Raw genomic sequence first — 64,547 nt, forward strand, 5'->3', positions numbered from 1 at the left:
CTCATTGTCGTGGCCTCTCCTGTTGCGGGGCACAGGCTCCGGACGTGCAGGCTCAGCAGCCATGGCTCACGGGCCCAGCCGCTCTGTGGCATGTGGGATCTTCCCGGACCGGGGCATGAACCCATGTCCCCTGCATCGGCAGGCGAACTCTCAACCACTGCGCCACCAGGGAAGCCCAATAAATACTTCTTTTTTTAAAAAAAGAAAAATAATGGAGAGAATAAGTGAATCCCAAAGTTAATTATTTGAAAAGAACAAAATTGACAAACCTTTAACTAGTCTAAGAAAAAGAGAGAGAGACACAAATAACTAAAATCAGAAATAAAAGTGGAGCCATTACTACCAAGCTTACAGAAATAAAAGGACTGTAAGAGAATACTGTGAACAATTGTACACCAACAAATTAGATTACCTAGATGAAATGAGCAAATCCATGGAACACAGGAATTACCAAAACTGACTCAAGAAGAAATAAAAAGTCTGAACCTACCCATAACAAGTAGAGATATTGAATCAGTAACCAAAACCCTCCCAACTGAAAAAATGTCCAGGACTAGGCTTCACTGGTAAAATCTACCAAACATTTTAAAAACTGACATCAATGCTTCTCAAACTCTTAAGAAGAGAAGGAAGAAGAAAAAGGAGAAGGTGAGAGAAGAAGAAAATCCCTAACTCATTCTATGAGGCCAACATTACCCCAGTACCAAAGCCAGAAAAACACATCACAAGAAAAGAAAATTACAATCAGGGTCATTCCGTTCATTCAAAATATTGTACAACCACCACCTCTATGTAGTTCTAAAACGTTTTCATAACCCCCAAATAAAACCCCATATCTGTAAGCAGTTACTCCCTGTACCACTCTATCCCTAGCCCTGGCAAACCCAATCTTTCTGTTTTTATGGATTTATCTATTCTGGATAATTTATATAAAAGGGATCAAACAATATGATCTTTTATGCAGGCTTTCTTTCACTTAGCATAATGTTTGCAAGGTTGTTTTTGTTTGCTTGTTTGTTTGTTTTTGGTGGCACCATACGGCATGCAGGAATCTTAGTTCCCCCAACCAGGGATCAAACCGAAGCCGGGACTTCCCTGGTGGCACAGTGGTTAAGAATCCGCCTGCCTATGCAGGGTACACAGGTTCGAGCCCTGGTCGGGGAAGATCCCACATGCTGCGGAGCAACTAAGCCCGTGCACCACAACTACTGAGCCTGTGCTCTACAGCCTGCGAGCCACAACTACTGAAGCCCGCGTGCCTAGAGCCCGTGCTCCGCAACAACAGAAGCCACGGCAATGAGAAGCCTGCGCACCGCAACGAAGAGTAGCCCCTCCTCGCCACAACTAGAGAAAGCCTGCACGCAGCAACAAAGACCCAACTGCAGCCAAAAATAAATAAATTAAAAAAAAATTTTACTACTATCAACAAATGATGCTGGAACAACTGGGCATACACATGCTGGTGTGGGGCAGGGGGAGATAATGGGGAAGGAGGAATTGCCAAAAGGCACAAGGAAATTCTCCTGGGTGATGGATATGTTCATTATTTTGATTGTAGTTATGTATGTCAAAACGTCACATTGTAGACTTGATATATGTGCAGTTTATTGTATATTAATTATATCTCAATTATACCTCAGTAAATCATTGCCAGGGTGGGGAAGTCTTTAAACATATCAAGATCAGAAACCATAAGAATAATAGTGACTAATTAGATTATACCAAAATTAAGGATTTCATTATTGACAGCTAATGATAAGAGGAAGAGATATTTGCAATGTCTAAAATCAATGAAGGACTAATATGGTAAATACATATACACTAAACTGCTACAGGGAATTCCCTGGCGGTCCAGTGGTTAGGAGTCGGCACTTTCACTGCCGCGGCCTGGGTTCAGTCCCTGGTAGGGGAAATAAGATCCTGCAAGCCAAGTGGTGCAGCCAAAATAAATAAATGAATAAAATAAACTGCTACAAATCAATTTTTTAAAATGGGAATCTCAATAGAAAAATAGACAAAGGAGGGCTTCCCTGGTGGCGCACTGGTTGAGAGTCCGCCTGCCGATGCAGGGGACATGGGTTCATGCCCCGGTCTGGGAAGATCCCACATGCCGTGGAGCAGCTAGGCCCGTGCTGAGCCTGCGCGTCCGGAGCCTGTGCTCCGCAACGTGAGAGGCCACAACAGTGAGAGGCCCGCGTACAGCAAAAAAAAAAAAGAAAAGAAAAAGAAAAATAGGCAAAGGAAAATGAATAGGCAATTCATAAAAGGAAAACCAAAAGTAAGAAAAAATTTGAGATGTTCAAACACATTAAAGAAATGCAATGAGATTTTTTTTTTTTTTTTTTTTTTTTTTTTTTGGTACGTGGGCCTCCCCCTGTTGTGGCCTCCCCTGTTGCGGAGCACAGGCTCCGGACGCACAGCCTCAGCGGCCATGGCTCACAGGCCCACCTGCTTCGCGGCACGTGGGATCCTCCCGGACCGAGGCACGAACCCGTGTCCCCTGCATCGGCAGGCGGACTCTCAACCACTGCACCACCAGGGAAGCCCTTTTTGTGTGTGTGTGTGTGTGGCAATGAGGTATTTTTAATTCATGGCAACTTGGAAATTTGAGTAATGTCAAGGACTTCCCTGGTGGTGCAGTGGTTAAGAATCTGCCTGCCAATGTAGGGGACACGGGTTGGAGTCCTGGTTCGGGAAGATCCCGCATGCCATGGAGAAACTAAGTCCGTGTGCCACAACTACTGAACCCACATACCACAACTATTGAAGCCTGTGTGCCTAAAGCCCGTGCTCTAGAGAAGCCACTGCAATGAGAAGCCTGCACTCCGCAAGGAAGAGCAGCCCCTGAGAGCCACAACTAGAGAAAGCCCCGCGGGCAGCAACGAAGACCCAACGCAGCCAAAAATCAATAAATTTTAAAAATAAATAAATAAAAATAATGTCAAGTATTGGCAAGAAGGTTGGGATATAGAAATCCCACTATTAATGGTGTGACATTCCAGAGACTGTGGAGCTCAATATGCAGAAGAAATTATCACAGAACCAAAGGAGACATGTGCGTACAAGGATATTTATTGCAGCATCGCTTGTGGTAGCAGGAAGCTGGAGGCAATCATTGGAGTAGTGAACAAATAAAGGATAGGGATTCCCACAATAGAGTATCTTGCAGCAGTTAGGAGCAAAGGACTAGAAGGCCACGAGGGGCGTGGTCAGAGAAAGTTTGTTTTGTTTTATTTTTTTAAGATGGTAGATATTACAGCACACTTGTATGCTAATAGGAATGATCTAGTAGAGAGAAAAATTGATAATACAGGAGAAAGGGGATAATACAGGAAAAAGACAAGAAGAAATGGACTGACGGGGCTTCCCTGGTGGCTCAGTGGTTAAGAATCCGCCTGCCAGTGCAGGGGACATGGGTGCGAGCTCTGGTCCCGGAAGATCCCACATGCCGCGGAGCAACTAAGTCCGTGCACCACCACTACTAATCCTGCGCTCTAGAGCCCGTGTGCCATAACTACTGAGTCCACGTGCCACAACTACTGAAGCCCACGTGCCTACAGCCCAAGCTCTGGAACAAGAGAAGCCACAGCAACGAGAAGCCCGCGCACTGCAACAAAGTATAGCCCCCACTCACCACAACTAAAGAAGGCCGGGTGCAGCAACGAAGACCCAATGCAGCCAAAAATAAATAAATAAATAAATAAATAAATTAAAGAAATGGACTGAGGTGTAGAACTGGAGGGTGGGGGTGAGGGTGGGGTGAGGGATGGGAATGGGAGAGTGACAGTTAGCTTAAATAGCAGCAATGACAATTCACTGTAACAAGATGGAAGTCAGAATACATAAGTGAGGATGGAGGTAATTTGGCCAGATTGGTGTGAGATAGATAAGGATGTCTTCTTTTGATTACTTTTCACAATAAAACAAGAACCAAAGTTATCATCTAAGAGTAAGGAAAAATAAAGGGATGCTGGATAACTGCAGAGAGCGTTCGTAAATAAAGCCTCCCTTCCTTCATTTATTGAGTCAGAGCAGCACCCAACAGAGATGGCCCCTTACTTGTCAGCTTTATCCAATGTTTACATCCCTGATGTTTAACATAATGTATTGAAGAATGCATACCAGCAAGCACACCTGGCTATCTAGTCGGGGAGGGAAGGGTTAGGGTTGGTGATAATAGGAAGAAATACAGCTAGCTTTCAGTAATGAAGACCTCCCTGTCTTTTCTCAGTAAATACAAACGACAACCTTTAAGTAAATATGACTGCTCTACAAACAAAGAAAATAAGGAGGGTTTCCTCCTTCAGAACCAGAGCCTGAAGACTAACTAGGTCAAGGTGGATGAGTGATAAAATGAAAGTCCCCTTAAGTGCTGTTAGCTCAGTTATCACGGGAGTTTGATTCTGAGCAGGGGAAGTTCCAGTCTCGGAGTGACAGACGAAATCCTAGCAAAAAACCGGAGTCCCTTCTTCTGATCACCTGATCATCTCAGCATTGTCACTGGGTGGATGACCTTGGAGTAGTCCTACATTTCCAGTTCTGTAAACTAGAGTGAAGTCCCCTAGGTCACATAATTTTTATGTTAAGTGAAACATTCTCTAAGTTGAGGAAGCACTTGAAAACCACGTGGTATACGTATGTATATGTTAATGTTGCTATTACTATTATGACTGTTATGTAAGTGGTCAGGGCAAGATCAACACCCAGAGGGCAAAGGTAGCCTCCAGAGAGGTAGCCTCCCCAGAGAATGGGCCCTCTAGGATGAAGATCAATACAAAGCAAGTTTAAAGAATTTTAGCCAGTAATCTTTGCTCGGAGTGAGAGGTGGAATTTTTCTTAATCAAAGTTAAAATGTTCTCGAAGTCTTCAGGCTTGAAACTCCGGGGAAGATAATTAGGCTCTCTGGGCAAGATCCGGAATGCAACGCCGTGTGGGGGCCTCACTGCCGCCGGTTGGGCACCAGGGGGTGCCCGTCGGATCCACCTGGAGTCTGGCTAGGTTTGGGGCAGCCCCTCGCGGTGCGCCCCACCGCCTCTGGCCAGAATCCTGGAGCTGGTGCTGGAGATGCCCAGGGTTCATGCCTTTGGGGGACGCAGTCTCTAGTGCCCTCTCCGCGTCCCCCTCCTTCTCCTCTCCAGCGACAGCCTGGGCCCGGAAGGCCTGGGAAAGTGAGCGCCTGTGGTGGGAACGCTGGCCGCCCCGACGGCGCGGTCCGACCCCAGTGTGCAAGGGGAGGCAGCTGTTCTCCCAGGCGGCCTTGGGGGGCAGCAGAGGGGACGGCGACAGGTGCGGGAGCCCCTCCCGGAGTGGAAGTGAAAAGGCGGGCTTCGGGGTCTGTTCCCAGGCTGGAAGCCACCCCCGCCCCCCAACCAAATCCCCGGGAGAGGCCGGGCCGGCGCCGGGTCTGGAGGAGGAAGCGGCCGGAGACACTGCAATTTCACGCGGCCTTTGGGGCTCGGGTTCCTCGGCAGGGTGCATGAGTTATGGGGTTTCGAAGCGGTTCCGGGGAAACTGAGGTGGCCTGAGCGGGCGGCAAAAACACCCTCCCCCTCAAAAACACACTCGGAGAGAAGCATTCACATTCAGACGGAAAATCCCCCAAGTGACCCAACCGGCTAGGGGAGTTGAGTGATTTGGTTAGTGGGCGAGGCCAACTTGCAGGGGGTCAGGCTTTGGAGCGCTCTCCCCACCCCCATTACCTTTCTCCTTTGGAAGCATTTGGGGGCGTTTGGAATCTTGGCCTCCCCTTACTTCAGCTCCCGGAGAAAAATTAGGGCGAGACCCGTCCTGGATCTGCGCGGCCAAGTTGCCGGGCACTGGGGCGTGGGGCGCGCTCGGGGCGGGCCGCAGAGGCTCCAGCAATCGCTACTCCAGCCTCGCGCCCGAAGGGGCGCGGCCGAGATTCACCCCCTCCCCCTGCGCTCCCTTGCAGACTACACCCCTCCCCTGCCATCCCGCCCCAAACTCCGGCTCCGGCTCCGGTTGCAGTTTGCAACCTCCTCTGCCGCCGCTACCAAGTCTCCGGCGGCTCAGGTGGCTCTGCTTAGATGTCCTAGTCCAGGGCCGCTCCCCGGCCGGATTGGGCTGGGCTCCCCTCACTCTCCGCTGGAGTCATGAGAGCGAACGGGGCTCTGCAGGTGCTGGGCTTCCTCCTCAGCCTGGCCCGGGGCTCCGAGGTGGGCAACTCGCAGGCAGGTAAGCGGTGCGGGAGCACCGGCAGGCTCGGAACCTGGGATTCCGAGCCAAATTCGCGGGGTGCCGGAGGCCAGGGGCAGGAGCTCGGGCTGTGCGAGGCTGGGGGTGCGGAGCCCCGGCGCTCTGGGGCCCCCTGGGCGAAGACCGTCAGGATCAGGTTCTCGGCATGGTCCGGGCGGGGACGGGATTCCCGAACCACTACCTTGCCCCGGCCACCTCCTCCCTGCCGTGTCGCGGACCCTCTGATTTGTCTCCCCGGGTAGGGCTGATGCCGAAACAGTTCACACTTCTGAGGGGCCCTGCAGGGAGGGGAGCTGGGACCTCCATTCTGTAAACGTGAGGGGATGATTGGAGGTGGAGATCTTGGAAAGAGCGGGGGCAGGGAAGGGGGGGTTCTCGGTTTGTTCCCAACCTCCTGCCCCCAGGGGCTCAAAAACCTCCAGTTTTGTTGTTTTGCCGGCAGGGTGGAGCTGTGGAAGGGGGGAGGTTGTTGTTGTCTACTGTTGGAAAACAAGAGAGGCACCTCCTCTTCCGTGAGTGGGCCTGCCCTGTGGAGAGCTGAGATTAACCCAAGGGCCAAGTCCAGGTGACAGCAGGGTGAGAGGCCCCGCAGAGGCTGACTGGCCTCCTTCTCTCAAAATAATAAAGTTAGCTGGTCCCCGACTTGACCAAACTTTTTGTCAAGACCCAGCTCAATTCAACTAATACTTATTGAGCATCTACTATGTACAAAGCACTGAGCCAGGAGCTATAGGGTCAAGGACTTCCAGACGCTATTTCTCTCTGTCTTTTCTGTCTCCAACCTGAGGGCCAACAGGGCACCTGTCCTGTCTTCTGAGCCTCCTGTCCTTGTGGGGGGGGGGCGTCCTTCTTAGGCCCAGAGTCACCCCCACCCCCATTCTGTTTATTGTCTGGCTGTCTCTAGCAGTCTAGACAAGAGTCAGATTGCTCCTCTGTTCCTCCTCCAACTCCCATGCCAGCTGAGCCCACCTCTTTGGGGTGTCTCTGGAACCATGGACACCTGAGGGGTGCTGGGGTTGCTGGAGCTGGAGGAACCCTGTTGATTTCCTCCCCTCCCCCCAGATCTCAGCTTGGGGTTTGGCACAGTCAGGGCCCCTTCCCCAGGGTGGGAGTGGGAGAAACACCTGTGCTTCCCTCACAGTTGCTGGGCCTAAATTTAGACCCTGGGATCTTGAGATGTGAACACTCCCAGCTGGTGGAGGGCGGGGGTCTGGGGATTGGAGTGGGAGAGACTGAGTAAAGTCACTGTATCACTGTCCCATCCAGACCCCTGAATCTTCAGCTGGGAACCCAGGAGTCCCAGATCCTGGCCACCTTCCCTGAGGGAGACAGGAGGCAGGCATGGTTGGGTCTCTTTACCCTTTATCTGGATCCTGCAGCCTCTGGGCATCCGGCCCTGTCTCAGTCCTTCTATAGCCCCTTTGTCCTGGCTGTGATGGGGGGTGGGGGACTTTGGAGAGGAGGCCTCTGGTTAAGGAGGGGCTGGAGATTCTTGCTGTGACCCACCCCAGTGCTCTTTACCAAAGGGGGGGGTCTGTGCCACTGGCCCTCCCTGTGCCCCTAATTCCTGCGTATAGCAGGGACTTTCTAATTCCCCTACCCCCCCTCTCCTCCCCAAGCTGCCTGGTTCCTCCTCAGAGGTGCTGTTCATACTCTCTTCCCACCCAGCCCTTTGCTCCTATTTGTGTAATATGGACTTTACCCTCAGGGTGGCAGGGAACTGGGATCTTGAACACTGTAGCCTCCCAAGCACAGACACAAAGTTTGCACAAACACATATGGGCAGGTGGAATGGATGGGGCCACCTGAAATACTTCCAAATAAGGAAACCCAAGGACAGAACCAGTGTAGATTTCTGGGCCAGTAGGGGAGCTGTGTACGTGTACGAGTGTGTGTGTGTGTGTGTGTGTGTGTGTGTGTGTACACACCCACACCCCACTTCCCTGTGCAGAAATCGTGGCTCCTCCCTTATCTGGGGAGAAGGGTTAGCGCCTTGACTTGGAAGAGGGGGTGTCCTGCCAGGAAGGGGGTTGGGGTGGCGCTGTTCCAGAAACGACTAACCTCCTAGTCGTTTCGTTTTCAACCCAAGGACCCTAGAGTTCCCAGGCTCCTCTGGGAGCTCCCAGCCTGTTTACCCCTCTGCTGGGTCTAGCTCACCCCTTTCCCTTCATGGGGTGTGATAGGGAATGGGAGCCCTTCAAAGGTCAGGTGGTCAGACTAGGGGTGCATCAGGGAGGAGGGGTTGGGGCCTCACCAATCTCCCTCCCTCCATTCACTCCTGCCTCCCACTAGGCTGCCACTGCCTCAGGGAAGGGTGGCTGGGACAGGTGGTATCTACCCCCCCTCCCCGCAGTCTTTCACTGAGCCAGAGGAGAGACAAGTGGTAGGGAGGGCTTCAGGGTCCAACATTTCCCATAGCTCCTATGTCCTCCATACTTACAAAGTAAAGTGAACCCCCAAGACTGACATGCCTCATGTACCTCGAGTCTAGGCTGTCCCTAATGTGAGTGAGAGTGCCATGTTGGAAGCATTCTTTTTTTTAATTATTATTAATTAATTTATTTATTTTTGGCTGTGTTGGGTCTTCGTTTTCTGGGCAAGGGCTTTCTCTAGTTGCGGCAAGTGGGGGCCACTCTTCATCGCGGTGCGCGGGCCTCTCACTATCGCGGCCTCTACTTGTTGCGGAGCACAGGCTCCAGAGCACAGGCTCAGTGGCCATGGCTCACGGGCCCAGTTGCTCCACGGCATGTGGGATCTTCCCAGACCGGGGCTCGAACCCGTGTCCCCTGCATTGGCAGGCAGATTCTCAACCACTGCGCCACCAGGGAAGCCCTGGAAGGCTTCTCAATGAATCTCCTCTGACGATGAAATTGGGTAGAAGGCTTAGAATGGAGGCAGTCGGCTGCTGTTTACATCCGGCTTCTCTGTATTTGCTGAAAAATACTCTAGGGCTGGAAAGTGTGATGCTGAGGGAGCTGGAGTGGGCTGGGACAGGGAACAGAGTGAGAGGAAAGCCAGAGTTGATGAAGGGGGTGCGAGGTGGGCAGTCAGCTCCCTATCTTCCAGCTTTATAGACAGAGTTCACACTGAGCCCCCCACACCACCACCAGAGGCCCCCTGCCAGTGAGGTCACTCGTCTGAGCCCAAAGCTTGAGGGGAGAGAGGGGGGCAGCGGCTGAGGACAGGGTGTCTGGGGACAGGGTGGGGCAGCCCCCTCCTCCTAAATAGAATCGCCTCATTGTGGGCCGTACCGTGGCCCCAGGCACTGCCCCCGCCCTCTGCCCCCATCCCACCCTCAGTAGACACAATAGGGGCTGTGTGCTGCCCCAAAGAGATATTTATTCCAGGACCTAGAGAGGCAGGATGGGGGTAGAGAAGTGCCCTGGTTGGAGCGGGGGAAGGGAAGAGGAGGGTAACCAAGCTGTGGTCCTTTTCTAACTTCTTTCTAGGGAGGGGAAAACAACCCCACATCCTCCTTGATTAACTCCTTAGCACCTAAAGTAGTACCCAGTAGAGGCACAGAGGAGGCCCAGGTGGGAAAAGGCAATCTTTTCACCTTCCTGTTCAGGGGGCCAGTGAAGGGATTCTGGGAAAAGAGGAAGTTTAGGCTCTCAGTCTGGCCTTGGCATCTGCCTCTAGGGCGGAGGGTTGGAGGCAGCTGCCTCTGATCGTGCTAAATGTTACTGGAAGAGGGCAACCAAGGGGTGGTCTTGGGGGACGGGGCCGAAAACTTGTGTCCAGGCCTCTGCCATTCTTACCTCCACTTGGAACAGTGTGCCCTGGGACTCTGAATGGGCTGAGTGTGACCGGCGATGCCGAGAACCAGTACCAGACACTGTACAAGCTCTACGAGAGGTGTGAGGTGGTGATGGGGAACCTGGAGATCGTGCTCACAGGACACAATGCTGACCTCTCCTTCCTGCAGGTTAGAGTGCCGACCTCCTTCCTCGACCTCTTCCCCCTTGTCCTCCCTACAGAAGCCTCCTTCCTGTCCTCAGGGCTGGAGTTGAGCATTCCTAAGACTCCATGGTTCCTAAGATCCAAGCCAGTGTGTTTATGGGGCAATGATTGGAATCTGGGGCCTGTGGACTGGTCGCTGTAGCCGGGGATGCACAGGGGCTGGCCCTGAGAAGGGGGCAGGGGCAGGGTGGGGTTCTGCACCAGGGACCAAGAGGCACCTGAGGAGGTGAGGAAGGGATAAGCAAGGACCCTCCTCCTGGCCTGAGGAGCCCTGAGAAGGAAAGGCTAGGAGCCTAGAATTCCTCGGTTATTTCTACAGCTTGTCTTCACTTGCAGAAGTCGTGTGGCGCCTGCTACTCCCTACTCCAAAACAGGACTTGGAAAAAATTAGAGGAGCTAGAGCTTCCTCAGTGCCTTAGGGAGGGAAAGCGGATTGACACTTCTTGCCCCACTCTCCCTCTCACCCACACGATCTGCTCCATCACAGTGGATCCGAGAAGTGACCGGCTACGTCCTTGTGGCCATGAATGAGTTCTCTGCGCTGCCACTGCCCAACCTCCGAGTGGTGCGGGGGACCCAGGTCTACGATGGGAAGTTTGCCATCTTTGTCATGTTGAACTACAACACCAACTCCAGCCATGCTCTGCGCCAGCTCCGCTTTACTCAGCTCACTGGTCAGTTCCTGATGATTCCTTCCAGGCCTGCCCCTCAGCCAACCTGCTGACAGGTGCCTCTTTGATGATGACCCAAGACTGCTCCCTCTAAGTACCCCCGTTCAACGTGCCCACCACCTTGACCACCACGGTCTAAAGGTCCACTCCTCCTTAAATGAGAGAGGGCCCTAACAGGGAGCTGAGGCATCTGTCCCCGGGGAGGGTCCTTATGTCCTGGTGGGGCTGGAGTTGGAGCTGAGGCTGTTACACATTCTTCTAACTTCCGAGTACAGTGTCCCTTGATGTCCCTCCTTCCCTGGGAATGGGAATCCTCCCTCCCGCCCTCACAAGTCGCCCCAAGCTGGAGGACTAGAGGGGTTAAATACCACCTGGCCACCTTCTGATTCTGCCTGTCCCAGTCAGTTGAAAAACACACAGGTAGGGCACGCGGGGGTGGGGAGGTGTGGATTTGAGTCAGGGATCTACTCTCCTTCTTTCCCTTCCCCTCCCCAACTCGCTAAACCGGATCTGGACAGGTGTCTGAGGGGGAAGGACTTTCTTTTGGCCTGCTCCTCTTACAAGGCGCGCCTCCTCTGCAGTTTGGATTTAATTGGACATATCTGCCTGCCCATGTCCTCTGCTCCTGACTCGGGTGGCCTTTCAGACTGGTGGGGAGGCAGGGAAAAGGAGGACTTCCCTGACTAGCCCTTGACCCTGGCACTTCTCTTCCCTACCTCAGAGATTCTGTCAGGGGGCGTTTACATTGAGAAGAATGATAAACTTTGTCACATGGACACAGTTGACTGGAGGGACATCGTGCGGGACCGAGACGCCGAGATAGTGGTGAAGGACAATGGCAGGACCTGTGAGTGGCCATGATCAAGACTGCCCCCTTGCCCCCACCCAACCAGAGTGACTCCTTTCCCCTCATCAATATGTCCCTAATGTGAACCCAGCTGCCACTGAACAAACCTCGGGCTCTAACCCAAGGAGCCTGCCAGGAGGGAGCAGGTCAGTCCCCTAGAACCCGAACCGCAGAAGCAGCGTGCGAAGGAAAGGGGCTCTGAGTGGGAAGCCAGGTCTCTGGACTGCACATCCATTTCTCTTTCCACTCCAACATCGTTCCTTCTTAGAACCTACCTAGCCCTGACCGCAGTCTGCCACTCCCTGTCCACTCACTCACACATATTCCTACTGGGTTCAGTTTGCCAAGAAGAACCAAATTCCTGGGTTGGGACTGGGCTGAGTGAGGCATATGCCCCGGGCCCTCCCCTCAGCTGCCCTGTGGGTGGTGTGGAGGCGCGGCTCCACCCCTTGCTGACAGGTTCGCTTGAGCCCAGCCCAGCTCCGCTGGGGTAAGGAGGGATGCTGCCCTGGCTCTTCGCTTCCCGGGACTGGGTGCCTGTGTGCTGACATCATACCCTGTTGATTTGAGCAAGGCTTTTTGACAGCCGCTTGTGCTACTTTCCCTCCCAACCAGGTCCCCCCTGTCATGAGGTCTGCAAGGGGCGATGCTGGGGTCCTGGACCAGAAGACTGCCAGACACGTGGGTTTACTTCATTTTAAAGACTTCAAACTCATATATACTTTCATATCCTTGCCCACCCCAGCCTGTGTCGACAGGGGGTAGCGATAAGCCTATAAGGCAAGAGGGTGAGAGATAGCCTCAGAATACGGTCCTGTGAGCCCTGACAGCTGTGCTTTCTCTCCGTCCATAGTGACCAAGACCATATGTGCCCCTCAGTGTAATGGTCACTGCTTTGGGCCGAACCCCAACCAGTGCTGCCACGACGAGTGTGCAGGGGGCTGCTCGGGCCCTCAGGACACAGACTGCTTTGTACGTACTGTTAACCACCGCTTGCCTGTTCTGAAATGGGATGTGGGCTTTGGGGAGGAAGTAGGGGTCCATATGTAACATGAGTCTTATGAGCCTTCTGTGTTCCTAGGCCTGCCGGCTCTTCAATGACAGTGGAGCCTGTGTACGCCAGTGTCCACAGCCTCTTGTCTACAACAAGCTAACTTTCCAGCTGGAACCCAATCCCCACACCAAGTATCAGTATGGAGGAGTTTGTGTAGCCAGCTGTCCCCGTAAGTGTCTGAAGGGAAGGAACAATGGTAGTGGAACGAGGATTTTAGATGAAATTTTAGGAGGCAAAATGGATCAAGTTGGGTGGTTAATAGAGGATATAGAGGACAATTGGTTGTGATCATCTAGTCACCCCTATGTCCCGTTCCCGCATCTGTCTCCCCATGACTTCCAGCAATTGCTCCTAGCTCTGCTCTTTGGATCCAAAGAGCGAAGGGCCTTTCTAATCCATGAGACAGCACTTAAGGAACCTCGGGTGGTCGATTGGAGCAAATGCAGTGCAGAGCAGGAGGAAGGAGGTTCAGTTGGTAGTTGGCAGTGTTCCTCCCTCATCTCTAATGGTGCCCTCCTCCCTCCTAGATAACTTTGTGGTGGATCAAACATCTTGTGTCAGGGCTTGTCCTCCTGACAAAATGGAAGTAGATAAAAATGGACTCAAGATATGTGAACCTTGTGGGGGTCTGTGCCCCAAAGGTGAGTAAGAGATGGTAAGGAGTTAGTGAAGAGATACCCTTTCCCCTGAGCCTACTCAGACTCCACCCCCCACACCCCCTCCCCAGTGAGCCTCTTCTGTGTTTACAGCTTGTGAGGGGACGGGCTCTGGGAGCCGCTTCCAGACTGTGGACTCGAGCAACATTGATGGATTTGTGAACTGCACCAAGATCCTGGGCAACCTGGACTTTCTTATCACCGGCCTCAATGGGTTAGAGATTCTGCTTTCATCCCCTGATCCCCCACCCCATCCACCTGCTCACGGTTCATTGCATTGGTTCAAGCCTTCGTATGTGGAGCTGATCAGGAATCTAGATCATAAAATCTTAGAGGCCACAAAGGACCTGACAGTGCTTAACTCCCCAGCCAGGGCTTGAATCCCCTCAGATACCCCTAAGCAATCCAGCCAGCTGAGTGGCAAAGGACAGGGACACTGTGTCCTCCTTCTTAAAGGTTTCTAAATGTTCTTACTTAAATTAGATAAAAATCTGTCTCATGACTTCCAGCTGTTTCCCCTAGTTCTGCTTCTTGGTTTGGAGCCACAAAGAGCAAAGGGACATTCTAATCCATAGGACAGCATTTACAGTGAGTGAGTGAGTGAGTGTGTATGTGTGTATGTGTGTGTGTGTGTGTGTGTGTGTGTGTGTGTGTGTGAGAAACGTTAGGGCCACCTGTCTACTTTGGACAAAATTTTAGATCTAAAGTTGCAAAAAATGGTATAAAGATTTCCCATACACTCTTTATTCAGATCCCCCAAATGTTACCAATGTACCACATGTTTATCATTTCTGTCTCTACACACCACACACACTATATATACATGCTCTTGTTTTTCTGAACCACTTGAAGGTAAATTTCCAGACATGGTGTCCCCTCACCCCAGTTACATTTCAGTGTGTATTCCTTGAAAACAAGAACACTTTCTTACAAAACCATAGTACAATTGTTTAAATCGGGAAATTAGCATTGATACAAAATGTTATCTAATCTACAGACCTTAATCACATTTCGCTAATAGCCTTGCTCCTGTCCTGGGTCACACATTTACATTTGGTGTCTCTTCAGTCTCCTTTAATCCGTCACAGTTCATGACCTTGACCTTGCTGTCGAGTACAGGTCAGGTGATTGGTAGTGTGTGTTCCTCAGTTGGGGTTTATCTAATGTTGCCTCACACTTAGATTCAAGTTATGCATTCTGATAGGAATACTACAGTTGTATTCTCAGTGCATAGTATCAAGGAGGCACGTGATGTTGATTTGTTCCATCATTGGTGATGATACCTCTGGTCACTTGGTTAAGGTGGCGTCTGCCAGCTTTTCTACTGTAAAGTTACTATTTTCCCTTTGCAATTAATAAGTATCTTGCGGGGAGCAATTTGCCTGAAGCAGAATTGCCAAATGATGATTTTCTAACTCCATTATTCCTCCTGGATTTATTTGTAGGCATTCTCGTGTGAGGGAGAGCCTTCCCTTCCTGTTTATTTACTTACTTGTCGTGTGTTTAATCTGTGTGGATACTTGTTTTAGTCAACATTTCAGAGTCTCTTACAATCATCATTCCAGTTGTCCTTGGTCTGTTCATTGTGGGGCCCCTTCATGATGGCTCCTGTGTTCTTTGGGCTTATACCCCTCATGCTTTGAGCATTTCCTTACTTTTTTGCACAGGATGCTGTAGGCTCATGTTATACTTCTCCTGCCTCAGCCATTTCTCCCAAGAGTCCTGATTCCTTTTAGTGGAGAACGCCATTTGGAAACTAAGTTCTGAGGCTAGGCATGCTCACTGCTACTTGGTTATGCCTCTGCCTTGTTGACTGGTTTTTACTGCTCTCCTCAGAGACCCCTGGCACAAGATTCCCGCCCTGGACCCTGAGAAGCTCAGTGTCTTCCGGACAGTGCGGGAGGTCACAGGTGAATGGGAGGAGAGCCTGCCCTTGCTGCGTAATACCACTTGAGAAAACCATGCGCCAGGTGTCAGGGGAGGGACCAGGCAAACCTGAGGAAGGAAGGGGAGAGGCTCCCCACTCATGTGCCCCTCTCCAACCCCTCAGGTTACCTGAACATCCAGTCCTGGCCTCCCCACATGCACAACTTCAGTGTCTTTTCCAACCTGACGACCATTGGGGGCCGAAGCCTCTACAAGTGAGTAAGGGGTGTGGAGGTCGTCACATCTCCGGGCAAAGAACCCAGTTTCTCAGGCATCCTTGAGTGAAATACAAGGCATGGTCTCATACAGTGGGAGTTTGATGGGGCAAAGGCTAAAGGAGGGGGGAGTCCCTCTCAGTGGGTTGATTAGCCCAGAGCAAATTTGTTGAATGGAAATGAATCCACTGCGTGCTCAGTTTTTCCTCTGTAGTCTCCCCTCTCATCCAGTCTCCTTGTTCTCAGCCGGGGCTTCTCACTGTTGATCATGAAGAACTTGAATGTAACATCTCTGGGCCTCCGATCCTTGAAAGAAATTAGTGCTGGGCGTATCTACATAAGTGCCAATCGACAGCTCTGCTACCACCATTCTTTGAACTGGACCAGGCTGCTTCGGGGGCCTTCGGAAGAGAGACTGGACATCAAGCATAATCGGCCCCGCAGAGACTGCGGTGAGGGAAAGGGCCCACGGACAGGGCGGTGGAATCAGGCAGGAGAGGGGTATAAGGGCTGCTCTGCCCTGCAAGTGGGAGTAGGGATGGGGGACAGAGCCAAGGAGAGGGGGACATTAGGCTGGAAGCAGTAATGAGCAAAAGTTCAGGAAAAGGCTTGTTAGGAGACCTCAGACTCCTCCTAACCCACCCCTTCCTTTCCAGTGGCAGAAGGCAAAGTGTGTGACCCACTGTGCTCCTCTGGGGGATGCTGGGGCCCAGGCCCCAGTCAGTGCCTATCTTGCCGAAACTACAGCCGAGGAGGTGTCTGTGTGACCCACTGCAACTTTCTGAATGGGTACGGTGAGGGGGGAGAGTCAAGAAGGGGTTGGGGGATGGACCCGAGGGATGGAGCTGTTCAGGTGGCACCTGAAAGCCTTTAGACAACTTTCTGTATATGCCTTGATGGGAATTAGGTAGGAGGCCCTGTGGTTGGGGGATCAGAGCATAAAGGTCAGGCCTTGGAAGTGACCCACCTCCCTTTACCCCTGGCCCCCCACTGCAGGGAGCCTCGTGAGTTTGCCCATGAAGCTGAATGCTTTTCCTGCCACCCGGAATGCCAACCCATGGAGGGCACTACCACGTGCAATGGCTCGGTACAGTAGCAGCACCAGGATCTCTAAGGGAGAGAGGGCGGGGCAACACTGGAGGGTCTAGGGAATGATATGGCCAAATTTCAAGGCCATAGAGAGGCACAGGGAGGTCAGATAACGCTAGGGTCTGTGAATGGAGGATCCTCAATGGCTGGGCTAGTTCTTGTTGGGAAGTGTGGAATTGATCTTGGAATACCATACTTCCTGACCTTCTCTCTTCCACCCAGGGCTCTGATGCTTGTGCCCAGTGTGCCCATTTTCGAGATGGGCCCCACTGTGTGAGCAGCTGCCCCTTTGGAGTCCTCGGTGCCAAGGGCCCCATCTACAAGTACCCAGATGCTCAGAATGAATGTCGGCCCTGTCATGAGAACTGCACCCAGGGGTCAGTGATGGGATGATAAAAGGGTGCTGGCAGAGGGGTAAGAGTACAGAACTAGAGGGAAAGAAGATGGTGAGGAGAGCAGAAAGAAAGAAGGAACTATGACTTAAGAACCACTCCCAGCTGTGTAGTGAAGGATTGGAGAAAGGGAAACTCAGTAACAGCACAAAATGACGCTACAATTTGGGGAACCTGGAATAACCTCAGCTCAGGGGAGTTTCATTCAAGAGAGGGACTCAGGGAGGATTGGTGAGCCAGAGATGGGAGCCATGTCTTGGGATATGCTTTGGGCTTCAGGATGGGATGCCATGGTAGGGTCTGAAACAATGTACGTTGAGAGTGTTGGAATTGAGCTTCCTGTGGAAGTTTACCAAGCTCCCATATAAGGAGGTGACTTTCTTCTCCAGGTGTAAGGGACCAGAGCTACAAGACTGTTTAGGCCAAACACTGGCACTGATCAGGTATGGTGGGCTTGGAGATTTAGGGAGCTGGGAATATTTGGGGAAGGGCCGTTACCTCCTGGGAAGATTAAGTCTCTATTCATTCTGGCCCTCTATATACAAGCTACTATCACTGGACCTGGGGACACAAGAATCCAGGCTTCTGGTCTTCCCTTCCTAAGATTAACTTGCAGTAGTCTTGGGGTGGAGATTGAGGTTAACCCCTTCATATTGCTCAAGGATATATGTAGATGTGAATGTTAACTTCTTGCCCCAGATCTGCGCTATACCTTTAGTACAGGTGTAAATGACATTTGTAAGGGAAGTGTAGACCCAGGATAATTCTGGGCTTCTCTGTCCCACAGCAAAACCCATCTGGCAATGGCTTTAACAGTGGTGGTAGGATTGGCAGTGATTTTCCTGATCCTGGGCAGCACTTTTCTCTATTGGCGTGGGCGCCGGATTCAGAATAAGAGGGCTATGAGGCGCTACTTGGAACGGGGTGAGGTGAGTGCCTAGCTTACCCTTGAAACATACCCTATACCATCACCCTTTTAAGATCCTCTTCCTGCCCCAGAGCTTTGATCCCTTTCTTCAAGGAGGTAGTATGGTCCATTAGAAAGGACTCTGGCCAGAGAAATGGGAGACATGAATTCTAGTCCTGATTTTGCCATTAATTTGCTGTATGACTTTGAAGAAGTTAGCTTCCTTCTCTGTGCCTCAGTTTATGCATGTATACAGAGGAAATAATAACATTCATCCTTACAAAGTGGCTGTAAGGGTAAAAGGGGATGATGTATGTGAAAGTGCTTTGAAAAACAGAGAGAATTGTATAAAAGTACTCAAGGTGATAGTATTACCAACTCTTTCCCAACAAAGGGAAAACCTGACCCTCTTGATTTCTGGTCTCATGAACACAAACGACTTCCTCAATCCTCAGGTCTTTTATTCCCCCATATGCCTGCAATGCTTTCCAAGACTAGAGACATTCCTCTTCCTGCTCCCACCCCTTTGGGCTTTGCTGCTCTTGGCATCCACCTCTGGGGAGGGGGTTGGAGAGGGACATGGGAGTGGGCTTTCCTGAGTACCTCCTTTCCATCTGTTGCAGAGCGTAGAGCCTCTGGACCCCAGTGAGAAGGCTAACAAAGTCTCGGCCAGAATCTTCAAGGAAACAGAGCTGAAGAAGCTTAAAGTGCTGGGCTCGGGCGTCTTCGGAACTGTGCACAAAGTGAGTGGCCCACAGGAAGTCTGGGGAGGTGGGAAAGGGATCTAGGGCAAAGGAGGGAAAGATTCAGAGACAGGACTAGCCTGGGGAGAATAACCTTAGGCTGACTCCTGCCCAAAATTTCCCAGGGAGTGTGGATTCCTGAGGGTGAATCGATCAAGATTCCAGTCTGCATTAAAGTCATTGAGGACAAGAGTGGACGGCAAAGTTTTCAAGCTGTGACGGACGTAAGTGAAGGCAGGGTGTTCTGTGTGCCACTAGGAGAGGGTTGATATTAGATACGATTATGTAGAAGCACGGTCTTGTGTTAGCAGATACTGTGTTAGCCATGTTGATGTCTTCGAATGTTGGGGGAGCCCTGGTCTGGTTTTATGTGACCCTGTTTGTTCCCAGGATGACCCTTCTTGTGTCTCTTAGCATATGCTGGCCATTGGCAGCCTCGACCATGCCCACATTGTACGGCTGCTGGGACTGTGCCCAGGGTCATCTCTGCAGCTCATCACTCAGTACCTGCCTCTGGGCTCCCTGCTGGATCATGTGAGACAACACCGTGGGGCACTGGGGCCACAGCTGCTGCTCAACTGGGGAGTACAAATTGCCAAGGTGAGAGGAGACTGGAGGAGTTCTAAGATGAAACTGCCTGTGGGCCCACAGGGAGGCGACCAGGAGGTTCAAGTGTTGAGAGGTGCCTTAGGGTTTGAGGTGATTCTGAAGCTCAAGGACCAATTTCCCCAACCTTGAGAATACTTCCTTCCCTATAGGGAATGTACTACCTTGAGGAACATGGTATGGTGCACAGGAACCTGGCTGCCCGAAATGTGCTACTGAAATCACCTAGTCAAGTTCAGGTGGCAGATTTTGGGGTTGCTGACTTGCTGCCCCCTGATGATAAGCAGCTACTGCACAGTGAGACCAAGGTAAGGTGACACAAAGGCTGGGTAAGGAGGCAGGGGTGGAGTGAAGCATGGGGACGGGAAGCACTCTGTGGTCTCTTTGAGAGGCCAGCAGATGCTGCAGGGTTAGTCCAAGGAGAAGAACCTGGAGATGCCAGAAATAAAAGTTTAGAGAGCAGCAAAGAACGACGGAGAACATGGGTTTAGAAATGCTAAGAAAATGTGTGGAAATCAGCTGGTGACACCTTTGTCTTTAATCCCCCAGACTCCAATTAAGTGGATGGCCCTCGAGAGTATCCACTTTGGGAAATACACACACCAGAGTGACGTCTGGAGCTATGGTCAGTCCATCTGGATGCCCACCATATCATCACTGGTCCAAATTCCAAAGATGCCTTTTGAGACCCTTCCTTAGAATCTCTAAGCCCTTCAGATCCTGGGTCAGATCACATTCTGCCTTCTCTTCATCTGCATGCCCATGTCTGCTATTTTGCCATCAACTAGTCATGTCTTCCTATACCAGGAGTGACAGTTTGGGAGCTGATGACCTTTGGGGCAGAGCCCTATGCAGGGCTGCGACTGGCTGAAGTACCAGATCTGCTGGAGAAGGGGGAGCGGTTGGCACAGCCCCAGATCTGTACCATTGATGTCTACATGGTCATGGTCAAGTGTAAGTTACTTGCTGATTTCAGCCTTTTTTTTTTTTTTACTCCATTATTGCTTCATTGGACTGAAAACCTAAAAAGCATAGATAAACAATGCTCAGTGATGAAAAGTGAATAGCCAGGACAGCGGTGCATGCCCCAAACGGTCTCCGCCCAATAAACACTAAGCACTCTCCACATTATTGATGCCAATGGCATCTACGTGGATGTCAGGCTCCCCACACAAAGATGAGGGAACAAAGCGTCAGCCATTTTCTAAGTAGCTTCCCTCCCTACTCCACTCCCCTCTTATCGCTCTCCTTCCTACATCTTACCCCCAGGTTGGATGATTGATGAGAACATTCGCCCAACCTTTAAAGAACTAGCCAATGAGTTCACCAGGATGGCCCGAGACCCACCACGGTATCTGGTCATAAAGGTGAGTGGAGATTAGGAGTTGCCAAGGAGATCTAGAGAAAAGGGAACTTGGCTGGAACCAGGATGTACCTTAACAATCAACCACCTGCCCTCACAGAGAGAGAGTGGGCCTGGAATTCCGCCTGGGGCAGAGCCCCCTGCTCTAACAAACAAGGAACTGGAGGAAGTAGAGCTGGAGCCAGAACTAGACCTAGACCTGGAGTTGGAGGCAGAGGAGGAGAACTTGGCAACCACACTAGGCTCTGCCCTTAGCCTGCCACTTGGAACACTTACTCGGCCACGTGGGGTAAGATTTTCCAGTTTCCCAAGACTTTCTGCACCCTAAACCCTCTGTACACCTGCGCCCTCACGAACCCCACAGATGTCCATGTTAACTATTCAAAGGCCGCTGTGGTGAGTAGACTTCTCTCTTAATCTAAACTTCTTCCTCACTTGTTTCATCCTAGAGCCAGAGCCTTGTAAGTCCATCATCGGGATATATGCCTATGAACCAGGGGAATCTTGGGGAGGCTGCCCAGGTAAGGTCTGTCTCTTTAAGAGGATGCCAAGAGGCTGGGTGGCAGTGTCTTAGGATTGATAGGGGTAGTGTGGGAGACTTGAAAAACCTCTGAGGTTTAATCAGTGTCCTACAAAACAGAAGGCACTGAACGACCCAAGCTCCTTCTAAACAAATCTCTCTTCTTCCCTCATTTCTGTGTAAATCTCCACGTATTATTTTCCTCCTTAGAAGTCTGCAGTTCGTGGGTGTAGTGAACGGTGCCACCGTCCAGCCTCTCTGCACCCAGTGCCACGGGGACGCCTGGCATCAGAGTCATCGGAGGGCCATGTGACAGGCTCTGAGGCCGAGCTCCAGGAGAAGGTATCCATGTGTAGAAGCCGGAGCCGGAGCCCACGGCCACGAGGAGACAGTGCCTACCATTCCCAGCGCCACAGCCTGCTTACTCCTGTCACCCCACAGTCCCCACCAGGGTTAGAGGAAGAGGATGTCAATGGTTATGTCATGCCAGATGCACACCTCAAAGGTGCCTGACTTTCTGTAGCGCTTTCCTCAAATCTTTCTCTAATCCTCCTTCCACAGGCTCCTCTTGATCCTTCTGTCTTCTCTGATCATATCCCTCCCTATTCATTTTTTCCTAAGACTCCCCCACTCCTCACTGCCTATTACAATGAAGTAATACCACATACCTAGCCTCTCTTCTCAACCCTCAGGTACCTCCTCCCGGGAAGGCACCCTTTCTTCAGTGGGTCTCAGTTCTGTCCTGGGTACTGAAGAAGAAGATGACGACGACGAGTATGAATACATGAACCGGAGGAGAAAGTGCAGTCCATCTCGTCCCCCTAGGCCAAGTTCCCTTGAGGAGCTGGGTTATGAGTACATGGATGTGGGATCAGACCTCAGTGCTTCCCTGGGCAGCACACAGAGTTGCCCGCTCAACCCCGTGCCCACCATGCCCAACGCCAGCACAACTCCGGATGAAGATTATGAATATATGAATCGGCGACGTGGTGGAGGAGGTCCTGGGGGGGATTATGCAGCCATGGAGGCCTGCCCAGCAGCTGAGCAAGGGTATGAAGAAATGAGAGCTTTCCAGGGGCCTGTACACCATGGCCCCCAGGTCCATTATGCCCGCCTCAAAACTCTACGTAGTTTAGAAGCCACTGACTCTGCCTTTGATAACCCCGATTACTGGCATAGCCGGCTTTTCCCCAAGGCTAATGCCCAGAGAACATAACCCCTGCTCACTGAGGTACTCAGGGAGCATTTGATGGCAGCTAGTGCCTCTGGAGGGTACCCCTCTTCTCCTTAGTCTGTCTCCCTCACAGATCTCAGCCCCGTTTCCCTAGTCCTAGACAATTCCAATCAACCTTTGGAGGCCTTAAACACTCGGACACAAAATTCTTGTGGTATTAGCCAGCTTTGCACTTTTTCTCTTTCCCAAACCCAGGAAAGGAGATGGTTTTCCCTATTTTATGTGCTTTCCCAGTCCCATTCCTCAACTTCCTTGGGGGAACTCCCTGGCGATATGAAGGATTACTCCCCATGTCCCTTTCTCTTAGACTCTGACTTGTTGAGACTAGGCTTTAAAGTGTGCCTTTGTTGCCCATCAGACTTCGAAGGAAGAGGAAAGGGGGGAACCTGGCAGGGGAAAGCAAAATTTTGGCTTGTGACCCTTAACCCCCTAGAAAAAATGAGAAGCTTAAAATCTTGTGAAGAGGTTGGGAGTAGACATTAATGATTACTATTAACTGAGCATTTACTATGTGTCGAGCATCATGCTAAACTTTACCAACATTATCTAACTTAATCCTTGACACCAATTCTGTATGCTAGGTATTATCCCATTTTACAAATAAGGAAACTGAGCCTTAAAGAGATTAAGTAAATCAAATAGCAGGTCCGGATTCAAGATCTTCCAATGCATGTGCTCTTACTGTAAAGTATCAAGGAAAACTGATATATAAGTCAGAGCCCTTGAAGGGGCATTGTCTTCTTGTTTTTGCACTGAATCAAGTCTAACTCCAGCAACTACAGCCTGCTCCTACACCCAGACTTCTTATCTCAGAAGGTGGGAGTAGGGGGTGGTCAGAAGGAAAAATAACTGGGCATCTCTGTGTAAACCATAACCTACATGTGCTGTATATGATCTCCACCCAAGGGACGGATTCACAGTGGTCCCAAGAGCCACTTTTAGGAGCTATTCTCATCCAGTAGTGGGAAGCTTCCAGGTGGCATAGAAAGAGGACCCAGCTTCAGACTTCCGTCCCCATGGATGGGAAACTGGGGGTATCTGTTGTTAGCCCTTAAGTTTTTTTGTTTTGTTTTTATACGTCTGAATAAAAATGCCAACGTTTTGCAGCTTCTTGTCTGTCAAATAAAAACCTTTAGTGTGTGAGGTAGACCGCCCCTTTTCTCTGTCCCTCAGCAGTGGATAGCTACCACTATATGCTTCTTTCTCTGTCTCCTGATGGGCCTACTCGGCCCCATGTAGCTTTCTCCAGCCCTACTTTTCCTTATTCCCTTAAGACCAGCATAGGGCACAGTCCTTTTCACTTAAGGGTTTTACTAGGAATCTACAGGGCAACCAACTGGGAATAACAAAACAAGCAAAAACAACACGTTTAGGAAGTTAGAAAAAGCCCTAAGAGGTGGAATACTGAAAACGCAAATGTTTTAGAACTCTCATTCTCTTAAATCTCTGTGAACACTTCCCCTAGGTGCCATCAAAGCCTGTTGTTAAACAATAGTGCCATCTTCAGTGGGAGTCCCGTCTCTAGATTGGGAGGCTGTAAACGGATAATCCAGAAGTCTGGCTGCTCAGTTAGCCCATGCTGCACAGACTCCAGATCTCCTTCCACACCCGCTCTGCCCCTCCCCGTTCTCGCAGCACCTGAGGACAAGTGGACTGGCCCGGCCGGTCCCTCCTGCCACTCCAGGGATCCGGGGAAGGGCGTACCCGCCCTTAACGCAATCTCCCCGACTCGCCTCTGCTCGGCTCCACCCTGCCCTGCAGCCTCCAAACACATTTCCCCGCCGTAGCTCCGCCCCTTCTCTCTTAGCCCGTCCCTCTCTATTACGGGTTCTCGCTCAGCGCTCCTGGTGATTGTGGTTTTTCCGGGAGAGACCACGCTTCTACTCACGCTCTCCAACGGCTCCGCCTTCCCGCCGGAGCCTGACCCTTCCCAGCGTGCTCGGCGATTCCGGCGTGCGAGGCCCTCGGAGGGCAAGGCCCCAGGGCCTGGCTTAGGGACGCGAAAGGCAGGCTGGGAATTGTAGTTTGATAGCCCGCGAGGGGGGCTAGAGGCTGGCTGTAGGAGGGACTCGTTGTCCCAGCGTGCCCTGCGCCTCAGCCCGCGCGCTCGCAGTTTCTCGCTCTCGCCCGCCCTCCGCTCCCTAGCTTGCTCGCGCTTTTGCTCGCGCTCTCCTCGCGGATCGAAGGGACTGTGGCTACAGCCTGTGGCTGGGAAGGGCGACAGAGGCGGCGGTTCAGGAGAAACGAAGCTGCAGTGGTGGTGGTGGTGGGAAGATGTCGGGCGAGGACGAGCAGCAGGAGCAAACTATCGCCGAGGACCTGGTCGTGACCAAGTATAAGATGGGGGGCGACATTGCCAACCGTGAGTGCGGCCTCAGGGGTCCGGAGATCGAGGCTGGGAGGGAGGGGCAAGGGGGACGGTGTTGAGCTGGCCCCTGAGGGGCTGGAGCGGTGGGGTCATGCAGTGTGGGCTAGTGAGGGCCCCGCGCAGGTCTGCTGGAGGTGGCGTGGTGGGGAGGCTCCGTGTCACGCCTGGGACCTGAGAGGCTAGGCCTGGGCTGGAGTCTCTGGAGATGCGGGCGGGCGAGCGGGCGGCCGGGAGGGGCGGAGAGCTGGGCCTCCGGCCGGCTCCAGCCCTAGGCGGTTGGTAAGGAGGCGAGGCGTATCTCTTGCCCCTCACCCTTCAGTCCGGATCTCTGTCTCTGATTTTGGCAGCAACGAAGCCATCTCGAAAAGGAAGAGCCCCTCTATTTTGTAGCGGCTCTCCGCCGTCAGGAGCCTAGCCGGCACGTGTTGCCAGGTCCCCTGCGGATCGCCGGCTCCCTCCGCTGTGGTCCCTGACACCAGCTTCCCTACCACGTGCTTTGTTGTAGTTTTTCGTTCTTTACTTCAGCTCCTTCCTTGATGGGGGCCGCCTTCTACTCTTGGGCCAGCTCAGGGACCGTTGGAGGGCACCCCATAACTCTTGGAGATGTATCTCACTGTTCTCGAAGTTATTCATCACTACCTCCAATCTGCGCAGATGGCTTTAGTTAGTCGTCAAATTTGATTGTTCTCAAGGGTTTCACAACTTTAGGAGTGTTTTGAGGTCCTCCCCCCAACTAGGCAAACCTGTGAATAGTACTGTTAAAGGGGGGACTGATGTTAGAATCTCAGAATATTAGGACTGTGCTCTGACTTACTCAGTAGCTGCCTGCCACTCTGGACAGATGTCTCACTTTCTGACTTCTCTCTTTCCAATTTAAAACCCAGTTAGGGGGACAGAAAGTGCTTGTCTTTGGGCTTTTAAATGGTTTTGACAGTAAAGATAGGCATTTAGGATGCCTTTGATCCTATGGCTGAAAACCTGAGTTTTTCAGACTTCCAAAGAATCACCAAAACTTGGATCACAGAAATCAAATCTGAAGTCCAGGATGGGCCACGGAGAGGGTATCCGGTGAACAAAACAATGCTTTATAACATAATGGACATGTAGTGGTTTGAATCAGAAAAAAAATTTTTTCCCTCTTGCAGTTTATAACTTCTGAGGCACTTGTGATTCCAGATACCAGTTTGAAACTCTTTTGGGTCACATACCTGTTTGAAACCTGCTAAAAGCAGAGCTTGCTGAAGCCCAGGGACCTTAGTTTAAGTCTCCTTGACTTGTTATTTGAAGAAATAAGTCTACATAAATTGGGATTACTAACATCTAATTGGGGTGTCTGGGAAGGGAAGAAGGTAGCATTTAACAGTGCATCAGCTTAGAGTCAGCAATTGCATGTCTACCTTCCTGTTGTCCCTGACGCCTATAGATTTCCTCCAGGCTGCTTTGCATGTATGTTGGATACCTTGGTGAGAACCCCCTTAAAGTTCATAATCCTGTCCTACCACACCACAGATACCATCTTTGAAAGTCTCTCTTGCCTAAGGAGACAGATGGTGCATACCCAGTTGTCACACTATATAAGGGAGGAAAGGGAGTGTTGGCTTTTTTATTTCAGGAAAGGAAGGTAGAGATTTCGAGATTATAGGGAGGTACATTGCAAGAGACAAAACTTATTCCCTCTTTCATCCTTTGAGCAATGGCACTAGGGAATATTAGAAACTCTAAGTCCAACTTCTAGGTGTTTCTTGGATGGTAACTTAGACAACACATGCAGGACTGATACGGGGTTCTGTTCCCAGGGGTACTTCGGTCTTTGGTGGAAGCATCCTGTTCAGGTGTGTCGGTACTGAGCCTGTGTGAGAAAGGTGATGCCATGATAATGGAAGAGACAGGGAAGATTTTCAAAAAAGAAAAAGAAATGAAGAAAGGTAAAAACAATCCCCCACGAATTTCCTAAGTTTGACCCTTATTCAGTCCTGTTTGTTTTATTGTAATGATGCAACCCCTACCCCAGCACTCGTTGAGATATTTGGAAATTTGGAATGGCAAGGGGGATTCAAGCAGTTTCCCACCCAATCCAAACTGATCAAACTTAAGCAAGACCCTGAAGAAAATCCACTCATCTTTCTGAGGGGCAACAGGGCTCCAAGAGAGTGAGCAAGGCAGTAAGGCTGATTGTCTCTTTACAGGTATTGCCTTTCCCACCAGCATTTCAGTAAATAACTGTGTATGTCACTTCTCCCCTTTGAAGAGCGACCAGGACTATATTCTCAAGGAAGGTGACTTGGTAAAAATGTAAGCTTAAACTATTTTAGAGCACTTGTCTTCTTCCTAAGCATTCACAGTAGTGCCAGTTGCTAATGCTGTACTCTGCTCTTGCCTTTCAGCGACCTTGGGGTCCATGTGGATGGCTTCATCGCTAATGTGGCTCACACTTTTGTGGTTGATGTAGCTCTGGTAGGTGGACCACTTTGAACGCTGTTCAGCCAGTGGGGAGTGGGGGAGGGCGCACTGCTGCTTGCTTCTTATCCCCAGCCCCACCACCACGCAAGTTTTGAGAGAGTATTTAGAGAAATGAAAGAGGAAAGGGTGTTTTCTCTCCTGACCACTGGCTGCGTAATGGACACAAACAGATATTAACTGAAAGACCAGCTGTGTTAAAGAGCTTTCCAGGAAGGCACTCACTGCATTTCCTTATCTACAGGGGACCCAAGTAACAGGGCGGAAAGCAGATGTCATTAAGGCAGCTCACCTTTGTGCTGAAGCTGCCCTACGCCTGGTCAAACCTGGAAACCAGGTAAGCTGTTGAGTCCAACTCCAAAGCTTGTTAGAGCCAAAGATGCATTAGGCATCTACAGCTATTCTATACTGAAAGAGAAGAAGCAGGAATTAAAGAGTAATACCAAAGAGCAGTTAAATCTGAGTGCCTACCTTAGATGGTATCGTGCTAAGTGTAAGGGGATATGTGGTCCCTTTCTCATGGAGCCTATAGAGATCCTTTTTCATATTTTGGATGTGCATCTTTCCCCAAAATAATTTGAGATAGAGAGCTTACAATAAAACACAGATACCACAGTTTTAAAACTCAATTTTAAAAGCTTATAAAACAAAAATCATAATAGTACCAGTAAATTGGTGGCAAAGAGGCCAAAGCCCCTTGCAAGACAATATTAGGAAGCCCAGGGATCATAAACTGCTCATGAATTCATACAATTTAGTGTGTTAGACTATTAATGGAGATTTTTCTCTAACACTTAGATTTCAGAGACCTGTTCAATACTTAAAGCATCCTCTTTTTTTCTGTGCTCTCTTCTTTACACTTTTCATCAGTTTGTCCCCATTGTAACTTAATTGCATCATTTTTACTTAGACCTCTGTTGTAGGTTTCTTACAGTGGTACCTACTTCATAGAGCTACCATAAAGCACTTTGAACAGTACTTGGCACATAGTAAGCCCTTGTGTCAGCTATTATTATTTTGCACGTTAATTATTTTTATTATTTATATACTGTGTCTTTTAATTATTTATATTGTGTCTTTTCACTGAAAGGTACTGTTAATATAGTGGCTGTTGTCTAGCTGTGACATTAGACTTTCTGGATTCTCACCCTGTTGCCCCCCCATACTGATTTTAAATAACTTCAAGTTCAAATTTCCTCATCTGTAAAGTGGGGAAAATTAAATTGTGCCTTATTATCACATGGCTGTGAAGATTGAGATCATCCATGTAAAAAAGAGTTTCTATACCCTTTCAACAGGTTAGAATTCCAGGTATAATGGACTAAACACTATGGTCAGAAAACCTGGGTTTATACCAGGTTCTTTTGGTTAACTGGTTTAACCCTGGGCAAATCATGTAACCTTTCTGAGCCTCAGTTTCCTCCTCTAGATTGGGTTGTAGATCTGCACTATTCACCTTAGAGAATCGTTATCTAAGTAGACCATCTTCATGAAAGTGCTTTGTAAAATGGTATGCAAATGTAATTTCTAGGTTGTAGGGATGATAGGGCCTATGAAATGAAAAACCAATGAGAATCATTGCACTTGCTTGAGGATATTAGATCTCTCAGTTCTTTTATGCTTCTTGTTCTCATGGTAGACAACTTACTAGCCCGTGTATCTTATCTTTTATTTGATCTTGTACTTCTAGAACACACAAGTGACAGAAGCCTGGAACAAAGTTGCCCACTCATTTAATTGCACACCAATAGAAGGTGAGACCTCAGATAGTAGGGTTGGGGGTCTAAGTATGAGTGGTTTTGCAGAATTAAGACTTTTGCTCCCTTGAGGATCCATCTTGGCCCTGACATAATCCAAGCCAAAAACCTCAGTGCCCTGTGTTTCCATAGCCAGGCACTTTGCTCTCATTGTCTGCTCCATGATTCTACTTGGGTGGGTGGGTTGGAAACCTTTTGGGATTCTAGGTGAGTGGTACCATAGACTTTGTCCAATCTGCAGGTATGCTGTCACACCAATTGAAGCAGCATGTCATCGATGGAGAGAAAACCATTATCCAGAATCCCACAGACCAGCAGAAGTAGGTACCCTGTATCCCACCCTGTACCTTCTGTCATACCAGACTACTCATGAATTTATCCTTCCATACTCCAGGCTAATCTTATCTACTCTAAACTCCAGGAATTACTTATTGCTCTTTATGGTTCCCTTTCTGTTCCTTTTAGGAAGGACCATGAGAAAGTTGAATTTGAGGTACATGAAGTATATGCTGTGGATGTTCTCGTCAGCTCAGGAGAGGGCAAGGTGAGGAATGTTTACCAGAGCGAGCTGGGGGGGGGGTGGTGCTGAGGGTGTGTTCCAAGAGCACCAGACCAAAATGTGATCTTTTTTAGGCCAAGGATGCAGGACAGAGAACCACCATTTACAAAAGAGACCCTTCTAAGCAGTATGGCCTGAAAATGAAAACTTCTCGTGCCTTCTTCAGTGAGGTTGAAAGGCGTTTTGATGCCATGCCTTTTACTTTAAGGTACTACTGCACTTCCAAGCTCAGGGCTTGGAACCAGTCTGACCCACAGACCACACACCCAGGAGCACTCTTTTTTATTTATTTATTTACTTTAAATTTATTTTATTTATTTATTTTTGGCTGCATTGGGTCTTCCTTGCACGCATGCTTTCTCTAGTTGCGGCGAGCAGGGCCTACTCTTCGTTGCGGAGCACGGGCTGTAATCACGTGGGCTTCAGTAGTTGTGGCTCGCGGGCTCTAGAGCGCAGGCTCAGTAGTTGTGGTGCCAGGACTTAGTTGCTCCGTGGCATGTGGGAACTTCCCAGCCCAGGGCTCGAACCCGTGTCCCCTGCATTGGCAGGCGGATTCTTAACCTCTGTGCCACCAGGGAAGCCCCCAGGAGCACTCTTCCTTCCCCCACCTTTCCCTCCCTCTCTCTCCTCTCCTGCCTAGACTTGTAGCTCCAGCCTGTGTGCATGCCTTCTCCCCTCTGCCATCTCCCTCTCATAGAAGGTAGTGTAAAAAAGCAATCCTACGCATGATTTCTGCCTGAGGGTAGGAGTTATTTAAAAACATGAGCAAAATGGTAAGACATGATAAGGAGATAAGGATACCTGAATTTGTCTCTCCCTCCCCAGAGCATTTGAAGATGAGAAGAAGGCCCGCATGGGTGTGGTGGAGTGCGCCAAACATGAACTGCTACAACCATTTAATGTTCTCTATGAGAAGGAGGGTGAGTTCTAAGAAGAGAGTTGTACTTTGGAGCCCCTGATTATGGTCCCCTCCTCCCTATAGCTCACAGAAAAGAGGATGGATGACAGGGGAACATTTTATCAAAATACTTTGTTTCTCTCATAGGTGAATTTGTTGCCCAGTTTAAATTTACAGTTTTGCTTATGCCCAATGGCCCCATGCGGATAACCAGTGGTCCCTTTGAGCCTGACCTTTATAAGTCTGAGATGGAGGTCCAGGATGCAGAGCTCAAGGTTAGTGTGGGATGGAAAGGGGCGGGCACGTGGCACTTGTCTTGGGAGTGAGGAATAAGTGATGGGAAGCTCCTGAAGAGAGCTACAGTGCTGAGAGTAGCACTTGGTGTTTGCTCCACATTCCTCAAAATTTGTTTTCCTTCTTCTATATGTTCCAGGCCCTCCTCCAGAGTTCGGCAAGTCGGAAAACCCAGAAAAAGAAAAAAAAGAAGGTTCGTTACAGTCATCCCTCTCTGGCAGGGTGAACCTGATCCCTCTTTATTCCACCTTCCTGGGTCATGGTGGGTGTATAGATTTCTGTATGTCCTTATTTCTCCCCGTCTCAGCCCTGACCTAGAGAATTAGGATATTTTTGTCCTTGGTCCCCCAGACACTACCCTAAGTTGTTGGAAACTGACATGTCTTCTCCCTCTCCTTTCCATGAATGTAGGCCTCTAAGACTGCAGAGAATGCCACCAGTGGGGAAACTTTAGAAGAAAATGAAGCTGGGGACTGAGGTGGGTCCCATCCCCCCAGCTTGCCACTCCTGCCTCATCCCCTTCCCACCACACCCCAGGCTCTGTGAAATGCAGTTCGTCTTCTCCACCCAGGACCACCAGCAGAGCGGGGTCTCCCTGTCCTCGTCCCAGTCCCCCAACCCAGCCCCCTTCCAACAACAACCAGCTCCAACTGACTCTGGTCTTGGGAGGCCAGGCTTCCCAGCCATCGAAGACTACTTTAAATAGAAAAGAGAAATTGAATAAAATCAGGAGTCAAAATCCATCGTCTTCAAGCCCCTCTTTCTAGCCTTTTTCTACTATTCTCTGCTTGGTCGAGGTTTATGACCCTACAACAGAACGGGGAAGAGGCTAAAGTAGCCACCACCACTAAAAACTCAGCTGAAATTTTTTTATACCACTCCAGTGTCAGCATTTACCCATCTGTTGGGGCTTGTTCCTCTCTCTTTTCCTACTCTCCCCAAGTATTTTATCAGGGCTCAAAATAGAGGAGCTATTCTTCAGACTGTTGTTCTTCACATGTGGCAGATTCCTTTTATGATCCAGGCTGTCTAGTCAGGCCCCTCCCATTTTTAGGAGCTGGAGCCTGTGTTTACCAAGGGATTCTCATCTATCAAATGGATCCTCATTTGTAAATCTTTGTAGTCAATTTTGTTCTGCAGGACATTTTTTTCCCCCTCCACAGGCTGTAAAGAAGTAATCCATCTCAACCATGTCCATTTCTTTGGAGTCAGTGGGATTCCTCCCTTGCTCTATCTTAGAAACTTGAGTCGGAAGCTCCACTGTGGTTTTGTTCCCTGTTTGAAATATTTTGACCTCCCTTTCTTGAAAGAAAGACCTGGAACCAGAGGAGCAGACTGATTGAAGAGACAATACTCCTGGCTTTCTGAAGCTGTGGACTTGGATGAATTGCTAGGGGTTTGGAGAGAAAGTTGACGAATTTCAGTACCTCTGGCATGCTGTCCCAGGGAACTAGGGCTCCTGCTAACTTACAAGGTTTTTAAACACATTGAAAATGACATGGCGTTAAAATAAATTTGGATTTGCTCATAATCATGTGTCTTTGTTTGCTGCTCTTATTTGATGGCGGTGGGAGAGTGTGAGTTGAAGTGATCATTTGGAACCTGTTTTGTTTTGTTTTGTTTTGTTTGGCATGCAGAATCTTAGTTCCCCAACCAGGGATTGAACCCATATGGAATCTTAACCACTGGACTGCCAGGGAAGTCCCTGGAACCAGTTTTCTATAGCCATATTTTACCTTTCTAAAACAAGGAATACCTTGAGTTGGGGGGACATAAATCCTGAGTTCTCTGAAAAGAGTATGCTTTCTATGGGAGTTTGTGATTTAGTTTTCTGACGTAAAAACATAAACCTTGCTGCCGACACTGTTCAGGACATTAATGTTTACTGCAAAAAGTAAGAACACTGTATGCAAGTGATTATCTTGATTTAGGAAGCCAGGAAGAATGCGTTTAGTGTTACGCAATTTTTCAGGGCCAGCCTGAGATTGGATGGGTAATTTGTATTAGAGCTTCTTACGTATGAGGCATTGCTGACCTGAAGATACTATGCTGAGTGAAACTGAACACATCCCTTCATGAGAACTTACAGACAGTGGGCGATCAACAGGTGAGATCCCAGTGGATTTGATATAAAAATAATCCTGGGGTTTTTTGTTTTCAAACACATTACCTTCTGCTGGTGACAATACTAGAACCGCTTAGGCACTTGGAACAAGGGCCCTAAATTTAGAAACCTTGTTTTTCCAGAGCTAAAAAGTGAAATTTTATAAAGGGAAACCACTAAAAAAGGGATTATAACAAGCCGTACCGTATCTTACAGTGAATAAGGTGAAGTCTGTATGATGAAGAGTTCTCTTTCATCCTTCATAACTGTAGCCAAATCTTTGGGTGTCTTTTCCGGGTACTTCTGACCTAACCATACCGTGAGACTGGGAAGTTGTCTTGCCACCAAGTACCATTCTTGCCCTAAAGAAATGTGTAGCTCATCTTGCTTCCCCTCTGTCCATTGATTTGATCTTCACCCTATGCAGAAGGAGAATCACTTAAGTATTTTCTGAACAAGATGCATCGTGGCCAGGAATATAGTGACAATCTGCCTCAGGCATTGTAGAGAAAGACCGGACTTGGCTAGGAAAAGAGTTTATCTTCGATAGTTACAAAGTTCTCTGTAGTATAACAGCTTTCTCGACTCCTCACTTTACATCCTTTCAATGTTCTGAAATCTTAGGACCTTTGTAAGTTCCAAGATCGAATCTCCCTGCAGCAATTTAGTTCAGAAAATAAGGTAAACCAGTAAACAAACCAGGAGTTTTTGTTCAATCTGCACCTATCCATAGTAAAATGGAGGATATCGCCAGCAAACTGCAACTCCCATGAAGCAATGAGAGGGAAGGCGGAAGTAGCTGCCCTTTGCTCGTTTGCACCTCTAGGTCTCTTATTGGAAATATGTGCTCATATTTAAATAATACAGTATACTCATAATAAAACTGGGGAAAGGGGAATTTTGTAACTCAAACTCAAAATACTGTTTTCCAACAGAACTTTCCTAATTCAATCACTTCTCAGGTACCTAAGGCCGAAACCTATTGTTACTCCCCTCGGGCAGCCCCGCCCCTAGGGGCAGGGCGAGACAGCGGAAATGACGACAATGAGCGTTCCATGAAATATCCGTAGGCGGGCCGCTAGCCCTCTCTCGGCCTTAGCGCCATCTTCGGAGGTGAGTGTCTGTGCTGCTGTGTTCGGATTCCGAGTACAATCCACTAACATCTGATCTCTGCACTTACCATCGTTATAGCAAACTAACTGCAGACTTTTTTTCTTTCTCCGTAGAAACCTCCGCGCCATGAGAGCGAAGGTAAGCAATCCTTGGCAGTGATCTGAGGCTGTTAAGAATTGGCGATTGTGGGGGTAGACCTTGGCAAGGGAAGTCCGCCATCGTTCCGGGATCGCTGGGTTCTCAAGGGTGCCCAGGATATGTTGGGAGAGGAAGGATAGTTTGGGGAGAAGCAAAGGAAATGGTGGGTAAGTGCTGTGGTGAGAGAGGCTGGGAGTGCGAGAGAGGGCGGGAGTAGAAGAGCGCATGCGGGATTCGGGGTTTTACGTCTGGGATCCGGGTGGGAGTCCAAATTGTTGATGTGGTTACTCATATAATGGTCTTCATATCCCTGCCTAAACTTGTTACTAAAACTAATGATACCTTGTTTTATTCTCTGCCTCTGGTTATGATCGGTTGCCAGTGGAGGAAGAAGCGAATGCGCAGGTATGCTGAAACGTTTCCAGTACAGGAGGGGGGAAGTGGAGCGCGCCTTGCATAAAACTTGGGAGGAACATTTGGTTTAGAAATCTAAAACAACTTTAGGTGAAAAACGTTATGAGCATTGACTGGCCAAAGCCAGGAGTTGGGACACAAGACGGTAGCATCGTATTGTTCATTTTACCCGTCCCTTGTATTGTGTCTAGATGTAAAATGGGAGGGAAAGACTGAACTCGGGTTTGTGGGCAGGAGGTGTATTCTTACGTCTGGTTTTCAGGCTGAAGCGCAAAAGAAGAAAGATGAGGCAGAGGTCCAAGTAAACTTGTACACCCATGGAAGCCACAGGAGCAGAAACAAGGGAAGCCAGAGGCCAGGGACGCTGGTACAAATTGTTGGACTGCTTGCCTATTGTCTAGAATTTGTCTCAGTGGATCTGGAACATCGATGGCCATTCTGATCGCCTCGACCGCCTTTGAGAGACCCACCTTGCTCGTATCAAAACGGCCCCTTTTGGCCCTTTGCCCTGGACCTTTGACATACTGGACTAGTTCTGTTCTCAGTTGTGGCTGAATGTAACATGTAACAATAAATCATATCTTTTGCTGTCCTAGCTGAAGAAAAAAATTCGTCTTGTGTGTTATGTGGTTTTTATGGTTCCATTGGATGGGGATTCCGTGCCAGTACAGTCGACCTCTCTACCCCGTGATGTAGAAGAAGTCAAGCAAGCTCCTTAGGCTGCAAGTCGGGTGTGGGGGTTCTGGCCCTCAGAGCTGCTGGAGCATTGGGTGGCCCTTACTTCCTGGAAAGGATGTTACGTCAGGGAGAGTTTTCAAGCTGATTTCGCGGGCATAGGGGCAAAAAGTGGTTCCCCTCCTCCCTTGTCTAGGCCTGCATTACAAAGTCTCGTTTTGGGGGCTCTTGGCTGTTGGGTCAGGTTGCCATGGTGACACGCAAAGCTTGCTGGGAACTTCCTGCGGCTTGTTGCGCAAGTACTTCGCACACCATAGAGTGTGGTTCCGGGTCTGCTGGCTAGAGTGTCATTTCTTCCGCAGGAAGCGGAAGGGCGATAGGGTAGGCGGCTCTTTGTCGAAGCTAGAGGACCGGCAGGCGGCAGCAGCAACTACGGCGGCGGCGGCAGGTGAGGGAGGCGGGAGACTTAGGTGGAGGCCGCGCCCGGAGGGGAGGAGTCGGGGCCGGCCCAGCGGCTGGGCTCGGCCGGGCTACACAAGGCCCCCCAGGACCGACTTGGCTCTTCCTCACGTATCAGGGCCGAGTCCCTTTTCTGACTGACCCCGCTTCGCGAGCAAACGCCAGCTCTGTGACGTCACAGCCCTGCCCATCCCCTCTGCTTGATGTCACCTGGAGTCCCCTTCCCCGCTTCACTAAGTGCTCCCTTTAATGTCCTATTCACCTGGTCCCCGGCTGAGCTCCGGCGACACTATACAGAACCTGCCAGGCTAGAGACATGCTGCGGTAAACTCCTAGGACTTTTTTCGCAAACTCTGGGGTGTTGAGAAGCGTCACAGTCACCGCCCTCAAGTCTAATCCGCCATCCCGTTGCACTGTCAGTCGCTGCCCTTGCACGGCTCCCTGTTCGGAGTTCCTAACCCCAACCCTAGGCCGGGCTTTGATCCCACATCCTCCTTCACCTTGAGACGGGGTGCGCCTCACCCTTTGTTCACTTAGGGCTGGTTTTCCAACCCGTCCTCCTAGGCTCTCCAAATTAGTTCTGTTCCTTACTACTCTCTTCTTACTGGCAGCTTCTCCCTTTGACAGGGGAAGTTCAATTTGAATCCTAAGGAAATCTTGACGTGCCCAGAGCTCTTGCCATTTTGTCAGACTTCATTCTTATAACAACCACCCCGTAGTTCTCCATTCTTACCCCGTCTCACACCCAAGTCTCTGTTTTTCTCCTGTTCAGAACCCAGCAGTGATGTGGAGGTGGAGACCCACAGGAGCCCCGGACTTCACCTGAGCTACCTCAGGTATCAAACAATCCTGGGAAAGTTGGGTGGGGAGGAATATCAGTTATGATTATCTGCTTCTGGTGGGACTTGTAACACGGGTCAGGCTTGGATAGATGCCATTTATTTTTCAGGTCATTTCCCTTTAGTGAAAATTTGTGTCTTCTCTTTTCCCACTCTTTTTTCCTTGATTTTTTCTGTCTTTCTGAGACTACCTCCCTTTGGAGGAAGATGACCCCTCTTTTACAGATTTTCTTGCAACTCTGGCCTGTGACCTAGTCGGTTCATTTTAGGGTTCATTTTGCCTTGAAGGCAAAGTCAAGGCAATGAACCGGGTGGTTGGGGGCGGTCAAGGCCAAAGAAATTGGAAAGATTCCCTTATACTCAAGGGGAAACAATATGAAGGTTCCCTATTTGAACAGCAGGGGGAGCCTGAAAAGGCTAGGAAAGGCTTAGGAGGTCAGACACGTGGTAGCAGGGACTCCTAGTCTTGTTGGCGGTGGGGAGAGGACAGCGCTAGAACCAGGGCAGTGGACTGACGTTCATGAGCTCTTTTGGGAAAGAGGAGACTTTAAAAGCTTTTATAGAGTCTGTAAGTAAAGAGCATCTTTATAGGGCAAGGAATGGTGTGGTTTGATGTCAGTGGGATCTTCCGATGGAGGGATAGGAGGGGTATAGAATGGGGAAAGAAAGGTCACTTGTTCCTGTGAAAGTAACTCCTTCTTATTGCCTTGATCTTGCCACAAATGGTTTTGTCCTTTTGAGGTCTATAAGTAGAGATTCCAGCTGTAGAACTCTTCCCCTGAAATGGAGGGGGAGGGGGCTGACCACCCTAGAGTTGAGAATAATGGTAATATGGGAGAGAATACCAAAAAATGACAGGTTTAGGTATTGCCGTAAAGCTGGTGATACCAGTCTTTTTACTCAGGATTTCCTGAGGTCTAGAGATCTGATACTTCACAGAGTCCTCACCTGAGATCCCATGGAAGAGGGGGTCAGGGAAGTAATGTCACCAGTACTCCATTATCCACGGCCCTTAGTAGCTCAGCAGCTTATCTTAGCCACTGTTCCCAGTCTCCTCTTAGCCTAATGAGACACCAACAGCTGTTTTAATTTTGATTCCACAACTTTAATAAGGTCAGTTCAGAAGGGGAAATAAAATCCAACACTGTTCTCTCCCTGCTCCCTCCTTGGCATATCACCATTAGTGAGATGAGGTAACTTCACCCCAGCTCCTTCCCTCCGACAGCCAGGCAAGTGTGAATCATTCTGACCTAGACCAGGTGCACAGGGCCTGGGCAAGAATTCTGACAAGCCAGCCAGTCCAGGCAGAATTCTTATCCGTTAGATTCTCCATCTCCAGAGCCATTATGCCTCTGGCCTGCCTCTTGCTGGACTGCCTGCCGTACAGTCAGCAAGAGTTTGGCCCCACTGGAGGACTCCTGTTTGACACAGCTCTCCTCTTTCCTAGCAGTCACCAAGGGTGGCAAGAAAAGGAAGAAAGCCCTGAGTTGGGGGGGACCAGGATGCCTGACCGGGACAGCTATGCCAACGGCACTGGGAGCAGCGGTGGAGGCCCTGGAGGCGGTGGCAGCGAGGAGGCCAGTGGGACAGGGGCAGGCAGTGGCGGGGCCAGCTCAGATGCTATCTGTAGAGACTTCCTGAGGAATGTGTGCAAGCGAGGCAAGCGTTGCCGCTATCGCCATCCGGACATGAGTGAGGTGTCCAACTTGGGGGTGAGCAAAAACGAGTTCATCTTCTGCCATGACTTCCAGAACAAGGAGTGTAGCCGCCCAAACTGCCGATTCATCCATGGCTCCAAGGAGGATGAGGATGGCTATAAGAAGACAGGAGAACTGCCCCCTCGGCTGAGGCAGAAAGTGGCAGCCGGCCTGGGCCTTTCACCAGCTGACCTACCAAATGGGAAGGAGGAGGTCCCTATCTGCCGTGACTTTCTCAAGGGTGATTGCCAGAGAGGCGCCAAGTGCAAGTTCCGTCACTTGCAGCGGGATTTTGAGTTTGATGCCCGAGGTGGAGGAGGTGCTGGTGGTGGGGGCTCAACAGGCCCAGTTCCCCCAGGACGACGTCATGACCTCTATGATATCTACGACCTCCCTGACAGGGGCTTTGAGGACCATGAGCCAGGCCCCAAGCGCCGGCGAGGTGGATGCTGCCCCCCAGATGGCCCCCATTTTGAATCATATGAATACAGCCTGGCTCCACCCCGAGGGGTGGAGTGCAGGCTACTAGAGGAAGAGAATGCCATGCTCAGGAAGCGGGTAGAGGAGCTAAAGAAGCAGGTCAGCAACCTTCTGGCCACCAACGAGGTACTGCTGGAACAAAATGCCCAGTTCCGCAATCAGGCTAAGGTCATGACCCTGAGCTCCACTGCACCAGCAACTGAGCAGACTCTGGCCCCCACCGTGGGCACTGTCGCCACTTTTAACCATGGCATCGCCCAGACTCACACTACTCTCAGCAGCCAGGCTCTACAGCCTCGCCCCGTGTCCCAGCAAGAGCTGGTGGCCCCCGCGGGAGCTCCAGCCGCTCCCCCAGCTAATGCTGCACCGCCTGCCGCTCCACCACCCCCACCCCCACACTTGAACCCAGAGATCACGCCACTGTCGGCTGCTCTGGCTCAAACAATTGCCCAGGGAATGGCACCCCCACCTGTCTCCATGGCTCCTGTGGCTGTATCTGTGGCTCCTGTGGCTGTATCGATGGCCCAACCCTTGGCAGGAATCACAATGAGCCACACCACCACTCCCATGGTGACTTACCCCATCGCCTCCCAGAGCATGCGTATCACAGCCATGCCACACTGATGGGGCTAATGGACATTCCCCTGGTATAGCCTCCCAGGGCTGGGGTCGAGGGGCCCTTACCTACCCACTCGCCTAGCCCTCCCAGGCCCTGTCCAAAGGGCTCACTCATGAACTAGGACAAGAGACTACAGGAGTTTGCTTCTGAGCAGGGGTTGGGTTGGTGTGTTTTCTCTCACCTCCCTTTTATGAGGGTCCTCTTGTCCATCTTCCAGCCTCACAGAGGGGGCTTGCATAGGAGTGCAGACTGAAGCTAGCAGAGGAAGGACTGACTGAGGGGTTGTGTGTTCTCTGATGGGAATTTGGGGGACATCGTTGGTCTTGTCCTCTCTTCTGCACAGCTTCTGCACAGCACAGGTTCCAGCACTGGCTTTGGAAGAAAAAAATACCCTGCCCAGAGGGGAAGCCAGGAAAGATTGGGAAGTGGGTGGCCAGGAGAGAAGGCCTGATAGGAGCCTTCAGACAATTTGGGGCCTAGCTGAGTTGGACAATACAGGAACTGCTCCTGGGCCCATGGGAAGGCGGGGACCATAGTACTCCAGCCCAAAGACTAGGGGAGCATTCATTACCTTGTCTTGGCCTGGACATCCATAGGGCAGGGCCCACCACGTTCCAAAGAAATAAAAAAATATATTTTTAACAAATGGAGGCAGTGAAAACTTGCTTAGATATTCTGTGTGGAAGATGGGAGCAGTAAATAGATCTCCCGCCAAAATGAAATAAAGACCCCACTCTCACATAGTGGTAAGGATGGATGGAGGCCAGTGAAGAAGGATAGGGACCCAGAACAAGATCAGATGGGGCTTTGGGGAAGGTACGTTGTGAGGTAAAAACATTGGAGCCACCTAGTCTTGTTTAAAAATAGTCCCATCTGTTTTGGTTTCTATCTGCAGGAACTATTCCCAGGTTGCCTTAGTAACCAGGGCTCCTAGGGTCATTTGGGGGCAGGTACTAAGAAGGGTGGATGTGCTGGGAAATGGGAATGGGATATGTATCGACAGATCCTTCCCTTATTCAAACAGAGCAGGGCAGGTGGCAGTTGCTCTCTGAGTTGACAGCAGTTGATGTAACTCCTACCCCATCCCTTCCTCAGTCACCAGTGCCTTAAGCCTTCAAGGCTTAAGAGGTGCTGGGGAAAAGAGAGTTCTTCTGGGGACACAAGCCTCAGGGTTCGTCCCTTCCCCCTGCCTCCACATAGAACCACAGAGGTTTTAAATCCAATTAAGAGTAAGGCCAAGGATCTCAGTAGCCAAACCTCAGTTCCTCCTCAGCTCATGGCTGATGGAGGGGAAACAACTCAAGTGTCTACTCTATGGGACAGTGGATTTGGGGGTAGAGAGAGTGATCCTGGTTTGTTCTTTCCCCATAATATCTGCTGCTACCTCTTGCTCTCTTGTCTGGTTGATCACTCAGGTTACACCTGGGGTTGGAGATGGTAGGCTAGGTTAAGGCCAGTCATTTAAAAAAAGGGGGGGGGGCGGCGCTGCAGCACGAAAGACTAAAAATGGGCAAATACTGAAATATTGTTTGTGGATTCTAAAAACCACACATTGATAAGCCTAATGTTGATTTTCTGGCACAATTCTGGTTTATTAAAAGAGATGGTTTATGAGCATTTAGACAAATGTGATCATAGATATCAACATGAATTCATCCTAGCCAAACCCTGACAAGCTAACTTTATTATTTTTTTGCCAAGTATCTCTAAAGAGATAGATTTGGGAAACTGTAGATGTCGTATGTACTTTATTAATGTGCTCCAGCTAAAGACCACCAGGAATACACCTGCAATTGAACAAGTTGGGTTTAATGCTCATTGCAGTGATGGAGAGAGGATGCCGTTTGGAACCACGGTGTGTCTTGCAAGAGGGTGTTAGGAAGGACCCTACAGGACTTGAACTTCATTAAGTGAGTTGGGGGAAGGTTTAAGGAAGTGGAGCTTCACTCTAAATTGAGTGCTGTCAGGGAAGCAGGGAAAATTTTATAATTGCATATCTTTATCTTCTCTAGAAAAAGGGCAGACTAAAGTGAAGCTGAAGCTGCATTAGCTGGGAGAGGGGGGCGTTTGGTGTTTTGTGGTTTGCACACTGACCTTGTCTAGTGCTTAAACAAAATTGTGAAGTGATCTTGTTTTTTGCCTCACTTCATCACAGTCACTGAGTAGTTTTGTCTGATATTGGTGTTTTGTGAGATTGTGTCCAACAGTACCTGTGAGCCCAGGTCAGATCCTAATAATTCCAAAGCCTAGCTGTGTCAGGCCAGCTCCCAGATGTCAGGAACTGCTTTCCTCTTTCTCACCTGCTAAGTCATTGCAGATAAGAGAATAATTATGGGTCAGTTAACAGTAGAGTTTGATGGAATCAAAACTGAACATTTGTGCCTAGTAAATGTTGACTAGCACATTCATGTTAGAGAAATCTCTAGTCTCTAGTGATATACCCAAGGGCTATGGTTTTTTTTTTTAATTGTATAAAAATATGAAAAGCCCAGTTACCAACAGTAACACAAGGAAACACTAAGTAATATGGAAAGTGTCTGTAACTTGTATTGACTAAATTAATCCAAAGGGTCAATTTGGACTGACTGACCTCCCCTCTAAAAATTGCTTGAGCCTATCTGAGAAACAAATGCAGAGATCTATATTAGCAATAATTCATGTGAGAACAACATGGGACTTCCAATTGGCTGCAAAAAATTAAAATCTTATTCTTCATAATATGTCAGTTAATAAATATCAAGAGGCTGCTATGTTCTAGGTACTTTTCTAGAAACTCCGTAAGGGTAAAAGAACCATAGTTGTGCATTGTAAATATAGTAGTTCTACCACGTCTATCTGAGTGGAACCAGTTCTAAAGTATTGTGTGTTCTTCTAAATAGTTTTTGCAGAGGGCCATTGGCAAACCAGTGGGGTATCTGAAAAAAACTGGCAAGAGAAGACTGAGGGTTGACCCAATAGATGTCTTCAGATATATGAAGGGCTACCTTATGGAGAAAAAGGTCCTGTGTTGCTGCATAGGAAAATAGCAGAGAGTTCTAGAAAAATTGCTAACATGTGAGTACTTAATATAAACCAAGGTACTGTGTTAGGCACTTTACATGCAATATTTCACTGACACAATGGGCATTATTATTATACTTGTTTTGCAGAGGAGAAAGACTTAAAGAGGGTAATCAACCCAAGTCTCCACAACTCGTAAGGAATGGAACTAGGAATCTCTTCAGGCAGTCTGACTCCAGACTTGGCATAAGAAAGTTCTAATGATAGAGAGCCATCCAGCAATGGGACCACTACTTTCCAGTAACTTACAAGGAATAATACAGAGGAAGTTTCCTCAAATCCCGTTGCCCCTTCCATCTTGGAGAGTAGGCTGGGACCAGATTACCACATCCAACCCTGGGAGGCAGCTGTAGTTCACATATAAATGCAGATTGCAAAACCAGGAAGTCTAAGTGCTCTCCTCGCTTAGACACTTCCTCTAACAAATGGCCATCCTTTTTCGTGTTACCCACTTACTGCTTATCACCACCAGGTGGCACCTGGGCAGCAGAATTGTCAATGGGCGGGGACCCATCTTGTTTACTTGTTCCGGTGCCTTGCAGCTGCTGATTCTGTGGCTCCTGGGCCCCAGCTGGGAAGAGACCTTCCTGGGGATGAGCTTTTGTCCTCCATACACCGTCTTCAGTAGGAGGATCTGATGATCTAGATAGGATGAGAAAGGGGAAAAGTTTGAAAAGGAACTTCCATAGGTCACCCTCTTCATCCCCCAGCCTAAGGGATCCCTTCCCCTACTCCAGTGTTTGGCAAATTTCAGCTTATAGGGAGGTTTCCTTCTGAGGATGTTCATCCATTTTCCTGCTATAGTTCTGGTTCATCAAGTTGGTGGGCACTCACCTCCTCCAAACTCCTTGAGCTCCTTTTTTACCTGCTCATCTCTGAGAATACAGAGAACATAGGAGGCAGATGGAAAACTGTTCCTTACACAGTTCTGCAAACTGAAAGAAGCAGTTTAGATACTGTTTCAGAGAAGTAGAGAAAGGGAAGTGAGAAAATTTAAGATTAAGGGAGGGAGCCTGGGCAGGGATAAGTTTTAAACAGCTTTGATGAAACATAGCCTGATGAAATCTATGTCCTGCAGAGCCAGATAAAATTTAACAGCCGTAAACCAAACAGAATAACACAAGCCCCACATACATTGCATAAGAAGGTAATCATGACCAATCTGTCCCTCCTGGGCTTCCAATCAGTCCAGTTTCTAAGTCCCTGGACAACAGTACACCTCTAAGTCCAGTTAACTAGTAACAAGAGTCATCATCAATATACCCTGCATTTTTTCCTTCCTAAACCTACACAGTGCGATGTAGAACTTAGTTCTACATCTGACTGTATTCTAAACCTTCCTTATAATCCAGGCAAATGAGAAACAGAATTGTCTCATTACTCTTGATTTCCCATTTTAGTGTCCTAGCAGTTCCTCGGGGTCAGGAATTCTTGGAAAATGTAATCATTTCTGCGGCAGCTGAGACCCCACCCCTCTTGGGGCCAATTTAGTTTTAATTTGCTCTTTAAAATAGAGATGACTAATTCTTGGACATAGAATGAACTAACTTGGAGATTTCTAAAGAGAAATAAAGCCTCACTTCCTATTCACTCCGCTTTTTTCCCCCCTCCCTCTTGCCTGAAGGCTAGATTATCTCAATTCTGTAATTTTCGGGTTCTCCAGTTTTCTCTAGAGTCTGTCGTTACACTGCATAGACAAAGTAGAGGACTGGGAACAGGATAAACAGGGTCGATCATCGAACACTTTCATTCCAAATAGGGTAATTTACTTTCCTTTTATAAGGACAACCAGCAAAAAAAAAAAAGTGGAAGGATAAGGAATGTGCTTAAAGTATGAAAACGTGGGAAAGGAGACAAATGAACATGTAGGAATCGCAGACCAAGTTCTGCCAAACCGTCTGAAGGGAGGGGAAGGAAATCCCGACGCTCCACAACCCCTCAACTTCGCAACTCCAGCTCTCTCTAAAACAGAGTAATTGCCGGTGCGGCTCTGCATGACGTCATACCATAGGCACTCCAATCCCACGTGGGGGAGCTCCTGGTCCCGCCTCTCCTCTTGAAATGGTACGCCGCTCCTCCCCCTCTTTCTGGCTAATCTCATGCTGCTCTTTAGCCTTTTTTCTCCTTTTCCCGCCATCTCAGACCGCCCATCTTGGCACTCCGGTCCAATCAGGAAGGTACTGCCTCTCCCGAGCCCTTTCCTCTCCCCGAGGCAGGGGGCGGGGTTTCGGTCTTTTGACTCCACCTTCATCTATGCGGCACGGACCAACCCGAACCGTCAGAACGAATGGGCGTGGCTTTAAGTCCCCTCCCCCATTCTGGGGTTTATGGTTTGTAGGCGGGGAATCTGGTCTCAGAACTAGGCAACCTCTAGCTGGTCTCTGGGTCGGGCGGGTCCTCCCAGAGGTGGCAGCATGGACCGCTCTCCTGGAGACCGCCCCAGCCCAGTGGACCAGCCCTACGCTCCCTCCGACCCGCCTGACCAGCCTCCCACTGCTCACGCAAAGCTGGACCAGAGTTCTGGGAACCAACCTGCCGGCCCAGGCGCCGCGGGTGAGGCCTTGGCGGTGCTGACTTCGTTCGGGCGGCGGTTGCTGGTGCTGGTGCCGGTGTACCTGGCCGGGGCAATAGGACTCAGCGTGGGTTTTGTGCTCTTCGGCCTCGCCCTCTACCTGGGCTGGCGCCGGGTCCGCGAGGAGAAAGAACGGAGCCTTCGAGTAGCGCGACAGCTGCTGGATGATGAGGAGCGGCTCACGACGAAAACTCTTTACATGAGCCATCGAGAACTACCTGCCTGGGTGAGCGACCACCCTCAATCCTCAGTGCAGCATAGTCCCCTTCTTGCCCCTTAGTTCTCGGGCTCTCCCTCCCTATCCTTAAAGTCAGCTCCCCATCTTGGGACGATGGGCCCCAGACTTTCCTCTTTGGCCCGTTAGCCTCTTGCCTGCAGGGACGCGCCACTCTTTGGACCGACTATCCACTACCCGCCCCCCCTTCCACACGCCCGGATCCCGATTCTTCCAAAGAATCAGGACTTCTTCCTCTACGCTTGGGCAAGAGCAATAACATTTGGGGAGCCCGTCTCAGCCGTGGCTCTTCCTCCAACCAAACCGCTCGAACGCCCCTCCTCGTTTCTGGTGCCACTCACACTGCTCCTGGGCGTCCCTGTTCCCGTTGCCGCTCAGTGGGTTCCCTCCTCTTTCCTGTCCTCCCCAAGACTTTTTTTTTTTTTAAAACCTATTTAAGGCCATAAGGTTCTTCTCCCTTTTCCCGCTCTTATCCCGAGACCCTCCCCGGGAACATTGCCTAGTCGAGCTCCCGCACCCGGATGGACCCTCCGGCCCTAGCCTTCCAGCCTCAGGCGGCCTGGCCGCAGCGCAGCGGAGGCGGCTGCTGGACAAAGGGCGGGGGTACTGGGGGGAGGGTAGTGTGACTGCTGCAGTGCCCGCTGCCCGCACTCCACCGCCCCTGGCCGGCCCCACCCTTTTCCGGGCTGCGGGCTGCGCCTGCTGGGTTGGGGCCAGGACCCTATTTCTACGCCCCCTCTCCTGTGGTAAGGGCCCCCGATGGCTTCTCAGGCCTTGCAGATGCCGAGCCCGTTACCCGGCCCTTCCCGACCCCCCCCTTCCTGCTCCTCCCAGCAGAGGTGCCTGCCTGGGGGAATCAAAGTTGACACTAGGCAGGGCTTCCCTGGTGGCACAGTGGTTAGGGGTCCGCCTGCCAATGCAGGGGACACGGGTTCGTGCCCCGGTCCGGGAGGATCCCGCATGCCGCGGGGCGGCTGGGCCCGTGAGCCATGGCCGCTGAGCCTGCGCGTCCGGAGCCTGTGCTCCGCAACGGGAAGGGCCGCGGCGGTGAGAGGCCCGCGTACCGAAAAAGTTGACACTAGGCAAACACAGCTATGCTTCCCAGACCCTGGACTGGGGAGGAGAAAGGGGCAGAAGTGGTCCCATGGGACTTGTAGCCCAGGCAGCAAGAGTCTCTGTTCTTCCTACTTCTCATCATGGAAACTAATTTTCCTCCTAAAGCAACTACCCCTCCTCCTCCCCCCAGTACAAAGCACAGGTGTCCTTCCTTCCCATCAAGAGTCACACCAATTAAAAAGAAAGAAAGAAAACACCAGCCTGGGCCTGTATGCTCTTCTGGCCCCTCCCTAACACTGGAGCCGCATCCTGCTTCACCTCTTGGTGTAGAAGCCCCAGTTCGAGGGGCAGAGGGAAGGCTGGTAAAAGGAGCCAGGACTTCTCCAATCCCAGGATTTCCTCCTCAAACTCTGATTTGTCAGGACCTCCCCCTCCGGAAAGAATGTGCCCTTCTCTCCCCTCCTCCTCCTCTCTGCCCCAGCAGTTGTCATCGTTTCACACCCCTGAGCTATCCGCAAAGCAACTTTGTGTGGCTGACACTGTCAGCTCCCAGGGCCCCAAACCCCCTGGAGGAATGAATCCTCAGGACATCCCGGCCCCTCCCCCAACCCCTGGGTGTGAGGAGGCCCTGTCACACTTAGCTTTCCTTAGTGAGCATCCACCTGGCATCTTAGTAGGAAACTACGGGCAGAGGATAGTGCTCCTCACTATCTCCACGTTCTCCACCTCCAGGTCAGCTTCCCAGATGTGGAGAAAGCTGAGTGGCTAAATAAGGTGAGGGTTGCTTGTCTTGGGTTTTGTTTTTCCTGAGGGGGAGTGGGGTTCGCTCTCTTGTCAGACCCTGCCACGCTTCAAATCTAGCCTCCCCATGGGGAGGAGTCTGAAGGAACTTGCCTTTAGAGGGAAGGCAGTGCTCTCCTATGACAAGCTCCCTTTCCTCCCAGATTGTGGCCCAGGTCTGGCCCTTCCTGGGCCAGTATATGGAGAAGCTTTTGGCCGAAACTGTGGCCCCAGCTGTTCGAGGATCTAACCCCCACCTGCAAACATTTACATTTACACGAGTGGAATTGGGTGAAAAGGTACGTGTGTAGGAGGGAAAGTAACGACAGGGAAGAGATGGAGCAGGGGAGATGGGTGGCCCAAAGGGGCCTTTCCCTCCCCTCTCAAGCATTCATCTCTGCAGCCACTGCGCATCGTAGGAGTCAGGGTTCACCCTGGTCAGAGGAAAGAACAGATCCTGCTGGACCTGAACATCAGGTAATGCCACTCACCACTCTTCCCGATTCCCTTTCCTGGTCACTCTGACTACTTCACTCCCCTTACCCACTCCAGCCTAGTACTAACCCTCTGTTCTCTTCCTCACCAACTCCCAGCTATGTAGGTGATGTACAGATCGATGTGGAAGTGAAGAAATATTTCTGCAAAGCAGGAGTCAAGGGCATGCAGGTGGGGCAGTTGTCAGGGGCCTCCATAAGAAGCCTTTGCCCTAAGTTTCATTAGATATGGGGAAGTGGGAGGTTGGGAAAACCAAGGCTGGGGAGGTCTGGGAGGGAAAGAAGGCCGTTTCTGAGGAAAGGCTTTGTTCGTTCGTCTCTTCCTGCCCCAGCTGCAGGGTGTCTTACGGGTGATTCTTGAACCACTCATTGGGAACCTTCCTATCGTGGGGGCTGTGTCGATGTTCTTTATCCGACGCCCGGTAAGGGAAAACGTTGAGGAGGGGTAGGGAAGCGGGGGAAGCAGAGAGGACTGGAAGCTATGGGGAATGGGGGAGGGAACTGACAAGTAGGCTAAGGGTCTGGCAACTGTTGGATGGGTGTGACCATGCCACCATATGCTCTGTCCCGATCCCCCTGCTCTTTGCTTCCAGACCCTAGATATCAACTGGACAGGGATGACCAACCTGCTGGATATCCCAGGACTCAGGTATGAAGGATTTGTCGAGCACCTGCTAAGTGTTCCAGCCCTGGTTTGGGGGTTTAAGGGATACAGAGCAGTAAAAGATGCAGCTGATGCCCTCCAAGAGCCTTGACCGTAGTTTGGGAGATCAGACAAATACCCCTGAAAAGTTTCATACTGTGATTTTTCTTCTGTGGGGGGACTGTGCATTTTGGTAGAGAATGAAGTGGGCCACAGACTCCTCAGCCAGGGCAAAGGGCAAAAGAAGAGCTGCGATGGCAGTGAGGAGGGGACAGAGTAGTAGGTGGGAAATCAGGGTAGAAGAGAAGCAAAAAGGTATTTTCAAGAAAGGACTTCCCTCTAGCTTTAGGTCTCTCTTGGTTGTGGGAAACATAGTTGGCGGTGGGGAAATATTGACACTCACACTCACCTCCTTTTCCAATCCCCCATTCAGCTCCCTCTCTGACACCATGATCATGGATTCCATCGCTGCCTTTCTTGTGTTGCCCAACCGATTATTGGTGCCCCTTGTGCCTGACCTTCAAGATGCGGCCCAGTTGCGTTCCCCTCTTCCCAGGGTATGGTCTCTCCCCTATTAGATAGATCCTTCTCTCGGGAACCCTGTGGTGGGTCTTTAATTTCTCACAATATGATTCCTACCCTCAGGGCATTATTCGGATTCACCTGCTAGCCGCTCGAGGGCTGAGCTCCAAGGACAAATACGTAAAGGGCCTGATTGAGGGCAAGTCAGACCCCTACGCACTTGTGCGAGTGGGCACCCAGACATTCTGCAGTCGTGTCATTGATGAGGAACTCAACCCCCAGTGGGGAGAGACTTATGAGGTGGGAGAGCCAACAAGTGGGGCTGTGTCAGATGGGGAGGCTCCAGGAGATTTTGAGAGAATATGCTGATTGGATGGTCTTCACACCTGCGGACCCTTATCCCTCTGTGTTCTTCAGGTTATGGTACATGAGGTCCCAGGACAGGAAATTGAGGTGGAAGTGTTTGACAAGGATCCAGACAAAGATGACTTTCTGGGCAGGTGAGACTCTGCCTGTGTTAGGATTCTAAATCCCCAGGGCCACCAAGGTCTCAGAGGTAATTATAATCCTTTTCCAGGCCTAGGAATCATATTATCATTTTCCTTCCCAGGCTTCCCACCCCTCATCCCCACCACACACACATGCATATATATTTCCGGAGGGTTGAGAAGGGAGCCTGAGATGTGCCAGTTATTTCTGTGTGGATGAGAAGGGGGCCAGTGAATGACATGTTGCTAATTGTAACACTCCCTTCTTTTCCCTTTCACTGCCATCATCACTACCACCACCCCCCAGAATGAAGCTGGATGTAGGGAAAGTATTGCAGGCTGGAGTAATGGATGAAGTAAGTTGAGAGAAGAGGAAGGTGGAGGGTGCTGTCCCCCATTGTGTAGACGGTGGTTGCTACATTGGTGGGGAAGAGATTGGGTGTGTATGATCTCTACTATACCTCACTTCTACCTCTCCCTCCAGTGGTTCCCTCTACAAAGTGGGCAAGGCCAAGTTCACTTAAGGCTAGAATGGCTTTCACTTTTGCCAGATGCAGAAAAACTGGAGCAGGTAACTAACACTGAAAACAGGAAGCTAGCAGGGGAGAAATACATAGCTAGAAGTATGGGGGGGCTGGAGGGATGAAGGTCTGACTACTACCACCCCACACCAGGTTCTACAGTGGAACCGAGGAGTCTCCTCCCAACCGGAGCCCCCATCAGCTGCCATCTTAGTTGTCTATCTGGATCGGGCCCAGGATCTTCCTGTGAGTGTGGCTTCTGAGGGCCGGTGAACAGGAAGCCATGGGTGCAGCATTCCCACACTCTCCCTTCCCCTGGCCTGCTCTGCTTCAGTAGCAACAACATGTAACGCAAGGGTTCCAAAGAGGGGGTCCAGGAGTACGATTTTTTTTTTTTTTTTTTTGGCTGCGTTGGGTCTCGTTGCTGTGTGCGGCCTTTCTCTAGTTACAGCGAGCGGGGGCTACTCTTCATTGCAGTGTGCGGGCTTCTCATTGTCGTGGCTTCTCTTGTTGTGGAGCATGGGCTTTAGGCGCACGGGCTTCAGTAGCTGTGGCACATGGGCTTCAGTAGTTGTGGCTCGCGGGCTCTAGAGCACAGGCTCAGTAGTTGTGGCGCATGGGCTTAGTTGCTCCGCAGCATGTGGGATCTTCCCGGACCAGGGCTTGAACCCGTGTCCCCTGCATTGGCAAGTGGATTCTTAACCACTGCACCACCAGGGAAGTCCCGTGAGTTATATTTTTAAATTATCTATTTAATCGATGTTTTCTAACTATTTGTATAAAGTTGTTCATAATATTCTCTTATAATCTTTATTTATTTATTTTATTTATTTATTTTTGGCTGCATTGGGTCTTTGTTGCTGTGTGCAAGCTTTGTCTAGTTGCAGCGAGCAGGGGCTACTCTTCATTGCGCTGCATGGGCTTCTCACTGCGGTGGCTTCTCTTGTTGCGGAGCACAGGCTCTAGGTGCACAGGCTCAGTAGTTGTGGCTCGCGGGCTCTAGAGCGCAAGCTCCGTAGTTGCGGTGCATGGGCTTAGTTGCTCTGCAGCATGTGGGATCTTCCCGCAACAGGGCTCGAACCCGTGTGCCCTGCATTGGCAGGCGGATTCTTAACCACTGTGCCATCAGGGAAGCACCAGGGGAAGGATTCTGATGACAGCTGTCCTTCCTTCACTGAAACAAAAACAAAAACAACCAAGATAGTGACTTCTGAATTCTACCCCCCCACAGCTGAAGAAGGGGAACAAGGAGCCCAACCCCATGGTACAGCTGTCAATTCAGGATGTGACCCAGGAGAGCAAGGTGAGGGCCAGGACAAGGATATCATTGTGCCAGGTGTCATGTGTGTGTGGGGACAGGAGGAGGGAGGACTGTTCTTGGGATGAAGTGTTCCCTTTAGGATGCCTGTAAAAGGAAGGGTTTTCTGGAGAAACAGGACTGGGACTGTGGCATGTACATTGATCACATCCTGCACATCTCCAGGCTGTCTATAATACCAACTGCCCGGTGTGGGAGGAGGCCTTCCGGTTCTTCCTGCAAGACCCTCGAAGCCAGGAGCTCGATGTGCAGGTGAGAGAATCACCTATCAGTCCCTCCTCGATACCCTATTCTGTCTTCTCAGATCTGCACCATTTCTTCTCTCCATCTTCTCCTTTGATCTCTATTTTCTCTTCTTGTTTTTTTTTTCGGCTGTGCCGTGTGGCTTTCGGGATCTTAGTTCCCTGATCAGGGATGGAACCCAGGCCCTTGGCAGTGAGATCACGGAGTCCTAACCACTAGGCCACCAGGGAATTCCATGATCTCTATTTTCAGTCCACCTACCTAGACTCTCCACCTCTTCTACTCTCCACGGTTCCCCACCCGTCTCTCTAGAATCATTTTTATAACTGAGAATTGTGCACTTAAAATGAGTGATTTTTGTGGTATGTAAATTATGCCTCAAAAAAATTATTTTTTAAAAGAAGAGAAGGGGACTTCCCTGGTGGTCCAGTGGTTGAGACTGCGCTCCCAGTGCAGGGGGCACAGGTTCAATCCCTGGTCGGGGAACTAAGATCCCATATGCTATGCAGCACAGCCAAAAGCTAAACAAAAACCCTGTTAAAAGAAGAGAGGAACATATTGAGCACCAGCTAGACACCTAGCACTTTTTTTTTTCTGGTTTATTTTTATTTGATTTTAATTTTTTTTTTTAATTTTTAATTTGACATTGGAGTATAGGGTTAGCACAACATTGTGTTAGTTTCAGATGTACATCAAAGTGATTTAGTTATACGTATTCATATACCTATTTTTTTTTCAGATTCTATTCCCATATAGGTCATTACAGAGTACTGAGTAGAGTTCCCTGTGCTATACAGTAGGTCCTTATTATTTGTTTTACATAGAGTAGTGTGCATATGCCAGGCCCAGCCTCCCAGACGTCTAGCACTTTTAAGGTCATAGAAAAATCACAAAATACAGTATCTGCCCTCACGAAGCTTACTGGCTAGTTTCAGAGAGGAGACAAACATATATAGCCATCTAAGAATGATTCAACATTAATCATTGGGAGTAAAATACCCATAGTATAGTGCTTAGGATGGCCAGAGAAAGGTACAGAGGCTGGAGTAACTAGAGAGTCTTTGTGAAGGAAGTAGGATTTTCAGAGGGTCTTAAAGTATCAGTAGGATTTAAATAGGCAGAGAAGAGCAGAATGAGAACTTTCCAGGTAATGAGACCAGAAAGAGCAAAGGAGGAAGGGACTGTAGAGTAGGCAGAGGACTGTAAAATGATGGCCTGGAGTGGAGCAAAAGGTTTGATTGGCACAGAGAGAATGAAGCTGCAGCTGTGTCATCATTTCCGCAGTCTACCTCCCTTTTCCCTAATCCCTCACTCCATCCCCTCCTCCTGTGCCTATAGGTGAAGGATGACTCCAGGGCCCTGACTTTAGGGGCGTTGACCCTGCCTCTGGCTCGCCTGCTGACTGCCCCTGAACTCACCCTGGACCAGTGGTTCCAGCTCAGCAGCTCTGGCCCAAACTCCCGGCTGTACATGAAACTGGTTATGAGGGTATGGAGGTAGAGGGGAAGGGCCTCGTGGATTCCTGGTGGTATTAAGAGTGAGGAAAGGGGATCCTCTACGATGAAATGAGCTAGTGTATCTGAAAGCATCTAGCAGACGCACAAAAAATGTTTGTTGATCTAACTGGGGGAAGACATGGTGTCTGAGTAGGGTGAGTGTGGAGTGAACACCCCAGAGATAAGCACAGCCAAGGCAGGGACCTAGTTTCCCTGTCAGAGCCCCTGCTCTGCCCCACCCGCCCCCCAGCCCCCGCATACCTTGCCTGCTGGTGGCTAAATGCACTGCTTTGATTTGACAATCACACTACCCTTCCCAGCTCTTGTACTTGGATTCATCAGAAGTGCGCTTCCCTGCTGTGCCTGGTACTCCTGGAGCTTGGGACCTGGACGACGAGAGCCCCCAGACAGGCAGCAGTGTGGATGCCCCACCTCGACCCAGTCACACTACTCCTGACAGTAACTTTGGGATGGAGGTAAGTCTATATCTGGAAAGTACTGGAGTCTGTTTGCGCACCCTACGTGCGCAAAGCCTGTTTCAGGGTTGGGTCTGACAGTATTCTCTCTCTGACCGCCACCTGGTGCCCCATCTGTCCCTTTTACAGAATGTGCTTCGGATTCATGTATTAGAGGCCCAGGACCTGATTGCCAAAGACCGTTTCTTGGGGGGATTAGTGAAGGGGAAGTCAGACCCCTATGTCAAACTAAAGCTGGGAGGACGAAGCTTCCGGAGCCGTGTTGTTCGGGAAGATCTCAATCCCCGTTGGAACGAGGTCTTTGAGGTCAGAATTGAGGGCTAAGACTCTTCCCAGTCTTGCCTCATTCCTCCCCCAGCTCTGAGAGTGGTCCAAAAAACTTCTGGGGTTCAGTTGATTGGGGGAGGTGTCCAGTCATTCTGAGAAGAAAAGGAAAGGATCCCACTATTTTCTCCCACTAGGTGATCGTCACATCAATTCCAGGCCAAGAGCTAGAGGTTGAAGTTTTTGACAAGGACCTGGACAAGGATGACTTTCTGGGCAGGTGAGGCGGTGGGGGGGCGTCCAGCGGGGAAGATGGGCTGGGCCTCTGTAGACCTTGGAGACAAAAGACTTGGCTCTTGACCATAGACCTTAATTTTAATCTTTCTCCTCTACAGGTGTAAAGTGAGTCTCACCACAGTCCTAAACAATGGCTTCCTTGATGAGGTGAGCATGGAATTAGAATCAGCAGTCTGTCCTGATCTTCATGCATGATTCATTCTCATAGTCCCTGTCCCCACACCCCCAAGTCTTAACCCTGCCCACTTCCACAGTGGCTGACCCTGGAGGATGTCCCATCTGGCCGTCTACACTTGTGTCTGGAGCGTCTGACCCCCCGTCCCACTGCTGCTGAGTTAGAGGAGGTAAGGAAAGATGCTGGAGGAAGGAAGGGACCCAAGAGGGACCCAAGATGGGTCAAGGTAAACTCTTCTATGAGCTTTTAAGGCATATGCCAGGCCCCAGAGTGTCAGTTACCACTCCCCAGCTCCCATGTGTCCTTCCCCAGGTGCTGCAGGTGAACAGTTTGATCCAGACTCAGAAGAGTGCAGAACTGGCGGCAGCCCTGCTCTCCGTCTACCTGGAGCGGGCTGAGGACCTGCCGGTGAGATATGCTCCCCACGCCCCATAGCTCCCTGGCCCTTCTTCTACATCCCTCAGGTTTGGATGCTCCTAGTGTATTTGGAATAGTAAATTCCAAATTCCTCTCTCCCAGGGTGGTGCTGGGGTGGGAAGAATTTTCTGTTCAAGGCCAGGAGGGTGAGGGCTGTCAAGTGGGGACATGGGGACATGGGCCACTGGCTGTGGATGTAATTTATGAGGGGAGGGGGGAATCTGCCTAACTGGTCCAAATTTAAGACTAACATTCTCTTTCCAGCTCCGAAAAGGTACCAAGCCGCCCAGCCCTTATGCTACTATTGCCGTGGGAGATACTTCTCATAAAACTAAGGTATTAGGAAATGCTGCAGGACTAAGAATGGGAGGGATGAGAGGCACAGAGGAGAAAATGTCAACACTGATCATACCCCTCATCTCCACCAGACTGTTTCCCAAACGTCAGCCCCTGTCTGGGATGAGAGTGCCTCCTTTCTCATCAGGAAACCAAACTCTGAGAGCCTGGAGTTGCAGGTACCATAAATTCATTCTACAAACATTTTGCAGATTGCTGTCACAGGCCAGGCACTGAACCAGGCACAGGGCATTCAGAGATAAAAGATGTTCTTATCTTTTTGGAGCTCACACTCTTCTTTTAGGAGAAAAATAACCAGAGAATACTTCCTGACTGATAACTGCTGAGGTAAAGGCAGTGTAGGGAAAAAAGGAGGGGTTCTAACTCAGACAAGGGAAAAGGTGAGGTAAGAAAGATAGTAAGAAAGGCGTCCTTAGCTTAAGGGTAAATAGGCCCTGACCAAGAAAAGAAGGACAGGAAAACTCTTAAGGCTGAGAAGGGAATGGAGGAGAAAGAAGGCAAATTATACATTATAGAGGCAGGAAAGAGCAAGATCACAAAAAAATTATGCTAAGAATTTGGATTTTATCCTAAAGGCATAGGGAAACATTTGAAGGAATGAGAGGTGGCATCCAGATTTGCATCTTAGGAAGATGATGTCGACATCAGGACATCAGGGTAAAAAAATGAACTGAAGGAAGGCAGCGCTGGAGGCGGGTAGGTCACTTAAGAGACTGTTAGAGTAATTGAAGCGAGAACTGACAAAGGCCAGATAGCGTTTGGCGGTTATTCTGACACGGAGGGGGAAGAGGAACAAAGAACACCTAGGTGTTAACTCCTGGGGTTTTAGTGTAGATGGACAGATAAAGGTGCCATCGCCAACACGGGGAATGCACCGAGCAGGAGTTTTTGAAATTGAGATGTCTGAGGGCTGTCCAAGGGGAGACAGCCATCTGGAAGGTAGATCTGTGGCCCACTGTGGTGTTCCTCCCTCTCCCTCTGCTTTGAGCATCGTGAGCAAGCAACAGGTAGCGGCTGTAGTCACAAGCGTGAGTGAGATCTCTCGGCGTGTGTAGAGTGAAAAGAAGACGAAGGTTGGACATGCTGGGCGCTGCAACAGAAGGGCAGATGGAGGAAGAAGAGCACTGAAGTGTGGCCAGGGTGGTGGGACGCTCCCCAGGAGAGAGTGCGTTCCAGAAGCCAAAAGAAGAGTGTTTCAAAAGACAGGAAGTGGTCAAATGTTACTGAGAGGTAAAATTAGGTGACTGAAAACTATTTATTCACTGACTTTTAAAACTAGGAGGTCACTGATGACTGGAGCAACTTCAGTGGCTGGAATGGAGTAGAAGCTAGATTTCAGTGGGTCGAAGGGTGACCGAAAAGTGAAGAGGTATGGGAGGTGGGGAGAGGATGGGGGAAGGTAATATAGGAGTGCTGACTTTCTCTATATGGAGTAAGTCAAATACCTTCCAAAGTTGATAGAACAGTAAGTAGAGAATTACATGAATAGAAACCAACAGAATGTCAAATAATGCGACTATTAACAACACTGGCAGAGGTAGAGAAGAGATGTAAATAAGCTCAATTTGTCATCTTGAATAGCAGGGAATCAGTAGATATTAAAGTTGGCAAATTATGAAATAGAGATATAGACATATTAGTTAGAATTATGCCAGAACAAAGAAAATAGGAAGGGCTTATTACATTTGGAGTATGGACATGAGGATAGGATGGGCAGGAAACAATTTAATTCTATTTTTACTATTCTTTTTTCTACCCTATGCAGGTATTACTGGGATAATTTGTGAAAGCTTAGGAAGTAAAGATAGTACAGCCTACTCTGGTTAAAAAAGAAAGGGAAGCAGGGAAGTGGGACCAGCAGCAACTATTACCACAGCTCCCCTGCCCTTCACGAAGGGGAGTGTCTCCAAAACCACTCAAGTGTCCAAGCATTTGGACCTGGAATGCCAGGATTAAATCGCTTCTCTCTTTTTTTTTGCCTCTGACCTCGCTCTGCGGCTTGCGGGTTCCCCTACGAGGGATCAAACCCGGGCCCTGGCGGTGAAAGCGCCAAGTCCTAACCACTGGATCGCCAGGGAACTACCTAAATCACTTCTCTCTTGACGGCAGTCCTGTTGCTCCACAGGTTCAGGGTGAGGGGACTGGCGCATTGGGCTCGTTATCCCTGCCCCTCTCTGAGCTCCTCGTGGCTGACCGGCTCTGCTTGGACCACTGGTTTATGCTCAGCAATGGTCCAGGGCAGGTGCTACTGAGAGCACAGCTCAGGGTGAGTGCCAGGAGACAGTGGGCAAGGGGAGGGAGGGCGGGAGCAGAGGGCCGTGTCCTTCTAGCCCGGGAGCGGAAGGACTCTGCGTGCTGCTTTCTTGTTTACCTAGATCCTGGTGTCCCAGCACTCAGGGGTGGAAGCTTACAGCCACAGCTCCTCATCTCTAAGCGAAGAACCGGAGCTCTGGGGAGGACTCCCTCACATCACTTCCTCAGCCCCAGAGCTCCGGCAGCGCCTAACACACAGTGACAGGTAAAGCGCTGGGTCGGAAAGATGGGACTCAGTCAAGGATACAAAGGATAAGCTACAGACTCCCGAGGCACTACCTCCTCCCAACGCTATCTCCATCTCTCCACAGTCCCCTTGAGGCTCCAGCCGGGCCTCTAGGCCAGGTGAAACTCACTGTTTGGTACTACAGTGAAGAACGAAAGCTGATCAGCATCGTTCACAGCTGCCGGTGAGACTCCATCCCTCACATCCTCCAGGTTCTCCCCGTCCCTCCCCTCAGGTTGCCTCATCACCTCCTTCCTCCTGTCACAGGGCCCTTCGACAAAATGGACGGGATCCCCCCGACCCCTACGTGTCACTGTTGCTACTGCCAGACAAGAACCGGGGTACCAAGAGGAAGAGCTCACAGAAGAAGAGGACCCTAAATCCTGAATTCGATGAACGGTCAGTCAGTGAGCATTCAAGTGAAGAGATGGCAGGCTCGGGAAGGGCCCCTTCCCCTAACCCCAGTCCCTCCTCAGGTTTGAGTGGGAATTGCCCATGGATGAGGCCCTTCGGCGAAAGCTGAATGTCTCTGTGAAGTCTAGTTCCTCCTTCATGTCAAGAGAGCGTGAGCTGCTGGGGAAGGTAAGAAGAGGGCAAAGGTGGACCAGGCAAAGGTGAGAGAAGTTGCTGGTGGAAAGGCTTGTAGTCCCTATTAGGGAGTAAGCACCCTGGTGACATTACTTTACAGATGTACTTTATAGTACTTTACTACCCAATTACCTCTGCACTGGTTTGGGACCAAAGTGTGTCAGGGTAGGATGTGGTCTTTGGAAACATCAAAAGTAACATCTCACCCCTATTATCCCCCAACACAGGTGCAGTTGGACCTCACTGAGATAGACCTTTCCCAGGGTGCAGCCCAGTGGTGAGTGTCTGATGAGCTGGGGATGGGCTTGGATGCTTAAGTAGGAAAAATCCCAATCATAGGAGGGAAAAAGGATGTAACCCAAGCTGAGAACCACTGATCCTCGGAAGTATAAGAGCCCTCAGATCTTGTCTCATTTATAAGAGGACACAGAAGTCATCTTTCTACCTGAGCCCTCTCTGCTTGTTCCCACAGGTATGACCTCATGGATGACAAGGACAAGGGCAGCTCCTAGGAGCCAGAGATTACCAGCCTGACTGCTCTGTCTCCTTGCCTCGCCTCTCGCTGCATCACCGCCTCAATGTGATGAGCCTAAAGGTTGGGGCCCGGGGGCAAAGCCTGCACCCCTCAGCCCTCTCACCTCCCAGGCCCATGCTAGGGCCTTTGCGTGACCAAAGAGGAGGACCGTATGTTACCCTTTACTGCACGGCCTTCATCCTTCTGGGCTCCTGGGGCAGGGACGTGAGCTGGCTATCTCCTGCTCTGCCTGCACATTCTCCTTTCCGCCCAGCTCCTCAGGGCCTTCTGTGTCTGTGCCTGGCCACTGGCAGTGGCATTAGCTCATGCCAAATACAGCTTTTTGAAAGACCTTTTTTCTCCTTCTTCTCAAACAGCAGTCAGGGAGGGTGGAAAGGCTAACCTCTCCAGCTGAGAGCCTCTTGGACTACTGCATGCAGCAAATGTACAGCCACCCAAACCCCATGTCCAGTTCTATACCCACTTTCCTCAAGCCTGTCCTGAAAATTACACCTGCTGTGTTGACTAGGGCCAGCCAGTCTCTTGAATCACTCTGGGAACAGTAGATTCCATCAAAGCCTTCAGGTAGCCAATACCAGTCTTGGTGTGGGGCCTCTAGCTGGTGCTGTACAGGGGGCTTTGGAGGACCCAGGACAGCAGAGCCAATTTTTTGTCCAGGTGCCTAGACTGTTAACTCACTGACTAGAAATGAATCTCTTAGCTTTGTACCAACTCTGCCAATCCACTGTATCTTACATTAAACATTATACTCACATTGTCTGTGGCTCTTTTCCTTAAGGGCAGAGAATCCAGCCTACCCATCAGGTGTTTATTCCAAGTGTCAAAAGCCTTTATTCAGTTCACAAATGATGTCCGTTTATATTTTTAACAACTGATTATCAGTTTATTAAAAAAGTTGATTTAAAACATCTGCCATGGTGACTTCAACCTCGACTCCTGGCTCAGTACTGATGGAAGTGATCTTATTAACAATCGCAGAAGCACTGTGCGTGTCACTGAGTCGCTGTGGATCCTCATCTGAAAAATGATCCCAAGTCCTAGAGCCTTCACCACAGGAGTTTTCCTTGTAGTTATTCTCACAGTCTTGGTGGGCCTCCGTCCTTTCCCCTTGAGAGTCTTTCCTTTGCGCCTCTGATCAAGTCGGCACATACCTTCTCCGAAGACATCACGCTGTAGCTGCTTAGAGTAATTCTCAGTCAGTGAATCTCCACCTCTGGTTCTCAGAGTCTCTCTTTAAGAGCCAGGCCGTGGTGCAGCTTCCTGACCGACTAGTTCCTCCGTGAGAGCGAACAGTGGTGAGGTAGGCGCAGGTGGACTGGAGCTCCCTGCAGCTGAGACTGCTTCTTAGAGATTGAGTCAAGTTCATTAGTGGTCAGAACCTACTGTGGATGCAATCACCAAGATTGTTGGTAGCGTTGAGAGTGGTCAAGGAACTGTGTGGGTTAGCTGCTACTGAGTTTCTGGTGAGATTCATTCCCAGTCACAGTGATGAAGCCTGTTACCGATTATTATCCTCGGGGCTTTCCAGGGAAAGGATTCCTAAACCTGGTGAACTTGGAAGCTCTGTGCCACAGCACAGGGTCACGGAGTATCAGTGGCATGTTCAGCCACATCCAAAAGGGCTTAAGGCCCCACCCAGTGGGCAGCTACATGAGAAGTATTTTATACCCATTCAGAGCTGCTCACCCTGAGCTCAGCTCCTTTCGGGACCCTTCCTGGAATGCAAGCTAGAGAAACTGTGCCCTATCCCTTCTAATTACCACGTGAAGGGAGAGTGAGATGGAGGAAGAGTGAACTACTGAAAACTGAGTCACTGGAATAGGAACTTGGAGATTCCATAACTGCCTCAGGGGAGCTTTATCATCTTCTCTGGAATTTAAGATGCTGTCCACTGGGAGGAGAGGAAAGGCTCAAGGGAAAGAACTAAACTCAGCTTCCAAGGAGTTGTCAAAATCCACCTTATTAGCAAAAGCTGAATTTAAACTCTATGCCATTGGGACTTCCCTGTTGGCACAGTGGTTAAGAATCCATCTGCCAATGCAGGGGACACGGGCTCAATCCCTGGTCCAGGTAGATCCCACATGCTGCAGAGCAAGTAAGCCAGTGCGCCACAACTACTGAGCCTGTGCTCTAGAGCCCGTGAGCCACAACTACTGAGCCCACACGCCACAACTACTGAAGCCCGCGCCCTCTAGGGCCCCCGTGCCACAACCACTGAAGCCCATGTGCCCAGAGCCCATGCTCCATGACAAGAGAAGCCACTACAATGAGAAGCCCGCACACCACAACAAAGAGTAGCCCCAGCTCGCCGCACCTATAGAAAGCCCATGCGCAGCAATGAAGACTCAACACAGCCAAATATATATATATAAATAAATAAAAGAAACTTTATTAAAAAGATAAAAATAAACTCTATGCCATCAACTAACTCAGCTCCTAATTTTTTTTCCCAATAACTCCTTGGTACTCACTGCTGCTTCTTCTGCCATCTCTACTTCCTTCCCATAAACTTAAGAGCCTTGGCGGTGAGCAAGAAGTCTCTGTTGCCCTTCCCCAGACCCAAAAACTGAAGGGGTGAAAACCCCCAAAACACAGGGCAGAGGAACTTATATTTCTAAGGTCTCTCGTTTTATTATTCAATACTGGGCATGTAGCCAAAGGCCTGCTGTTCTAGCTGGCTTCAGAGATCTTGCAATGTGTGATTTTAAGAAGCACTCTTTACCTAGTTCATCACTTCCAAGTAATTACAATTCCAGAAAACTAAAGGACATGGCACAAATTCTTCCATCCCAGAAGGGTCCCTACTCTTTCCCAACCTTTTCAAGTTCAGGATACATATGAGAAGAAGTACTGATCTACGTATTAAATACAAGATGAGACACAATTCAGTACACTGTTGCTCTTACACAAAGATGAAGTAAACTAAGGGTCATTAATCACAGGAATTAAACAAATGCTAATTTGTTATTTCTCAAACAGCTGGTCTTTGACACTGGCACCTCTTCCAGAGAAAGGCAGAGATGATGGCATATGGGTACACTGTCACTGATATTTACAAATACTGCCCTCTTGGAATGTGGCTTTATTGGCCCAAACAACATGCTGTAGTTAGCTGGGTGTGGCAACACATTTGTCTACCCGCCATTTGCCCCTCTTCCCTACATACAGAACCCCAGAGCATTCTTAGTGGCAGTGTGCCAGCCCCAAGGGATTAATCACAATCCTCTTTGCTGGATACTCACTTTCCCAGCCTCCACTGCAACTCAGAGTGGCTCTATGATCCAGCTCCGGTCAATAAGATGTAAGAGGAATACACCTGGGGATGGAGCGTCAACAGAAGAAAGCCCTCATTGCTCCCTTCCTTTCTGCTTGGGTCATTAGTGGGAAGATGTGACACCTGGAGCTGCAACAGCTTTCTTTAAGGCCTGAGGTCACTAACACAAGGAAGAAAAGCTAACATGATAACAGAGATACATATTTTATAAATTAGAGTTATATTATAACCTGCTTTTTTCACTTAACACATAAACATTTTTACACTTCATTAAATATTCCTTGAAAATATAATTTATAATGGTCACAATGTGTACAGTTCCTTAGAATGACTGCCCCATAGTTTAACTGATTCTCTATTGTCAGAAATGAAGGTAGTTCTGCTTTGCTATTCACTGTGGGAACACAAAAGTATACACATCTCAAATGATTTCCTTAGGATAAGTATAATTGGTGGGTCAACTTACGTACTTTAATGACTTCTTTTTTTTTTTGGCCACGCCACGTGGCTTGTGGGATCTTAGTTCCCCAACCAGGGATTGAACCCGGGCCCTCAGCACTGAAAGTGCAGAGTCCTAACCATTGGACCACCAGGGAATTCCCTAACGACTTTTATTTTTTTTAATTTTTAAATTTTTATTTATTTTTATTTTTGGCTGCATTGGGTCTTTGTTGCTGCGCGCGGGCTTTCTCTAGTTGCATCAAGCAGGGGCTACTCTTCGTTGCAGTGGGCAGGCTTCTCATTGCAGTGGCTTCCCTTGTTGCGGAGCACAGGCTCTAGGTGTGTGGGCTTCAGCAGTTGTGGCATGCGGGCTCAGCAGTTGTGGCTCGTGGGCTCTAGACCGCAGGCTCAGTAGTTGTGGCACACGGAAGTCCCCTAATGACTTTTAGTACAGTCTTCCAAACTACATTCTAAGGAAATTATATGAATTCTCTACTCCCACCAGCATTACACAAAAATGTTTTCCTATATTCTCTTTTGGATATTACAATTTTAAAAATCTTTGCCAAATGATGGGCAAAACTTTGCCTACTTTTACAGATTTTCCTGTCTCTTCCCTCACTATCAGATTACCAATTGTCATTTCTTGGTGAAATTAGTAGGCTTTCTCTCCAGCAGCAGTCCCCCTACCTGTCAATTTTCTAATCTTCGGCAGGAATTCAGAAAACATTTGTGGAGCATTGCACTAGAAAGGTACTACTGAAATGTAAAGGTAAGACTGCCCTAAAGAACTAAAAACCAATCTGACACACAAAGCAAAGGCAACAAAAGCAAAAATAAACAAGTGGGACTACATCAAACTAAAAAATTTCTGTATAGCAAAAGAAACAACCTACTGAATGGGAGAAAATATTTGCAAATCACTTATCTGATAAGAGATTGATATCCAAAATATATAAAGAACTCAAACAACTCAAAAGCAAAAAAACACAAATAACCTGTTTAAAAAAATGGACATAAGATCTGAACAGACATTTTTCCAAAGAAGACATACAGATGGCCAATAGGTACATAAAAAGGTGCTCAACATCACTAATCATCGGGGAAATGCAAATCAAAACCACAATGAGATATCACCTCATACCTGTTAGAATGACTATTATCAAAAAGGCAGGACTTCCCTGGTGGTGCAGTGGTTAAGAAGCCGCCTGCCAATGCAGGGGACATGGGTTCGATCCCTGGTCCGGGAAGATCCCACATGCCGCAGAGCAACTAAGCCTGTGCGCCACAACTACTGAACTTGCGTGCCACAACTACTGAAGCCCACGAGCCTAGAGCCCCTGCTCCACAAGGAGAAGCCACCACAATTAGAAGCCCGCACACCGCCAGGAAGAGTAACCTCTGCTCGCTGCAACTAGAGAAAGCCCGCGTGCAGTAACAAAGACCCAACGCAGCCAAAAAAAACAAAAACAAAAAACAAACAACGATGCCACAACTAAGAGGTGGTGCAGCCAAAATAAACAAACAAATAAATATATTTTTTACAAAGCTAGAAAGTCATGCCATAACTACTTCTACTTGGCAAACTGCCAAAAGGCAGCCATAAAGGAAAGGAGGAGGAATAAAAAGATCAGATAAACCACATCTTCGAAATCAACTTCTGTGTAAGTGATGAAAGACACTAAAAGGCATCTGTTATGCCCTCACCCAGTCTTGTAACCAACCATATTATACAACCCATTTCTGTTCTTCCAAGCTTTCCCCAACCAGCAAATATCACTTCTGCACTGCCCATAAAGTTAACTTATGCCTCACCTTTCTGACCTCCCGAGGGTTTTCACTCTGACCCACTGCCTGCAGGCCCATGCAAGCCCCAATGTCCAGCAAGGTATGCCGCCAGGGCATTTACTGATTCAGCAAGTGAAGTTGGGCCTGCCTGGGCTGGTTCCCTCCCGACACAGATGAGACCTTTGATGAACATCTGGGGGATGTACAACACAGGGAATATAACCAATATTTATAATAACTATAAATGGAGTATAACCTTTAAAAATTGTGAATCACTGTTGTACACCTGAAACTTCTGTGATATTGTACAACTATACCTCAATTTAAAAAAAAAAAACAGATCTAAAAAACAAACAACCATCTCCGGAAAAGAGATGTCCAATGCTGGGAAGAGATGTCTTAGTCACGGGCTGGAGAACCCAGTCCTCCACTCCAAGGAGACCTGTGAGGAACCGACAAGGTGGCTGGCGCATACGCGGGGCAGAATGGAGAAATCTCAACTTAGAGACTGGGGCAGGTGACCCGGCTCAATTCCAAAATTTAACACTTACTTCAACTACCAGTTCATTTCAAAAACTGTTCCAAGTCACACGGCAACTCAACAGCTTCTGTTCTCTTTCTACCAAACCGCAAGAGGAAGCTAGAGACCGCACCACTCTGCCCCGGGCAGTAAATGCTTCCTACTACTTGACCTCCAT

At 49.6% G+C, this 64,547-nt stretch overlaps 4 protein-coding genes across 14 annotated transcripts; all 4 read left to right on the forward strand.

Moving 5' to 3' along the window:
- The first annotated feature begins 5,987 nt into the window (after positions 1 to 5,987).
- On the forward strand, positions 5,988 to 23,499 carry ERBB3 (erb-b2 receptor tyrosine kinase 3). 2 transcript variants are annotated; one of them, XM_029206355.1, is made up of 28 exons: positions 5,988 to 6,195; positions 9,990 to 10,141; positions 10,664 to 10,850; positions 11,569 to 11,694; positions 12,310 to 12,375; positions 12,548 to 12,666; positions 12,776 to 12,917; positions 13,276 to 13,389; positions 13,498 to 13,618; positions 15,241 to 15,314; positions 15,455 to 15,545; positions 15,792 to 15,997; positions 16,202 to 16,334; positions 16,542 to 16,632; positions 16,857 to 17,011; positions 17,416 to 17,469; positions 17,814 to 17,955; positions 18,557 to 18,676; positions 18,802 to 18,900; positions 19,091 to 19,276; positions 19,435 to 19,590; positions 19,832 to 19,907; positions 20,090 to 20,236; positions 20,552 to 20,649; positions 20,746 to 20,934; positions 21,095 to 21,166; positions 21,376 to 21,670; positions 21,858 to 23,499. In XM_029206355.1, the coding sequence occupies exons 1-28, from the start codon at positions 6,114 to 6,116 to the stop codon at positions 22,379 to 22,381; spliced, it is 4,017 nt and encodes a 1,338-aa protein (XP_029062188.1). In that variant the 5' UTR covers positions 5,988 to 6,113; the 3' UTR covers positions 22,382 to 23,499. The 2 variants fall into 2 exon arrangements, with proteins under 2 accessions (XP_029062188.1, XP_029062189.1); XM_029206356.1 differs by lacking the exons at positions 5,988 to 6,195; positions 9,990 to 10,141; positions 10,664 to 10,850 and adding an exon at positions 11,223 to 11,267.
- Positions 23,500 to 24,419: 920 nt separating this feature from the next.
- On the forward strand, positions 24,420 to 32,461 carry PA2G4 (proliferation-associated 2G4). 4 transcript variants are annotated; one of them, XM_029206481.1, is made up of 14 exons: positions 24,483 to 24,761; positions 26,564 to 26,692; positions 26,954 to 27,059; positions 27,152 to 27,221; positions 27,469 to 27,561; positions 28,915 to 28,978; positions 29,223 to 29,301; positions 29,447 to 29,525; positions 29,615 to 29,748; positions 30,366 to 30,460; positions 30,586 to 30,713; positions 30,872 to 30,925; positions 31,144 to 31,210; positions 32,043 to 32,461. In XM_029206481.1, the coding sequence occupies exons 1-13, from the start codon at positions 24,674 to 24,676 to the stop codon at positions 31,207 to 31,209; spliced, it is 1,185 nt and encodes a 394-aa protein (XP_029062314.1). In that variant the 5' UTR covers positions 24,483 to 24,673; the 3' UTR covers position 31,210; positions 32,043 to 32,461. The 4 variants fall into 4 exon arrangements, with proteins under 4 accessions (XP_029062312.1, XP_029062314.1, XP_029062315.1 ...); XM_029206482.1 differs by having other exon boundaries at positions 32,047 to 32,461; XM_029206480.1 differs by having other exon boundaries at positions 31,896 to 32,460.
- Positions 32,462 to 35,553: 3,092 nt separating this feature from the next.
- Positions 35,554 to 42,948, forward strand: ZC3H10 (zinc finger CCCH-type containing 10). 3 transcript variants are annotated; one of them, XM_029206457.1, is made up of 3 exons: positions 35,554 to 35,624; positions 36,408 to 36,471; positions 37,925 to 42,948. In XM_029206457.1, the coding sequence occupies exon 3, from the start codon at positions 37,977 to 37,979 to the stop codon at positions 39,273 to 39,275; it is 1,299 nt and encodes a 432-aa protein (XP_029062290.1). In that variant the 5' UTR covers positions 35,554 to 35,624; positions 36,408 to 36,471; positions 37,925 to 37,976; the 3' UTR covers positions 39,276 to 42,948. The 3 variants fall into 3 exon arrangements, with proteins under 3 accessions (XP_029062290.1, XP_029062289.1, XP_029062288.1); XM_029206456.1 differs by having other exon boundaries at positions 37,922 to 40,891; XM_029206455.1 differs by lacking the exon at positions 35,554 to 35,624 and adding an exon at positions 35,812 to 35,959 and having other exon boundaries at positions 37,922 to 39,916.
- A 372-nt stretch (positions 42,949 to 43,320) lies between these two features.
- Positions 43,321 to 59,252, forward strand: ESYT1 (extended synaptotagmin 1). Of its 5 annotated transcripts, none has more exons than XM_029206451.1 (31): positions 43,328 to 45,128; positions 46,926 to 46,967; positions 47,138 to 47,272; positions 47,377 to 47,450; positions 47,567 to 47,639; positions 47,800 to 47,889; positions 48,061 to 48,116; positions 48,544 to 48,667; positions 48,756 to 48,932; positions 49,050 to 49,132; positions 49,428 to 49,476; positions 49,605 to 49,691; positions 49,795 to 49,887; positions 50,873 to 50,944; positions 51,125 to 51,211; positions 52,541 to 52,690; positions 53,019 to 53,174; positions 53,304 to 53,480; positions 53,636 to 53,718; positions 53,834 to 53,882; positions 53,990 to 54,079; positions 54,223 to 54,318; positions 54,592 to 54,663; positions 54,756 to 54,842; positions 56,810 to 56,950; positions 57,060 to 57,202; positions 57,309 to 57,407; positions 57,491 to 57,622; positions 57,700 to 57,805; positions 58,039 to 58,088; positions 58,284 to 59,252. In XM_029206451.1, exons 1-31 carry the CDS (start codon positions 44,745 to 44,747, stop codon positions 58,321 to 58,323), a joined length of 3,297 nt encoding a protein of 1,098 aa, XP_029062284.1. In that variant the 5' UTR covers positions 43,328 to 44,744; the 3' UTR covers positions 58,324 to 59,252. The 5 variants fall into 5 exon arrangements, 4 of the variants coding, with proteins under 4 accessions (XP_029062286.1, XP_029062284.1, XP_029062283.1 ...); XM_029206450.1 differs by having other exon boundaries at positions 47,531 to 47,639; positions 58,284 to 59,098; XM_029206452.1 differs by having other exon boundaries at positions 47,806 to 47,889; positions 58,284 to 59,098.
- Positions 59,253 to 64,547: the final 5,295 nt, after the last annotated feature.

The sequence above is a fragment of the Monodon monoceros genome, unplaced genomic scaffold (assembly GCF_005190385.1).
Source record: "Monodon monoceros isolate NGI ecotype Baffin Bay Population unplaced genomic scaffold, NGI_Narwhal_1 Super_Scaffold_6, whole genome shotgun sequence".
In the NCBI taxonomy this organism is placed as follows: domain Eukaryota; kingdom Metazoa; phylum Chordata; class Mammalia; order Artiodactyla; family Monodontidae; genus Monodon; species Monodon monoceros.

Coding starts and splice junctions, on each gene's coding strand:
- ERBB3 (XM_029206355.1), top strand. CDS start 6,114: ATGAGAGCGAACGGGGCTCTGCAGGTGCTGGGCTTCCTCCTCAGCCTG. Junction 6,196..9,989: donor GGTGGGCAACTCGCAGGCAG/GTAAGCGGTGCG, acceptor CACTTGGAACAG/TGTGCCCTGGGACTCTGAAT. Junction 17,012..17,415: donor CATGAGAACTGCACCCAGGG/GTCAGTGATGGG, acceptor TTTCTTCTCCAG/GTGTAAGGGACCAGAGCTAC.
- PA2G4 (XM_029206479.1), top strand. CDS start 24,674: ATGTCGGGCGAGGACGAGCAGCAGGAGCAAACTATCGCCGAGGACCTG. Junction 29,749..30,365: donor GCCATGCCTTTTACTTTAAG/GTACTACTGCAC, acceptor CTCCCTCCCCAG/AGCATTTGAAGATGAGAAGA. Junction 30,461..30,585: donor TGTTCTCTATGAGAAGGAGG/GTGAGTTCTAAG, acceptor TTTCTCTCATAG/GTGAATTTGTTGCCCAGTTT.
- ZC3H10 (XM_029206455.1), top strand. CDS start 35,839: ATGTCACCTGGAGTCCCCTTCCCCGCTTCACTAAGTGCTCCCTTTAAT. Junction 35,960..36,407: donor CAGGCTAGAGACATGCTGCG/GTAAACTCCTAG, acceptor TCTCCTGTTCAG/AACCCAGCAGTGATGTGGAG. Junction 36,472..37,921: donor CTTCACCTGAGCTACCTCAG/GTATCAAACAAT, acceptor CCTCTTTCCTAG/CAGTCACCAAGGGTGGCAAG.
- ESYT1 (XM_029206450.1), top strand. CDS start 44,745: ATGGACCGCTCTCCTGGAGACCGCCCCAGCCCAGTGGACCAGCCCTAC. Junction 53,883..53,989: donor ACAATGGCTTCCTTGATGAG/GTGAGCATGGAA, acceptor CCACTTCCACAG/TGGCTGACCCTGGAGGATGT. Junction 56,951..57,059: donor TACTGAGAGCACAGCTCAGG/GTGAGTGCCAGG, acceptor TTGTTTACCTAG/ATCCTGGTGTCCCAGCACTC.